This window comes from Rattus norvegicus, chromosome 6 (assembly GCF_021556685.1).
Source record: "Rattus norvegicus strain SHRSP/BbbUtx chromosome 6, alternate assembly SHRSP_T2T, whole genome shotgun sequence".
NCBI lineage: Eukaryota > Metazoa > Chordata > Mammalia > Rodentia > Muridae > Rattus > Rattus norvegicus.
In genome coordinates, this window is record NC_141539.1 from 96,309,702 (window position 1) to 96,381,790 (window position 72,089).

The window sequence follows — 72,089 nt, forward strand, 5'->3', positions numbered from 1 at the left end:
TAAGCGATTTTAAAATTCAAAGAAAATAAGGACAAAGTTTTCCACCGGAAACGCATCTCATTCTTAGGTCTTAAAATGCAAACCCACAGTTCTATCATGCCTCATTCAAAACCCATCAGAAGCCCAATCTTAAAAAGAAGAAAGAAGCCTGAGATTAAATAGTAGACACTGTAACCCATCAGTCCTGACAGAATAGACTCTATCTCCAAGCAGCCTGTGAGATGTCTCCTTTCTTATTTTCTGGTGTGCCTGCTGTTCATCTGGACTTAACTCGGGTCATAACTGGAAAGATCTTCATTCTGAGTCACCTTATTAAACTTACAAATCTTCCACCAGTTTTTCTTTTTCTCTTGGGCAAGTTCAGGAGAAGATCTGTTTTCACTTCTAGAAATGACTCCATGAGAAATTTGAGCGGTAGAATATCATTACATGGTGTTCACCGCCCTGTGCTTGGCTTCTTCTGTGCTCTCAAAATCACCCTGAAGACTGAACTCCTGCAGAATACTGACTTTAATACTCTCCTTACACTACTGGGACTTTCTTATTTGTCAGTCCTTCACTAAACTTTTGGTTCAGCCTCTTTAGTTGATATGAATGCAGGAAGTGTCTACAGATGGCTTGGCGCTTCTCACCAATGTTCCTTCTCAAGTTCTGTAAGAAGTAACCAAGAGATGCTGTTCTACGGAGTTAACTGATAGAAGTAGTCAGTCAGGGCTTTTTCCATGTAGGGTTCAAACTGATGTCTGCGGGCTCTGTGATCTGACCCTGTAGCCAGTCTTGTCCCTGCATCAGTGAGGAATTTATAGAACAAGATGCTTGGGACTGTCTTGGTCATGAGCCCAGGAGAGCTGTGCCAGCAAAAGTAAAACAGACCTCCACAGAGAATGTGTAAACAAGGGTCAGCTGAATATGGGCAGGTCCAGAAAGGTGCCTGGCATCTGTCCACCTTCTGTTGGAAACACGTGCAAAGGCTCAACATGATTTGCTTTTGTTCCTACTCTTGGCTCTTGAGCTTCCTGAAAAATTCTGTTAATCTTGCACCAAGGTGAGTTCAGTCTGCCTTTGCCAAGTAAGCTCATCCTTTCGTTCAACTTAATGTTCCTTTGTTTGCTTCCATTTGAGACCATTAAGGAACTATTCCTTGTCTTAAATAAAACAAGACATAAAAACATCACGGTCCTGTTTAGATCTCTGAGTTGATTTCGTAAACACAGCTTATCTCCCTTGAGGACACCTCTAGTCACTCTGAGGTTGAGGACAAATAGACGCAATAAATATGCAGAATTCAGCATGTAAACTTTTGTCCTCACCTCCTCTCTCCTCCCCCCTTCTCCTCCCCTCCTCTCCCCCTCCTCCTCCCTTTCCTCCTCCCCTTCTCCTCCTCTCCCCTCTCCTCCTCCTCCTCCCTTTCCTCCTCCCCTTCTCCTCCTCTCCCCTCTCCTCCTCCTCCTCCCTTTCCTCCTCCCCTTCTCCTCCTCTCCCCTCTCCTCCTCCTCCTCCCTTTCCTCCTCCCCTTCTCCTCCTCTCCCCTCTCCTCCTCCTCCTCCCTTTCCTCCTCCCCTTCTCCTCCTCTCCCCTCTCCTCCTCCTCCTCCCTTTCCTCCTCCCCTTCTCCTCCCCTCCTCTCCCCCTCCTCCTCCCTTTCCTCCTCCCCTTCTCCTCCTCTCCCCTCTCCTCCTCCTCCTCCCTTTCCTCCTCCCCTTCTCCTCCTCTCCCCTCTCCTCCTCCTCCTCCCTTTCCTCCTCCCCTTCTCCTCCTCTCCCCTCTCCTCCTCCTCCTCCCTTTCCTCCTCCCCTTCTCCTCCTCTCCCCTCTCCTCCTCCTCCTCCCTTTTCCCCTTCTTCTCCCCCTTCTCCTCCCCCTCCCCCTTCCCCTCCTCCTCTTCCTCCCTTTCCTCCTCTCCCCTCTCCTGCTCCTTTTCCTCCTTCTTCTCCTCTCCCCTCTCCTCCTTCTCCTCCTCTTTCCCCTTCTCCTCCCCCTTCCTCCTCCTTACCCTCCTTCTACCTCTCCTCCTCCCTTTCCTTCTCTTCCTTCTCCTCCCCCTTTTGAGAAAGACTTTTGTGGAGTAGCCTAAGCTGACCTAGAGTTTATCATCTTCCTGCATCAGCCTCCCAAATACTGTAAATATAGGTGTGAGCCACTAGGCCTGGCAACATATTCAGCGTGCAAATTTTTGAATGCAAAATACTGAATGTATGTCACTTTTTTACCATTGTAAAGTGGAAAATTCTTAAATCCCAAGGTGCCAGGGACAGTTCGTGTTCTCTAAATAAATGTTAGCTAGCACAGTCAGGAGTACAGAAGTCCAACTGCCTCTTTGAACAGAGGCATGGCAGTCCTCTTCTTCCTTTCTTTTTCTACGATTTTGTGATTTAAGAATGTACAAAGTGAACAGCCAGTAAACCAGAGGAATGTCAGGATTCTGATGCAGGGAAATGGTGAATGCCTCCCCCACTTTGCATTCTGCTCTGTGTCACTCAGTCAAGTGTCTCCATCAGGGTCCTCATCAAGGAGGAAAGGCCCCAATCAAGCATTGCTAAAGGGTTTTGGTAAAGGGGACATTTCCTCTTTCTAAAGCTCACACCTTTATGCGTTGAAATATTAACTGTGCTCCCAAGCTCTTTTTACCCAGTATTTTCACAGAAAAGCAACGTATTCATTTGCTTAAGTGAAACTGTGGCCAAAACAAAATGTCAGAGAATATTTTAAAAATAATTTGTCACCAACATCCCTTGTGCATCATTAAAGGAAACAACATTGGAAGATTATGCCAAAGCGTGAATGGAGAGATCCGGTTCGACATACTTTGATAAGAATCACTTGCATTCTTCAGGGGCCTAAACGCTTTATTCACAGATAATCGTTATAAAAGGTATTTAGATGTTTAGCTCTCACCGATGGGGTTAATGTGACTTATTACAATCTTGATAGAACACTTGTACTTATTTACACTACGTATTTTCTCAAACAACTTCCTTTGCCATAGATTTCAAACATATAAGCCTCAGCTCAATTCTACTCTAATTATTAAGAATGAAAAGGGGCTGGTTACTCAAAAGACCAAGCTTTTAATGGTGGCGTGTTTAGTCTAACTCATCTATTTGCATCCCGTGAACTATTGACTCGCACCAAGAAAATAGAGAATAAGACCTGAAACACTTTGAATGCTGGGGAGAAGAATTTGACCAGCAGGATGTCTTCCAGTATAAACAGCATGAGGGTCTATTTGCTTTCTGGTGGGGGTATCTTTTTCTCAGCAGACTCTGGAGGTGGAGAACAGAGGGGCTGAAGGACTCTCGTCCTGTGGCTTAAGCAGATAATGACACTTCAGCTGCTTCTCCACACGGGCAGGAGGTAGGACTTAGCGGTCTTGCAGATACTTTTTATTTCTTAATATCTGTATCACTAGCTGACAGATGGGTTGATCGCCGCCTGGAATCCTATTTCAGGAAAGCTGCCTCCTGCTAGCTAATCGCCTTAAACTGTAATTGACAAGTAGGACGCATTTCATTTCCCTAAATTTGGGATGAAAACAGTCAAAGTTATCCAGCCTTTCAGTCTGCAGAACACATTGTTTCAATAAATATTTATTGAGCATTTATTGTGTGCCAGACATTTTGCCAGGCACCAAGATTCAATGGGAAACAATAAAGATGCTGGTTTCTTCGTTGACAACCACAAGCTAGGACTCGGGAAATGTGCTCAGGTAACAGGATTTTTCACATTTGTCAAGAACTTTATGACTAAAATCTTGCTTTTTTTTTTTGTTGTTGTTCTTTATCTTTGCAGGTGAAATAAAAGGGAGCATGTGACTATATTTATCATAACTTTCCCCCATTTCCATCTGGGCACTAACAGGCCCAACACTGCTTCAACCATCAGAAGTGCTTAGGCACTCGGCTGTACTTGGCTTTCCTCTCCTCCCACCGAAAGGGTGGTCCAGCTCTCCAGTCAGCTATTTAGATCTACAACTGCTCTGCTTGGAAATAGGTAAGAGGACAAATATCTTTGGCTAATGAAGGACGTGTGTCTAATAAGCCAGCTTTTCAGCCCAGATTTTTGGACATTGCTGATGATGGTGAGAAAAATCTTTCTTGATTTTGTTCTTTCTCCTTGCCAGAGATGTTTTCAGAGAGAATAGTTCCATCATCCTAAAGATGAACATGCATGCATACATACACACACACACACACACACACACACACACACACACAGAGGCATGCACACATATGTGCATATACACATACATACACACATGCACACATATGCACATGTACACACATGCATACATGCACACACACATGCACACACATGCACACACACAGACACAGACACACACAGACCCCCCACATACACATGCACACACACAGACACACACACACACACACACACAGAGGCATGCACTCATGTGTGCACATACACATACATACACACATGCACACACACATGCACACAGACACACAAACACACAGACACAGACACACACAGAAACAGACACACACAGATACATACATGCACACACACAGAGGCATGCACACATGTGTGCACATACACATACATATACACATGCACACACACATGCACACAACACACACACAGACACACACAGATACACACATACACACACAGAGGCATGCACACATGTGTGCACATACACATACATACACACATGCACACATATGCACAGTACACACATGCATACATGCACACACACATGCACACACATGCACACATGCACATAGACACACAGGCACACAGACACACACACACACACACACACACACACACACACACACACACACACGGGGATGGGAATTGGGTATTGGGCTGCTCCTTTGTGTCATGGACAGAGAGCTTCCTGCTAGGTTTGCTGTGATTCCTGGGGTACCGCATGTAGGCGACACATCTGCTGAGATACTGTAGCAACCACTTCCTGGGATGGCAGACCTACCTGCAGCAGTCTTTTATAGCCCCCCTTCATCCTATTGTGGTTGTGACTTTTCATGCCATGACCTTCTCATGAACCATGATCACAGGCAGGGAAGACTCTTAGGCGATGACTCAGAGAAAAGAGGTCTTGCTGTTGACACGGCCTGTGCTGTGCCCTGCTCTCGTGAGATGACCCAGCCTCTGTCATTCCCAGGGGCTATCAGGAATGGAGAGACTACGAAAAAGTGATCCGACATCTCTATGCTCTGTAAGATAAGGTACTCTTACTATTGTGGGCAGAGGAAATCTTGGCAGATTGATATTCGTTTGAAGAAAATAATTTTCTTTCTTAATGTAGCTTTGGACCAACCTGCTTTTTAGAACTGGTTTATGTTCTTGGGATAAAGGATGTGTAGTGTGCCTGTCTTCTTAAAGGTTAGTTAGAGGAAGAGCTGGGAAGGCTTACTGCTGTCAGATCCTACTGTGCAAGGTAGACTTGAGGTACAAAGCCTAGCCTGGCCTACTGAGCAGTACTACCCTGGACCGCTGAACTAAGAAGGTGTTGCAGAAGGTGGCAGAAGACCACACTTTTCCCTCTGAGGGTTTAGTCCTAGAGGAATGGTGGTTCACTGTGGTGAGGGGCTGAAGGGCTTCTCCCTCTGTCAGAATTTCAATATGAAATGTCTCCCAGAGTCTCATGCTTTAAAGCTGGGTCTCCTCCTGCTGGTGCTATTTTGGGAGGTCAGGAGGTGGGACCTGGCTGGAGGAGGTGAGTCACACCTTTAAGTGAGATGTATGATTTCCAGTCTCTTCTTTGCTCTCTGTCCACTATGAAGCGGACAGTCTCCCCTACCCTGCTCCCACAGCCATGCTTGGCCAAGCACAGGGAACCAAGAGACTGTCGCCTGAATCCTGTGGGACTTAATCAGGCCTTCCACCTTTCAACCATTCTCTCGGAAACTCTGGTCATAGCAGAAAATACAAAAGCAGTTAATATCCTGTGTGAGGGGTATGAAAAGGATAGATTTGAAGGCAGGGGATCAAGATGACTGTCACTGAGCTGTATCCTGGGGACAGTCCTTTAGAAGAGTTAGCCTGGTAAGTTGTGGCAGCCACTGACCACACATGCTCAGCAGTGCTCTCATATCTGTGCTGTGGCATCCTGGAGTTATCTCCAGACCTTCATGTTATACCCATGCCCTGCAGTGCTGACAGAGGAGTGGAGTGAGGAGGTACAGAGAGCTCTGTTCCTACAGTCCTCTTTGCCACTTCTACATATCCACGGGGGAAACCAGGCTTCTAATTACAGAGGGTGGGGGTCTCTGGGAAACATACGGGTAGAAAAGTAGCTCGGCGAACAAGATCAAGTAACAGGTGATCTAGAATGTCAGGCAAAGCTTTCTTGCTTCTAAGTATGCGGGAGATAAAGGGGGCAGGCAGCAGAGACTTATGGAAATGCTGTGCACCCACCCCCTTCCACTCTGAAGGACCTCTGATGACTCCATGCCTTGGAGGATGCCATGGCTTGTGAACAAATGAGCCAGGAGAGCTCAGTTCTCCTCAGTTGGGTTGTGAAATGATGCTGACTTTCATAATACACACATCCAACTTCCAGCAGACACATTAACAGAAATGTTAGAGCAATGGTCAATTTTATTTGCCAACTTGATTAGGCTGTGCTATATATACTTCATGAACCAAACGGCAGTGTAGATTTTCCTGTGCTGCTATTCTTAGACATGACTGATGCTTGCCACCAGTAGACTTTGGGTAAAGCAGACAACCTTCTACGACATGGGTGGGCTCATCCAATCAATGAAAGGCCTTAGAGCAAAGACTGAGGCTCCCTAAAGGATCCATTCTCCTCCAAGAATGCCACACAGAAGCCTGGTCTGAGTAACTCTCCTATCCCCCAGCCTGGCCTGTAGACTTCAATGTCAAGACCACATCATCGATTCTTACTGACTTCCTGGCCTCCCAGTTTGCTCTAGTGGTTTCTGACTTGCCAACCCTGTAATTATATGAGCCAATTTCTCAAAAATAAATATAATATACTCCCCCATGTGTGTGTGTATTTTTTCTATTTTCCTGATAAATCCTGACTAAGGGAGACACTCTGAAAATGAATAACTGCTTGGTGTGTTGTGCTGGAAATAGTCTCCATCCTAACAGAGTCAGCATACATTACTGAATTTTACCCAGAATTCATAATCGTGCACTGCTGAATCCTGTGTCTGGCTAGGAAAGCACCTTAGTTCAAAGCCACCTGTTAGATGTTCTGAAAGTACTTCCTCCCAAGCCCTGTTTCATGGATCAGAATAGGGCGATACTTAGACCTTTATGCCATCTAAATGGTCTTGGTGCCATCCGAGACTGCGCGTGGCTGTCTGTGGTTAAGTAATGACACCCTAGCTCAGGGAAGCTCACGTGCTAATGGCGTATGGCAGCTTTACAAACACTGTCTGTTTGAGTTAGAGAGCTGGATTGTTCTGTGATTTGAAGATTCCTCAGTGACTATCGGAGCCTTGGAGATGACGCTGTCCAGAAAGAATGTGTATGGCCGCTATTGGGCCAATTTTATAATTCATCTTTTAATAATCTGTAACTGAAGAGCCGAGTGGAACTCATCAAACCCTTCCTTGTTTCTCACTGGGGAGCTTTTCTGTGTTTTGTTTTTGAGCCAAAGCTGAACGCAGCTGTTGGAGCTGTCACCAGTATTCCTGTTCGCCCAAATATTGATAATAATGACTCCTGCTTCACATGGAAAGCATTTATTTAAATATTTGTAATGGAAAGACTGTTATTATTGATATTAGAGCTTTGCAGTGAGAATGTAATAACACGGACATGACATTCATAAACTGTGTTTGGAAGAAGCTGTAACCACCTCCTGCGTGGCACACGGGGCCTTGAGCTGGTATTGTTGATCATCTGTTCTTCATAGAAATGGGGAGAAGTTATTATCAGGGAATAATTAAACCCACAGAAAGGACCAAATGCTGGCAGGCTGCAACCATCCGCATCACCACGCAACAGCCTGTTGTGATCAGCGAAATCAAACTGCTGGGGCTTTGCGTCTGAGGGGGTGGGGCGGTGTAATGAATATACCTCACCCTCCTCCCTCTCCGGACTTGCTTGGATTACAGTAAAAAGTAAGCCCTATCAGGTTTTTTTACAAAGGGCTCTGGAGTGGAGTCGGGGTCCTGGTCTCACTGGGAATGACTGATGTGGCCTTGTGAGGCATGAAAGTTGTTGCTTTGACTCTTGCCAATACTTCCCTGGAAGCCCTGTGCTTGTCAGAACCTATGGCTCTGTATTTCCTTCCTGCGTTTCCCCCTCTTCTGTTCTCTCTTAGCCTTTCTTTGTTTGCCTGCCCTGGGTGGTCTTCTGTCTCCTGAATCAAATTCTCTTTGTTCTTTACGAGGTGTTCTGATCAACATGGCTTTATTTTCAAGCCAATGTCTGATCACTTCCCAGGGAAGGGAGGAGCCTTTGTTGGGTTTGAGTTGCCACCAAGGAGAGCATGTGTCTCAGCGGGGACTTCCGCTTACCCACAGTGGGTGGACCTGAGGACTCTCATTTTCCAGAACCCTAAGGAGATCTGGTGAGACTGTCCGTCAGGAGAAAGAACTTTCCTATCAAAGCCCTACCCGTGAGAGTGGAAGAGGGGCCCTGACTGAATTGTTAGGAGACTTGAATCTTTGTTCAGCTACTAGAAACATCCTAGGCAGGCGGCCAGAGGGAAAGAAGTTGGAGTGGGAAGAAAAAAAAAAGAGAAAGGAGGGGCCAGAGTCAAGCAAGGGAAGGGAAGGCCTTAAGCAAAAACCAGGCCACCGTGCTGGGATAAATTGGTTTTCAGTGACACACAGAACAGAGACTCATGTGCCAGACACAAACAGAGGGAGTCCTCCTATAGGAGGATTTCAGTGCCTGGGGCAACAGGGGATGTCAGGCTGCTGAGTGGCCCCTAGCACATGCCTGCTGCTTGCACCTCCTGAGCAGCAGTCCCCAGCTGTCCAGGATAGTGATCCAGGGTATCCAGGATCCCTTGGAATATTCCCGAATGAATGCACAAGACACATTAGTCGTCCTCTTACACATGAATTGGATGATCCGTCTTGGGTGCTCAGTTCCTTGCTCTGTGTGTATTCTGGAATCAAACCCTTTGCCAAGAGGTTAAAGTTCCTTAGGAATGGCTTCCAGATTTCCTATGTGACCCCTGCCTCCTGGGCCAGGCTTGGAATAGGAATGCAAGTAGCGTTGTGTTGAAATGGAGCTGAAGCATGCAACTGGACCAGCTCTTCAACAGAGGACAGCCCGCTGGCCAGTGAGGACGTTTCTTTTCAGCGAATCAACTTCCTGCTTCAGTGGAGTCACTGGAGAGGAAGACCAGAAGAATTTGGAGATACAGTATCTCTGAGACAGACAAACACCAGAGAAGAGAGCGCTGAAAGAAACATTGCCCTTAGTCAAGTCAGCCATTTAATGACGCGACACCTCTTGTTCCATTTGCGAACTGTCTATTTCAGCCAATTAATGTCGTCTTAAGGGATACTTTTAATTTGGGGAGCCTTTGTTAAAAGCAACCCGAAAGCCCAAATAATCAGGGCTTACTGATAAGTTTCAGAGGACTATCTTCAGTTTGGAGGGACTGCCTGGGGTTCGGAGAGATGAATCATATAATTTCATAAGAACCCTTGATAATATGGTATGAAATTGTGCTCACATGCTCTGAAGTGTTTCTAAATAGCTGTGGCCACATCTTAGACACTCACTGTCTGAGAATGTATAATTTCAGGACTCAGAGCAGGATGAGAGAATTGTGCTCTGAAAGGTTTTCAAGGGATCCGATCTCTGCCCACTTCAAAGCTGTGTAAGTTCTAAGGAGGCTCTCAGCTTTTGGACCCTCCCCTCCAGAGCCACAGCTCCAGAGCTTCATGGTTCCTTTTACTCGGGGCAGCGGTGCCACACTGTGCACAACACTCGATCTTCTGGTCCTTTCTTCTCCTGTACTGCCATGAACCGTGGACCTGCTCTCTGCTTTATGCTTGCCCCTTGTTTGCTCTCTGTTCCCAGCAAAATTGCTAAGTGATAATTAAGACATTTGATTAGAACTCTGCAGTGGTGGTGTAGGCCTTTAGTCCCACCACCCGGGATGCAGAGGCAGGCAGATCTCTGAGTGTTGAGGCCAGCCTGGATTACAGGACAGGACAGCCAAGGCTACATAAAGAAACCCTGTCTCAAACAAAACAAAACAAAACAAAACAAAACAAAACAAAACACAATCCCAAAGACTTTAGTTTAAGACAAGTGAATTGCCAACTCGTCAAAAAAATTATGCAAAACTTGTTGTGTCTTTGGAGCTTAATGTATTTGAAAGAATATCTTGATTGGAATATTGAAGAAGTTTTGTAAGCTTAAGGGACCAAGAACTTAATGTGCATACTGGGACAACAGAGATGGCTCAGTGGGTGAGATGCTCGCCAGGTGAGCGTGAGACAGAGTTCCGTCCTGGACATCCATATTAGAAGCTGAATATATTAGTACGTGTCAGTAACCCCAGCACTGGGAGGAGGAGGAGACAGGAGGATCGTTGGAATCTGCCAGCCAGTGTACCCTAATTAGAAAGCTGCATATATGTATGTGTCCTGTGTGGGTGCCTGGTCCCAGAAGGGCATTGGATTTCCGGGAATTGGAGTTAGAGACAACTGTAAGTCTCTGTTTGGGTGCTGGGAACCAAACCCAGGTCCTCTGCCAGAGCAGCCACTGCTCTTAACTACAGAGCCATCTCTCAGGCCATTCTGCATTGCTTCTTTGAATATAATAATTCTCTTCTACTTGAATCTCATCGCAACGGAGCCCTGTGGCAGCTGATGTGATTTATAAGGAATGCAGCCTGTTCAAAAGGAAAAAAAATTGGAGAATTAGCATTTTTGGACTTTTAAAAGTTGAAAATGCTATATGAAAATGGCCACAATTCTCAGAGGGGAAGACAGCGACACTGTAATTTTTATGATTTTGAATTTCTTTATAGAAGGCACCGAACTTTGGAAACAAACGGCTTCTAACATTTATGAAATTACTCTCACATGGTATTTCTTAATTTTAAAGTTGGCTTTAAACACACACACACACATTTGTCTTTCAGGATTATATTTGGCAGAACGAATATTTATGCAGTCGTGTACCTTCTGCCTGGAGCAAAGCGGCCATCAACCTTCGCAGGGGCAGGCTGAGGAAGGGACGGTGAGCCAGGGAGCAAATGAACTCCAAGCATCCACTTTGCGGGAAAGCCATGTGGCTGTGCAGAAGCTAGCACAGTAGGGCAGGGGTGGGGAGACTGTGTCACTGGGACAACAGACTTGTTAAAAAAAAAATAGAGGCGAATCGAAGCAAATAAAGGAGCAAGATGGCCGGGGGAGAGGAATTTCGGAGTTATAAAGCAGCAAAGGGCATCAGAGGGCAGGATGCTGAATTAGCTACTTTTTCTGTTGCCATGATAAAACACCCTGGTAAAAGGATCTTGAGGCAGGATGGGTTTCCTTTGGTACCTCGTGCTGGGCCAGGGATGGCTGCAGGAGCGTTCAGCAGCCAGTCACGTGGACCCACAGTCAGGAAGCAGAGCGTACTGAACACCATTGCCTATCAGCGCTTCCTGGCCCCTTCCAGATTCTGTTCTGTCTGGCCACTCCGTAGTCTTCTCTCCTCTGTTAAATCTTGGGAGCACCCTCACAGACATGCCCAGAGATGTGCCTTCATGCCATCCTAAAATCCAGGCAAGCTGACAATAAAGTTAACTACCACAACCGGTTTCTGTAAACTTCCCCTGCACTCACACTCACACTAATAATAGTCATATTAGCCTGTGACCGTATCTCTGGGATATCCATGATTTGGTGAAAGGATGGGCATGTAAACTTAAGTCAGGATAGCAAATCCTCTCCTAATTAAAACTAAAGTCATCAGGAGGGTGGAGGTATGTTGATAGAACAAGAGAACCACACAGGAGCAGCTGGAGTAGAGGTGAGAGGGCAGTGGGGGGAGACAGGTGGAGATTGTAATTTTAGTCACATCTAGTATTTGGCTTCATTTCTCCCCCTCAACTTTCTTGAGGCAACCTTAAATAAAAATAAATCGCTTTGCTGAAGATTCCTCTAGTAAGCATTTGGTCTTCCTTTTTCTTAGACCAAGATGACGAACTTCTCCTGTGCCAGAGTCCACTGGTTTGAATGCTCAAATCTCTTCCAAAGTTGATGGCGGACCTTTACTGTCCATGGATAGAATTAAGAGGTGGGATCTTTAGGAGTGATTAGGTCATAGGCTCCACGTTCATGAATGGGAGTAGTGCTTTAGGAAGGGTTAGAGGGAACTAGTGAGACCCTTTGACCTTTTGTTTATTTCCCATATAAGAACCCACCGTTGGCTCATTCTGGAGGGAGTGTTCAAGGTATTATCTCGCAAGCAGACCAACCCCTGACTAGACACAGAACCACTGGAAGGTAACCTGATCATGGATTTCCCAGCCTCCAGAACTGGAAGAATAAGATTTCCAGTCTCTGATATTTTATTATAGCAGCACAAAGAGCCTAAGACAGAAATCTCATATAATGATTTGTTAGGACATAATTCAGAACCTCAGCTTTTCTACTTGTAAAGTAGACCATGCAAACTGGATTATCTGTAAGGCTTGTTTAACCCATGAGATCGTGTGTGTGTGTGTGTGTGTGACATGCCTATAACATAGGTACTGTCAGAAGCATGGAAGATCATGTGAATCTGTGGAGTGGTTCATAAGGAAGTGGAACAAGAGGCTTCATTTTGTGGGTGGGTGGCAAATGCTTTGAGGGGGTTGCAAATGGCTTCTTTGATCAGGTTACTTCTTTTCTTCCTTTGTTGCTTCCTTCCTTCCCTCCCTCCACCTTCCTCCTTCCTTCCTTCCTTTCTTTTCATTTTCTTTCTATTTTTTTCTGGACAGAGTTCTGGTTGGCCTGCAATATAGGACAGGGTGACACCGAACTTCCTTGGCTCCTCCTGCCTCTGCCTCCTGAGTGCTGGGTTTATATGTATTAGCTACCAGGTCTGGCCTTGGGCTGACTTCTCAACTCTGGATGTTAAGGAGCACAGGTATAATTAAGACAAGAGGAGATTTTCAAGCCCAGCTCCAACAAAGCAAGTAGGTGGAGTAGAAATGAGCAGTCCCAGTGCTCTGAAGTGACATGACATCAGCAGCATGTAACAGCTGGACCTGGGATAGCTCCTCTCTAATAACGTCCTGTCTGGGGAATAGAAATGATGGTGCTGTGGTTTGGGTGAGAAGCCCTCCATGTTCTCTGAGTTGGTAACACTGTTTGGGGAGGTTTAGAAGGTGTGACCTGGAGGGTGTGTGTCACTGGGGACAGGCTCTGTGGTTTCAAAGCCCCCCACTCTCCTCAGTTATCACTTGTGGTTTGAGATGTGAGCTCTGAGCGGCTCCAGTTGCCATGGCTGTTGTCCGGCCTCCACCTGGATGGGGATGCATTCTACCCCTCTGGAAGGGCAAGCCCTGATTAATCCCTCCCTCCCTCTAAGTTGCCTTGGTCATGGTGTTGGATCACAGTGATGCTAAGGTAACTAATTCAGATGAGTACCCTGCAGCTGTCCCTTCAGAAAGCAATGTAGCAGTTGTACAATGCACTCTGCCTTTCTGATGACGCTGTGCAATGCTTGGCCTCACTCACTTCACTTGATGCCGGTATCAATTGTTTTGATTTTAGGGCGTATCTTACCAAATATTCAAGAAATCAACCCTTCCTTGTCAACTATTTCTTTGTAAGACTTCTTGATGTCTCTCCCTCTAGATAAAGGGTTTCTTGTCACATTGTATAAAAGGTTTGACAAAGCAGTTGATGGTGCATTTTGGAGTCAACCTTTCATCCTTTCTAACATAATTCAGTTTTCTTCTCCCTGTCACATACATCAAAAAGCGATTATATTGTAGTAAGTGCTACTTAACTTCAATATACAGGGTGTGGCCAGTTGCCTGTGAGGCATCCCTACTCTTTCAGTCTGGTGCTTCAGAGCCCAGACGGTCATTGGGTTTCCTAGGACCAAATTCTAGGTCTGTCTCAGGTCTTTTGTATGACTTTGGACAAGAGCAATTTGGACAAGTCACTTAGCATTTCATTATTTTTAATGTGAAGGGAATCAGCTCATTTGGGGTAGTGCTGGAACCTGAGATACTGTGCAGCAGTTTCTATGATCATGTTTAAATGGGAGATGGCACCATTTTCTTATGAGAAGAAAGGACTTAAAATTAAGTCTTCTTATATAGACATGGTGGTGCACATCCAGGATCCTAGCTATTTGAGGCAAGGGGAAGACAATTCAAGGCTAGTTTGGGCAATTTAGCAAGACTGGGGAAAAAAGTAAGTAGGGCTATGATAGTTTAAAACTCTCTCTCTCTCTCCCTCTCTCTCTCTCTCTCTCTCTCTCTCTGAAAGCTCCCTACAGAAAGACTGTGGGAAAAATTTAAAATATTTGATTCTGTTTTAAGAATAGCCTTGGCAAGATGGGTTGAAATGTCTAATGTTGAAAGGAAATATCCAGAGAAAGGTCAAGAGTTAGGAGTCTCAAGTCACAGAATTACCATACACTGTCACTTCCTGCCACCCTTGGATTTCCAAGCTACCTGTGGCAAGCAGGTCTAGAGAGGTCCCCTCTCACCACCCCATTTCCTATTGCCACAACCTTAAGATCCCATAAGGCACTTCTGTCTGCAGGGGCGGGGCTGTCTGCAAGGGGCGGGACTCTCTGCACAGTAATGATGGGCAGGAGACAAAAGCTGCTCCATTCAACTAAGTAGCTGGCGCTGGTTCAAATTTCTGGAGCCTGAGGGTGCCGGATGGTTTTCTGTCAACTTGACACAAGCCAAAGTCATCTGGAAGGAGGGAACCTGAGAGAACTGCAAGTAAGAAAATACTTCCATAAGATGGGGCTATAGGTAAGCCTATAGGGTGGTTTCTTGATCAGTGATTGACATGGGAGAGCCAGCCTCTTACATGTGGGTGTAGGAGGAAGCGTGGAAGTCTTTGTGCTCACAGATAAGTGCTAGGGAACCAGGTATGTTAAACACACAGGGCTGTTCCTGGATGCATAACCTGTTATCCTCCCATAAGGCTTGGAGCAGATGTGGTTGATATGATGACCCTGTGGGTTTGTCCCGACTATGGCACTGTTCTCTAGAACAGACCAATACAGCTAGGATGGGATTGTCATGAACAGGCTTCTGATTGTCACTGCGTGTTGGTAGAGAATAGAATTGACGCAAGGCAAACTGCTAGTCATTTCTCCTGGTCCATGTTAGCATCACTCACCCACTTTGAAAACCTCGGCTGAGGCAGCTGAGCCATGCAAGTCTTCAAGTCCCATGCCATCTGGAAAATCAGGAGGGGTACTCTCTGTCTCAAGAAGGCTGACTTTCAGTAGATTGTTGGCTCTGCCTCCTGAGGTGATCATTTACTTAGACCACCGGGAACTTTGTTCTAGATGATGTTTCTAAGGATGTTTGCACAGTGATCAGTCTAGCAGATATCATCTCCCCCATGAGCAAACACAGGCATGCGCACTGTTTATAGTAACAAAGACAGGGCCTAATTCTGGGGAACAGACTGGGCTGGAGGCACCACCTGCAGAAACAGCTTTGCCCAGGACAGTTAGTCCTGGGATGCAACTTGCTCTAAGAACAGGCCTTTATCTTACCCTCTTGAAATGCGCTCAGAATTGGAGCATGAGGAACTGACCACTGAACATCACGCCAGTACTCTACCCACTGCTCTCGCTGTGATCAATAAAGTGTCCCCAATCTAAGTCAGTTGCCAGGTTTCCTTCCCCAGCATCTAGTTAAGGCTTACTGATTAACTTGCAAGTAAGGTTAAAAAAAAAAAAAAAACACCTTGAAATCTCAGGCCATTTGTAATTTTGACCGTACGTATTTGTTTTCCCTGACCCCCAAGGGCAGAGCACAACAGAGGACCTTGTATTTGCTAAGGATGTGCTCTAACCACCGAGATATATTACCAACACCCTTTGCAATTCTGGAATGCATTTCTGCCACGTTTATTGAGATTTTGAACCATGTCATGGCGTGTCAGCAACACATATAATTACATGTGACTCTCACGGCACACACTGTGTTACCTGAATGAAAACATCTTTATTTCTGCTTGCCTTCTGGTCTGTGTTTGTCACTTTGGGAAACTTTTTTTTTTCTGTTTAGAGTTTAAATGCTTTCGCTATGTGGTTAGACTCCTGACAACATAGATTCCTGGAAGGAAAGAACAGTCTACTTTCCTCTCACAAGAGCCACCCTGGTTTTAGTCTTCCAACTCTCTCTCTCTATCCTGTGGAAAAACGATGTTTACAGGCTCCTTCCTGGAGGACAGTTTTGCATTCTCTTGGTCCATAAACAGTAACTAATGAGATGGGGCCTTGCCCATGCTATCCTAGCTTTGTCTACATCCAAGTCTTTCTGCTACATTGCTCTGCCTTTGCATCCTACAAACAACATCCATGACCGCTTATTGAAGGCTTATTCCGGCCAGGCAGGCACTGAAACTAGAGCTTTGAGCATGTGTTTTCTTCCCAAGTCTTTGCAACTCCACAGGGGACATTCTATTTGTGTCATTTCCGTACAGATGAAAAGCCATGGCTTAGAGAGTTAGCTAATATCTGCAATCTAGCCCAGTTAGCAAGTGGTGGGGTGGGATTGGAAACTCATGCCTGTCTTCTTAGCTGCCAGGCCAACCCCTCTCCCAGGGAGGTATCCATATCCCATAGTGCAGGACTGAGGCCTGACTGAGCTAAATCATGCCACCCACACGATATCCATATAGGTTGTAAAGGTGACCCAAGGCTGAATGACATAGGATGAAGATTTCACTGCCTTTATCTATCGTAAAGACTCCTCAAGAAGGAACAGTTATGCTCCCTTTACAATTTTTTCAGACTTGTTGTTTTGCTAGTTGATAATGTTTTTATTCCTGTTTTGAACTTTTCCTTCCACAAGTCACTTATTCAGTTTGCCCTGTTGGCACTGAAATCATTATGTTGCTTTTAATGGGATGATAATAGCAGCATACAAATATTTTAACCATAACACAGTGAGGATGCATTTTCTCTTCTATTTATACCAGTGCCAGGGATGAGTGCACGTCAGATAGCCCCTCAGCTAAGGACAATTTTTACCTCTGTCTGCTTTCACAAGGTTCATCGTGCACAGCACCCTTTCATTCCATTCCTTTGTTAGACCTCTTAAATTTCATCCAGTAAATGCCATACCATTCGAGCTTGTGTGTGTATGTCACAATATTTATGAGTCACTATTCCAGACAAAAGGAAGGATCTTACAAGGTCTGGGAGATGCTACATGCTATGGAGGCTATGGAGCAAACAAAATACAATAGTGTGGTTTAATACTGGCCCCTGCTGCTCGCTTCTCTCCTCTCTCTCTCTCTCTTTCTCTCTCTCTCTCTCTCTCTCTCTCTCTCTCTCTCTCTCTCTCTCTCTCTCTCCCTTGTCTCTGTCTCTCTCTAGTGATTGTTAGAGCGATTTTGTGAAGCTTCTTAGTCTCCATAAGCCTTATTTTTTTCTGTTTCTCTCTTACTCACCGATTGGCTGATTCATTGATTCAGTAAATGTTTGCTGAGTTTCTGCCGTTGCTGAGGCATTGGGACTATGTACACTGGGAGTCCACACTTGAAAAGACTGATAGTTTGTCTTAGAGTTTTATTATTGTGAAGAGACACCATGGCCAAGGCAACTCTGGGGCTGGCTTACAGTTTCAGAGGTTCAGTCCATTATCTACCTGGCAGCATGTAGGCAGGCATGGTGCTGGAGGTGCTGGAGGAGTTCTACATCTTGGTCCAAAGGCAGCCAGGAAGAGACTTCCTTCTACAGTCAGCCAGGAGGAGGGTCTCTTCCTTCTTGGGTGGGGCTCAAACACTAGGAGCCCCTAAACTCACCTACACAGGACACACTTCCTCCAACAAGGCCACACCTCCTAATAGTGCCACTTCCCATTGTACAAGCATATTCAAACCAACACAGAGTCCCCTGCTCAAAAAGGCTCTGCTTTTTGGTTGGGAGCCCTAAACAGACAGGGCTACAAACTAATGAGCCTAGAAATTAGACGGCCTCAGATGAGGCTATGTTCCCAAAGCAAATGAAGCAAGGACTGTCCTGGAGGGAGCAGCTACCATTAGAGTGGTCAGCAAAGGCCGGAGAGATGAGGACAGCAAGTGTAGATGCTCAAGGTGAGACTGAGCTGGAATAGGAGAAGAGCAGAAGGGCCAGTGGACCAGCACTGGGTGGCGGAGAGCTGATGCAACTGCACAGAAACATTAAGAACAAAATAAACATTTTCCTCATCAGTAAAGATCAGGCTGTTCAAGACTGGAGTCATGCTGGCGAGGGACTGCCATACTGAGTAATGCCGAGGACATTAATGTTCATATAGTCACATTGTAAGGGAATTTCATCATTAAGACTTTAAAATTATTTCAATATTATCAAAAGCAAAGGGATCTTAATGTTACCCACAACTGTCAATATTTTGCCATAATTCTGCCTCCTTCACTGTTGCTTCATTACCACCAATATAAAGTGGTGATTTTAATATTAAATATATATTAATAGTCTCATGGCATTTATAGTGCTTTTCTGGCATCAGGCTCTTTGTACACACTAATTAAAGGGGTAAAAACAAATAAATAAACCTTCAATCCCTATGGAATACATATACATTTATATAATATATATATGTATATGCATATATACTATACACATCCCCACATATAGAGCACATGCACACACATACCCTAGATACACACCTAGCATACATACCACACACTATACACACAAGCACACACACATGTCTGTACACCACACACTGCCTCTTCCATATTCCCACACATCATGCATGTCAAATACACGCCTAAAACCCGTCTACATACCATATACATCTTATACCACGTGCCCTCACCACAATACACCTTTATACACACATACCACATACAACATATACACATATACCACACCCACATCACGCCCATACATCTCTTCACATACACATACTACCCACACATGACACACAACACCACATATACCACATACACCATCACCACACCATTACACACACACATACACGCATAGCACATGCACACAGCACATCTACAAGCATGCATGCACACATGCTCACACACAGGCACACACGCACACAGGCACACATGCACACATATCCATCCACATCATACCATACCTCCACTACATTCTCCTGCACTACACCTCCACCCTTTACCATGAGCTCCCCCACTCACCATACACACACACCACATACACCCCACATAATGCACACACAAGTCTGATTTATAACTGGTGAGTGGGAGGAAAGAGAGGTTGTTAGGCACTCTGAGAATTCATTTTTGTGATGGAGTCTCACTATGGAGTTGGTCTTGAACTGAGGGCCTGCCTCAGCCTCCCCTGTGGTGAGCTCATAGAAATGCATGACTGTGTTCAGTGCATTGAGAATTCACAGTAGGAACTAGTCAAGTCAAACCTCTCGGGAAGGGCTGGTCTATTCAAGGTTAGGAGCTGGTAGTCCTGCTCTGGTGATTGAATTAGAATGGGGTGTAATAACCCACTCTCCTCATTGTAGCTTTATCCTTGCTAGGAGATAAATTGCATGTGAATAAATGCATATTAAAGTACTCCAAATTACTTTGGTCTAAGTATATAATTTACGGTGTTAATCTGCTTCTATTTCTAATTTGTTCAGTAAGCCACTTCCCTCTCCCCAGCTTTTCATCATCACAAGGGAAACCGGCCCTGCTGTCGTGCATATGGCTGCTGCTGAGTGATCGCTGGTGTGTGGTGGACAGATTTATTCTTCCTGTGTTGAGTCCTCCTCTCCCTTCCTCCCTCCTGGCCCCCATGCCATCCCTCTGGTCACAGCAGCATTCCAACCTCAGGCCCCGCAGCCTCCTCCCTGCACTGAAAGCCCCTCCGTTAGCCAGCATGGCTCCCTCCAGGCAGCCACTCTGCCAAGATCGGACTTCAGGCTCATAAATGTGGGATCTGTCAGGCTGAGAACATAAGTGCTCCAGCCCGTTATTAGCCGATAGAAAGCTTATAAAAAGGACTTTATAAACCGAGGCACGAATAAATAATTTCATGAGCAGAGCCCCAGTGCGGCAGTTTGGGGTTTAAAGCTGAAAGCCTTTCTAGTGTGTTGCCAGGGGACTGAATGCTATCACCGTGTTTCAGGCAGCGATTTTCATTGCATGTTTCATTCAGGATTTGGCATCTGAAGAGAAGGAATTCTACACACATCGCACTGAAATTAGAAGGCAGAGTGCTGCTATTTAAAGCCTGAGTGCTATTGTCTTGAGGAGATTATCTTTCTGCTCTCTGTATTGTGTGTGTGTGTGTGTGTGTGTGTGCGCGCGCGCGTGCGCATGTGTGTGTGTGCGCGCGCGCTTGTGTGGGTGCACCTATATTTTTGGAAATTTACCGCCTTTCTATTTCCTAATAAATCATTCCCATAATGGCTTCAAAATTATGCTTCAGAACAAGCGTAATGGTGTGTTTACAATACCAGGAGAGCAACAGCAGTACACAGAAAGCCAGAGAATTCAATATATAGAACACAAAACTCATATTGCAAAGATATGAGAACTTTATTTTTGTATTGACAACAAAACAACAGTCCTTGTTCAGGTCACTAGACACAGGCAAGAGTGTGTCTATGGACGGTCACCATGGGTTTAAGTTAGAGCTGTCCCAGCTAAAAGTACTTTTCAGGCCTTGGTTGATAGGAAATTATTTTACTAAATTGTATGTATGTATGTATGTATGTATGTATGTATGTATGTATGTATGTATGTGTCCCTGCTTGTTTGTATGCAGTGCCCCTAGAGGCCAGAAGAAGGTGTTGGATCCTCTGGAACTGGAGTTGCTGGTAGCTGTGAGCCCCCTGGTGTGGGCTGGTAAACAAACCCAGGTCCCCTGCAAGAGCAGCAAGTGTTCCCAACCACTGAGCCATCTCCCTGCCCTATAGGACACTATTTTAAATGAAGGAAGCCTGCTGCAGAATGACAAACATTTCTCTCTCTCTCTCTCTCCCTCCCTCCCTCTCTCTCTCTCTCTCTCTCTCTCCCTCTCTCTCTCTCACATGGGCAATCTTATGGAGCTGACATCAGAGAAATGGAGAATGGGGTGGTAATTATGAGGGACGGGAAGACAGTGGGGAGGGGAGAAGGAGAAAGTTTAATTAATGGGTACAAGGTTACAGTTATGTTAAAATGGTATTCTGTGGGACAGCAGAGTACATACAGTGAATAATATGTTAACTATATCATAATACTGAGAATAGAGGATTTTTATGTTCCTACTATCTAGAAATTATAAAAGTTTAACTATTCTGAGTTGGCCATTGCTTACCGTGTGGGTCAAAATATCTCAGTATACCTCATAAACACATATAAATACTGTACCAATAATGATAAATAAAATGCACACATAAACAAATGACTTAGGATTGAGGATGTAGCCCAGTTGATAGAGTGCTTCTCAAGGATGCACGGAGCCTTGGGCTCTGTTCCCAGCACTGAGATATCTGGGCTTGATGCTACATACCTGTAATTTAGCACTGGGAGAGGAGGGGGCAGGTGAAAGGAATGATTGAGGCCAACTAGAGCAAGTTCAACTCAGCTTGAGATACATATACAAGACCCTGTCTCAAGAAAATAAATTAAAAATAATAATTTGCCGGTCTCAGGAATTGAGCCCTTTGAGAGCACAGAGCCACACCCAGGAATGGTAAAAGTCCCTTAACTCGCACCACGGCTTCCCTTCCTTTTCCAATGCAGTTTATGCTTTTATCGGTGTCTGCTTCCTGGGAGTATACTTATTCTTGGTCAATTATGGTCTGAAATTAGTAAATGGAAAGTTCCAGAAATAACCAAGTGCCTTACCTTTAAAGGGACACCATGACCAAGGCAAGTTTTATAAAAAGCATTTAGTTGAGGGCTTGCTTACAGTTTCAGAGGATCTGTCCATGCTATGTAGTCAGGCATAGGGCTGGAGCAGAGGCTAACAGCTTTACCTGGGGGTGTGTGTGGAGGTGTTTGGAGGGGGAGAGAGAAAGAGACAGAAATGGAGAGGGAAGGAGAGAGGGAGGAGGGGGAAGGAGAGGGAGGGGAGAGAGAGGGAGAGGGAGGGGAAGAGGGAGAGAGTCAGAGACAGTGAGATAGAAAGACAGGTAGAGAGGGAAGGAGGAAGAGAGAGGAAGAGAGAGGGAGGGAGAGAGGAAAAGAGAGGAAGAGAGAGAGAGAGAGAGAGAGAGAGAGAGAGAGAGAGAGAGAGAGAGAGCGCCTGGCATAGGATTTTGAAACTTCAAAGCCTATTCCCACTGACAGACCTCCCCCACCCTCTCCAACAAGGACATAGGTATGGCCTCACCTCTCAGTCCTCCTCAGTCAACTGGGGACCGAGCATGCAAATATATGAATCTATGGGGCCATTCTCATTCAGAGTGCCATACCAATTTATAAATTTTAAATTACATATTGCTCTGAGTAGTGTGATAAAACCTTGTGGCATCTGACCCCACTGAGTTGTCCTATTTGGGATGTAGATCGTTCCTTTGTCCAATGTGTCCACACTGTGTGCACACCCAGCTATTAGTCCCTCACTGGCCATCATGGTTATCAAACTGAGTCTAAGTCACTCTGTTTTAAAGAGTGCTCCCAAAGTACAAGGCTAGCAGCAATTTTACCATAGTGTATTGTCACAATTCACAGTACACTGTCACAGTTGTTCAGTTTTATGACTGCTGTGTGTTTCCTCTATGCCTAACTCACAAATTAAACTTCATCACAGTTATGCACCTGTAAAGAAAAAAAAAAACACATTCTAAATCGGATGTGGTACTGTGTGTCTTTCAGACATTTAACAGGGGTCCTGGGATGTATATGCCATGTGTGTTGGGAGCACATGGGGACTGATACTGTTTTTTTTTATTCTTATTTCTTCTAATAAAGGAAAGAAAATTTTATTTACATAAGCCTTGTCCCAAGAATTCCTCATTGCAGAATTGCCTGCTTGGGAGAGCATTCATAGCACGGGTAATGGCACCTCTGGGCTGAACATGAGGCACGAGGGTTGAGAGCTGGCTGGTATCGATGCTCTGAATCAAGGAAAGCAAGGTGGCTCTGCTTAAAACCAAGAGAACATGGCTCCATAGGACAGGCAGCCTACGAGGACATACAGGGTGGGACTGTGATGTGGAGGGCCCCTGGGAGACATGGAGCTGGAAAGGTTGAAGCACACTTAGCAAAGCTAATTCTGGATTTCCTGGTCGCAACTCTGAGCAGTTCTGATGAGTCCCTGCAGCACATGGACCCACACGGTGTCTAGCACTGTGCACACAGAAGGACATAGCCTACCTGTCACCAGGAGTACAGCCTGAAGGTGTGGAAATCTTAGGGGAGAGATCTAGATTATCACAGTCACAGAGTCTACCGTTCTGAGCGCTTTTCTCACGGACCTCCAACACTGAGGAAAGCTTTCTACTGACTGGGTTGTGTTAGCCACCCAATGGGCCACAGTGCAAATACAATACTTTACCATCGTTGTTGCAATAAAATAAAATAAATGGTAGTGAGGGAGACACAAGGCAAAGCAAGGAGAAATTTTTCTTTTGTAATTAGGTGATATTATTATTATTTTAACCCTAAGGGATTGGTTCCGGTGGAATCAGATGTTGTTCCAGTGGAATAAGATGTTATTCCACTGTTTGTATAAGTATCTTTCTATTGGCATGTTTTAGAATCTATATAATATCAGAGAACACTCTTGTGTTCCAGTGACATTTTTAGGACTAAGATGTCAAGACAGAAACGGAGTCATATTTCCTGTTCTCTACACTTCCGGGAAACATGAGACAGTCTCATGCAGATGACGAGGACGTCATCCCCATTTCTGATTCAAACACACAGGTGCTCCACCTAGCTTACCATGGACAGTCACATCATCGATGGGGACACGCTGAGAAGGCCTGGGGTTTCCCTCCCTGACCCGCCAGTCGCAGTCGAATGAGGCATCCATTAGACTTTGCCCTGTTCTCTTTGCTCAGAGTTCCTGTTTCATTGCTTTCCAGGGCATCACAATCAAGGGCTTGACCAGCATCTTCTGTGTTCTCATAGGTAGATCTGTGGAAAGAAAAGTTCAGAATAGCCTGGGGCTGTTTCCATCCCGATGTTGATAACATTTCTGGGTGTGAAAGTACTTTAAGTGATCCCCCTTTTTATTCCTTTTAGGGAAGCATTGACTTCTGGCAAACAAAGGCTCATGGTTGTCTTTTGGTGTGAGTGGAAAACAGGTGCAGAGAAGACAGTGTGTGCCCGGCTATGTGCGTCTCCATGTCTACATCTAGAAGGGCAGGGAAGTAAGGCAAGCCAGGCCAACGCAGCTGTTCATGAAGGCGTTCCATCAGGTAGCTATGGGTATTGTGGAAAACACCTTTTGCACCAGTATGTGCAGAATCTGAGAGATATTTATTACTTTGTCACTCAAAAGACTTCCTTTTGGAAGGTCGAATGTCTACAAGACAAACAGAAAAGACTCTGAACATCCATGTTTAAAGCTAGCAGAGTCAAAAGGAGGGTCTGGAGAAATTTGGGGATCAAGGTGTGAATCGGTACCGACACTGAGCCGTGGTGCTTGAGTTCCTGAGAGGCTGGAAGACAGGCCTGTCACGTGAAGGAACCTTCTGACAAGGATGGTTTTTAAATGCTCTGTTAAGGTCTCTGTCCTTTTCTGCCCGCCCTCAGGCCATGCAGGCTTGTGAGTTGTGAGCAACGGAAGCAGTCTGTCTATTTTAAATGAATGAAATATTCATTCATTATAAGAATAGTTGGGGCTAAAATTCTAATGGAAAGGAGATGCTTAGAAAATGCAAAGTGACAGCAATCCCTAGATGAGGAGACAGAGCTGCAGGATGCTAGACCTTAGCACAGGCGGCCACACACACCTCGGCCCAGATGTGGGGAGTGTGGCTGCAACCATCCTCTCCTTCCACATGTTCTCAGAATTCAGAGTTCCAAGAGAAAACAGTGTCTTGGCTGAGTCTAGCACATCAGCCCACCCACCTCCCCTATACACCTCCAGAAGATGCGCAGAACAAGGAAGCCTTTTTGGCATCTGTGGTGTAGGAGGTAGTGGTTCCCCCAATGACCATGCCCTCCAGGTTACAGCATAAAGCAGGGTAAAGGTAGGGTGTTGAGGGCTGTTAAACCAAAAATATCAACCTAAGAGAACCACTGACCTGTAACTTAGCTACAATACACAAGGATATGAGCGTGTGCACACTTCTCTGTTTTTCTGGTTGTTTTTCTTCCTCCCTGTGTGTCAGGCATTAGATTCAACTGTCATGTTTCTGGTGTTAGCAGTGCAGCTGTGGTTAGAGCACTGAGAAGGTGGTGTGCTTGTTCATCTGCAAAATGAGAATAACGACATCTGTCTCGGGGCGTCACCGAAGGCTGAGCGGGCTGTTGGTGAAGTGCCTGGCTGTACCCGGTGTGCAGTAATGATAACAGCTAAGAACACATCCCCCGACGTGTTCTTTCCCAAAGGACAGTGTGCTATTGTCCTCGGGTCAGGACTGTCGCAGACTGTCTTGGTTAGGCTTTCTTCTGCTGTGATAGAACACCACAACCGAAAGCAATTTGACGAAGAAAGGGTTTATTTTAGCTTATATATGCCAATCACAGTCCATCAGGAAGGGAAGTCAGGGCAGGGACTTGAGGTAGGGATCTGGAGACAGGAGCTGATGCAAAGGCTGCCGGAGGGTCCAGCTTATTTGGTTTGCATCACACGGCCTGCTAGCCTGTTTTCTTATGCCATCCAGGATTACCCGCTGAGGGGTGGCAACACACTAAGGCCCAGTCACATTAATCATCAATAAAGAAAATGCAGGGCTGCCTACTGGTCAAGCTGGTGGGGGCATTTTCTCAATTGCGGATTCTTCTTCTAAAATCACTGTAGCTTGTGCCAAGTTGGTGTAAAACTAGCCAGCACAAAACTTTGCCTTGGAATTTTCCCACTTAATAGCTGTGTGTCCCTCTTGTCTCTGTATGACCACGAGCAGATTCACCTATGTGTGATGGTGTGTGTGTGCACATGTATACATGTTCATGTGTGGTCCACAGGCTATTCTTGGCTCTTGTTCCTCAAGTGACATTTTTTTTTCTCCTTCCCTCAAATTTTGAGTTGCTCAGGCTGGTCTCAAATTTGCTATATAACCAATGATAATTTTGAACTTCTGATCTTCCTGCCTCTACTCCTTAGATGCTGAGATCATAGGCATGTGATGCCTTGGTTTTTGGCCTAGAGCTTGCCAAGTAGCTTAGGCTGGCTAGTGAGTTGCAAGTCACCTGTCTCTGCCCTACTCAGCATGGGGATTACAAATGCGTGCCACTGTGTCTGGCTTTTAGTTCAAATTCAGTGTGGCTCTGGCACATTGAAATCAAGTCTTCTTGTTTCTAAGGCAAGCACCTTACCACCTGAGCTCTCTCCCTAGCCCCAAATCCCTCTCTTAGAACCCTGACCGGCTATGAAGAGGTGGTGATAGATTTTGCCTCTTGTGAGGAATTCTTTCAGGAATTAAACGAGACAGTCTATGCAAAGTACCGAGCACAGTGTCTAACGATTGAAAACACCAAGGACACGTTAATTAGCAATAGGAACCCAGCTAGTTTAAGGTTTTCTCCTTCAAGTACGTGTATATTCAGCCTCTGCCACCAAGAGTGACACACACGCGTCATACATTTACAGCAAGCTCTTTGGTTCAAAGAAAGCTTATTTTCTAAGGACCAAGAAATCACTTGAAGGCTGAGAGTTGGGTGCCTGTTAGGGATCTCAGAATTTTCTCTTGGTTGCACGAAGGAGGAGAAGGAAACTGCTCCATGGAGGGCTTACCCGCTCTGGTTTGCCCCTCCATCAGTCCTACCTCGTGTTACCATCATCAGAGCCACGGACTCAGCCTCTAATTCTGTCCACTAAGGCAAAGAGAGTGTGGATGCTTCACGGAAACAGCTCAGCAGCCTTAGCGTTCTGCCGTGTGTGTGCGTGTATGTGTGTGTGTGTGTGTGTGTGTGTGTGGTGTCTGTGTGCACGTGTGTGCATGTGTGTGTGCACATGCATGGGTGCGGTGTGTGTGAGTGCAGTGTGTGTGTGTGTATGTGTGTGCATGTTTCTCTTCCTGCTGCTTGAGCTGGAAATGGCTGGGCTGGGAGTGAGGAAAGGCCTGTCAATCTCACCCTATCTAATCGTTTGCATCTCCTTATGGCTGGCTGCCCTAAGTAGCAAATGGAAATGGTACTGGGAGGCTTTGGCTCGCTCTTCCTTCCTCTCCTACTTGAAGTAGTTACTTAATATTCCGCCTATTATTTCGTATAGCGTCTCCTTGGCATTTCCAATGGCCATACTTTCTCGTGGAATTAAATTAGTTTCAAATTATTTTCTCATGCTATGGTAGCTTGCATTTTTCTAAGCTGACTCTAGCTTATAATTTTCTGGCTTTAGATCCAATCCCCGCAGCTCTTTGTGTATCCAAGCACAATCTTTGTCTATTTAAAGCAGAACTTCTGATATCAATAACTGACTACTTGCTCTCTAGTCCAAGTTATTAATAAGATTTTTTTTATTGAGACCAGAGCGAATAGAACTTCTGCCAAATATCTCCACTCAATTGGATACTGGGTAATTTATCAATTTCCTTTGTTTAAATAGTTTAGCCCATTTAAAATTTGTGTAACAATGTTTATTTCCAAGAAAATTAAAATTAGCTTCAAATAATGTTCGATCATGCTCTCCCCTATATAATTTCATATTGTTTCCTAAATGGGACTATTTTTATAATTTTTTTCAGGAGCAGCTCTGTTATTTTATCTGGGACAACTTGTTAAAATAAATAGTTAATGCTGCTTTGTCATTACTCATGTTTTAAAGTTGCTTTTCCTCAAAACCATTGCTTTAAATTAATAATTGCATTTAGGGTGAAATAGATTTTAAGGTTATATTTTTGCTTTTTTTAAAAATAGTACATGGGACTGGATGTGGCTTCATTATTAGAGTTTACCTAGAATCCACAAAGCCTGGGTTTGGTCCCCAGCATCCCATAAAACTGGGCAGGCTGGTATACACCTGTAATTCCACTATGGGAAGGGGAAAGGTCAGACCTTCAAAGTCATACTCAGTATGCTGAGTTCAAGATCAGCCTGGGTTAATGCACACACACACACACACACACACACACACACACACACACACACACACACGAATTCTATACCTTCACAGTTCTCAATGTCAAATTTATAAATTAGATTATTCTTTTAGAAAGGGTGCTTGCCAAGAAACCAATTTCTTTCCAGCCATGTCCAGCGACTATAGAACAGAGTTTTTGTTCTTCCTGTACTTTCTCTAGTTGCAATGTACATCAAACTCGTGTCCTTTAAGGTTATTTTTATAGCAGATTCCAAAATGTGGAAGCGTCTTCTAAACACGTGTCAGTCACTGCATACCTGTTCTTGCTTATTTTGTGTATTGCTATTTTCTGCTGTGTTTATTGAAGCTAGGACCTCCTAGGTGGATTTTGTCAATTCCGGGCTTAATGTAATCACCAGGCACAGACTTTTTCAGGCTATTTTCATGCTCACTGGTTCAGTATTGCTTTTTACATAATTCAGGATTTTTGGTGCCGAGTGATAGTTTGTGAACAGTAGAAACTGTCTGTTCTTATCACATCCCGAGACCTGCACCGTCTCTACAGTCAGCTCCATTTTCCTCTGTCCCCGGGGGTTTAAAATCAGCATTGTACTGCAATTTGCCTTCCCTGTTTTCAGCTGCACTTCTGCTATTCTGTTCGATTAAGAGATTGTTTTTCTTCGAATTTATCCCAAACAACCTGTAACCACTTGGGAAATCACAGTCCTTATATACTCAGGTGCGAACGTATAGTGCTGATGATACGTCCTGTTGCTCTGCCATTATCCCACATGGGATGCTGTCTTTCCATTTCTTTTCCGTCTGCAGTTTTACAGTTCTAATGCAGACTGAGGACATATTTATGAGGCACTCTCTCAGCATCCCTGTGAGGCACTCAGCCGCTGTGTCAGTTTCAGCTGCAGACGGCTTCGCATCTTTCCTCTATGATGAGAACACAGGACTTAGCACTTTGACCTTCCACGTAATTTATGGTTCTTGAGTAGTCCTGTGTTCTTACACTATAACCAGTATTTTGGCAACTTTGTGGGTTCTTCTTTCTTCTGCCCTCCTCCACCCCTTTTCTTCCACCCTTTCAACCCTCTAACACTAGAGAGGAGAAAGAAAAGGATAGACGGGAAAGGGGGGCACATTATTGTTAGACTACTTCCTGCTGATTAGGGTTGTTGAGTTCCTTGGAGTAAATTTGATCTTCACTGTCAAGATATCTGATTCCTCTTCCTCCTCCTCCTCTTCCTCCTCCTCCTCCTCTTCCTCTTCCTCCTCCTCCTCTTCCTCTTCCTCTTCCTCCTCCTCCTCTTCCTCTTCCTCTTCCTCTTCCTCCTCCTCCTCTTCCTCTTCCTCTTCCTCCTCCTCCTCCTCCTCTTCCTCTTCCTCTTCCTCCTCCTCCTCTTCCTCCTCCTCTTCCTCCTCCTCTTCCTCCTTCTCCTCTTCCTCTTCTGCTTCCTCTTCCTCCTCCTCTTCCTCTTCCTCTTCCTCCTCATTCTTCCTCTTCCTCTTCCTCTTCATTTCTTCTTTGCACACGATTACTTAAACCATGACCACCACCAATCAACCAACAGCAATCCCTCCTCTCTGGGCTCTAGCATTTATGCACCATTTGAATAGTCCCCAGAACTCCAAATACTGTACAGCTGCAGAAACTATCCACAGCTGGCAAAATCACGCCCCTGCCAGAGCACGAGACAAATCACAGTCAGCTGCTACGGACAGTCTGAAGCAGCCCCATATCCCACAGCTGGGATTTAAATGAAAACAGAGTCTTATAATATTTCTGTGTTTTTAAAGAAACCAAAATTCTCACTACATGACACAGTTTTAAGTAGATGTGGGTTCAACTTTGATATTAAAGATACTTTATACAACAATACCTTCTTTTCTTTTTTCTGGTGTTAGCCTAGGATTGTGTGTCCACTCAAACTCTCTCCCTGGGTATAGACTGTCCTCTCCTGGTGGAGAGGATGCTCTTAGCTATCTTCCTTGTCTTTTGTGTTAAGGCTGAATAGTATGACAGTGTGTGTGTGTGTGTGTGTGTGTGTGTGTGTGTGTGTGTATTAGATTTCCTTTATTCAACTGTTGATAGACTTTTGGGTTGTTCTTACCTGTTGGCTAGTTTGAATGACACCATTTTGAGCACTGGCAGGTAAATCCCTGCTCAGTTCCTGATTTCATCTCCTCAGGCAATGAGCAAGCTGAGTTGCTGATCACGTGAAAATTCCAGCCAACGTTTAAAAGAAAACTCATGTCTTCCCTCTGCCTGTGAAGTGACTGTTTGATCTGGTCACAATCCCATCAGCGGGATGTTTACTCATTGTAATTTCTGAATTTGTTTTCAGTATGTAAAGGTGCAAACGTGTTGGTTAATCACAGTGCAAGGAAAAAACTCACCATCAGGTTAATCTTGAGGAATGGCAAGCTATAGTTTATTTTCCTATAATCACACTTGGTCTATAACAACACAACTTTATTTTTCCCATCATTATTTAAAAGCCAAAATTCACTCTAATACTAATATTACTTTTAATCGAGTACATTGTTTTTGATATTTGTAAAGCCTGCTTTAAAGCAAAGTAGGGTGTCTGAGATCTTGATGAACCAAAATTATAGGTGTTCCCTTTAAAAGCAATCCATCCTAAAGACGTGAATTTCAAAAAGAAGTCCATTAGAAGATGATTATCTGTGTTGTCAAAAATTCTTAGATTGATCAAAGGTTTCTTTTAACAACCTTTCTAATGCATTCCCCCTCAAAGGGTCTGATTTATTAATGTTTTTCTAAGAAGGCATCATAAAGACATTACAGCAAAATTCCTTAGTTTGTAGTTGCATAATTAGAATTTGTGATATTTGTACAGGGGTCATGAAGATGGCCTCTCCTTTTTACTCCTCTTCTTCTTCTTTTTTTCAAAAGATATCTGAGGGAAAATGAAAGCCTGTTAACAGACTATAAACAAGACTCCAAAGGACAGTGATTGTCCAGTGAAGAAAGTCAAAGTCTTTTCTCAAGCATTTAAGAACGAGTTGTTTAGAAGGGAGTCCTGCTGAGGCTAAGGTTGCTCACACTGAAGCTATCCTGTGCTAGCGTCCTTACTGGTGAATGCCTCCTAGGCTTTTTGCTAGGCAACATTAGGCTGGCCCAGTCAGTATGGAGGATCAGCCGCATGAGGCTGTGATGTTGACCATTCAGTTTGGGAAGATAAAACAGACACTTGCACTTCTCTTGGGCTGCCTCAGGCACTGGGTTTAGGCTGCCACTTACATCTCAGTGTTTGAAATGTGAGCATTCATTCCAAACTCGTAGGGGATTTCTACTTTACCTTTTGAGAGTGGCCTATATTTACCACTGCTGGCAAACAATAACAATGACAACAACAAAAACAAAAACCCAAACAACCCCCCCCCAAATTCTTGAGAGAATAAAGAATAAGCTGGTTAAATTTTGTGTAGATCAGAATTCTGCATAGGGGAAGTAAACTACAAGTCCAGCCCAGAAGTCTAAGGGTCATCAGGAAATAGACAAGCATCAGGATGTTCTATGGAAACACATCTGTCTCCAATTTGGTATGGAAAGCCTGTATTTAGATATTATTTTAAGAGCTATATTAAAAATGCTGATAAAGTGGATTCCACGCTCATTTTCTGGTCAACTGTATTATGTTTCTTTCTCACAGATGTGCACACTTAGTATTCGTCTGAATATATGCTCTAGCAGGCCCGATGTTTCAAAGAAAAAGTATGGAATTTTCTGTAGCCTCGCTTACCAAACCTCACAGCGGACCTTGACTAGTTCATATATTTTTCGTGGCAGGGCCACTGAGCACTGGCTTTCCTAGGCAATGTCTTCCTAAGTCTCAGTGAGAAAGCAAAGCTCACCCTGGGGACATGGGGACTGCTGAGCTTACTGGCTTTATTACAGAGGATTGGAAAGGGGGCTGATGGGAGTGTGGGTGACCCAGAACCAGTAATACTGAAGAGCCTTTACTCAGTACGTACGATGACATTTTAAAGTCTCTCTCTCTCTCTCTCTCTCTCTCTCTCTCTCTCTCTCTCTCTCTCTCTCTCTCTCTCCATATTAAGTTTACTATGCCCTGCTGTGATCACTGTAGTCTAGTATAGCTGAAGCTATGCTCGTGCAGTTGTTCGGCTTATGAAAGGAGAGAGGCCCTGTGTCCTAAGGGACAGATACTAGGCGGTTATTAGTTTTTCTTTCTGCATAGGCCTAAATAACGTAAGGATCTTGGAAAAAATATTTCCTCATTTACTTTTAAAGCAGCCATTGTGGTCAAAAGTACACCTCAAAGCCCTTAAACATTTGTGTTCCTCTATACATTCATTTCTACATGAGACACAGTTAAAAGCACAGAATAGGTTATTGTTATCTGAAGGGAAGGCAGTTGTCCATTAGGAGAAGTGTACCCTAGGGTAGAAGCCATCACCCAATGAGGTTGATTTATACCCTCAAGCTGTAAGGACTATCCTGCAGAACCAGAATTGGGATAAGGATCAAGGAGAGAACATTTTGACTAGAATTGTATAGTTGCATATGTCTTGACCTTAAAAGCAGATTTAAAAAGTTTAAATGTAAAAACTCTTGATAATTTCCTATAAAAATTCAACACAGTTAGCCACTATTATTTTTTATTATTTTAATTTTACTTTGAACAAAATGAAGTTGGGTTAAGCTAGCAACTTAAGTTTACATAAGCATTTATTTGTACATAAATTTTGTACACTAAGTACATAATATGTAAAAAACCTTAACAAACCACAGTCAGATGTGGACTTTCTGCATATAGAGAATTATCCCTAATCTCGGGGTTGTTTTGCTTTGCATTTCCTTTATCACTAAAGATGTTGAACATTTCTTTAGGTGCTTCTCAGCCATTTGACATTCCTCAGCTGTGAATTCTTTGTTTAGCTCTGAACCCCATTTTTTAACAGGGTTATTTGTCTCTCTGCAGTCTAACTTTGTGAGTTCTTTGTTTATTTTGGATATAAGCCCTCTATCTGTTGTAGGATTGGTAAAGATCTTTTCCCAATCTGTTGGTTGCCGTTTTGTCCTAACAACAGTGTCCTTTGCCTTACAGAAGCTTTGCAGTTTTATGAGATCCCGTTTGTTAATTCTTGATCTTAGAGCATAAGCCATTGGTGTTTTGTTCAGGAATTTTTCTCTAGTGCCCATGTGTTTGAGATGCTTCCCCACTTTTTCTTCTATTAGTTTGAGTGTATCTGTTTTGATGTGGAGGTCCTTGATCCACTTGGAGTTAAGCTTTGTACAGGGTGATAAGCATAGATTGATCTGCATTCTTCTACATGCTGACCTCCAGTTGAACCAGCACCATTTGCTGAAAATGCTATCTTTTTTCCATTGGATGGTTTTGGCCCCTTTGTCAAAAATCAAGTGACCATAGGTGTGTGGGTTCATTTCTGGGTCTTCAATTCTATTCCACTGGTCTATCTGCCTGTACAAATATCATACAGTTTTTTTAAATCACTATTGCTCTGTAATACTGCTTGAGTTTAGGGATAGTGATTCCCCTGGAAGTCCTTTTATTGTTGAGGATAGTTTTAGCTATCCTGGGGTTTTTGTTATTCCAGATGAATTTGCAAATTGTTCTGTCTAACTCTCTGAAGAAATGGATTGGAATTTTGATGGGGATTGCATTGAATCTGTAGATTGCTTTTGGTAAAATGGTCATTTTTACTATATTAATCCTGCCAATCCATGAGCATGGGAGATCTTTCCATCTTCTGAGGTCTTCTTCAATTTCTTTCTTCATAGGCTTGAAGTTCTTATCATACAGATCTTTCACTTGCTTGGTTAAAGTCACACCGAGGTATTTTATATTATTTGGGACTATTATGAAGGGTGACATTTCCCTAATTTCTTTCTCTGCTTGTTTCTCTTTTGTGTAGAGGAAGGCTACACAAAATTTATTTGAGTTAATTTTATACCCAGGCACTTTGTTGAAGGTGTTTATCAGCTTTAGTAGTTCTCTGGTGGAACTTTTGGGATCACTTATATATAGTATCATATCATCTGCAAATAGTGATATTTTGACTTCTTCCTTTCCAATCTGTATCCCTTTGATTTCCTTTTGTTGTCTGATTGCTCTGGCTAGGACTTCAAGAACGATATTGAATAAGTAGGGAGCGAGTGGGCAGCCTTGTCTAGTCCCTGATTTTAGTGGGATTGCTTCAAGTTTCTTTCCATTTAGTTTAATATTAGCTATTGGTTTGCTGTATATGGCTTTTAGTATGTTTAGGTATGGGCCTTGAATTCCTATTCTTTTCAGGACTTTTATCATGAAGGGGTGTTGAATTTTGTCAAATGCTTTCTCAGCATCTAATGAAATGATAATGTGATTTTTATCTTTCAGTTTGTTTATATAGTGGATTACGTTGATGGTTTTCCGTATATTAAACCATCCCTACATGCCTGGGAGAAAGCCTACTTGATCATGATGGATGATTGTTTTGATGTGCTCTTGAATTCGGTTTGCAAGAATTTTATTGAGTATTTTTGTGTCGATATTCATAAGGGAAATTGGTCTGAAGTTCTCTTTCTTTGTTGGTTCTTTGTGTGGTTTAGGTATAAGAGTAATTGTGACTTCATAGAAGGAATTTGGTAGTACACCATCTGTTTCAATTTTGTGGAATGGTTTGGAAAGTATTGGTATGAGGTCTTTTATGAAGGTCTGATAGAATTCTGCACTAAACCCATCTGGAGCTGGGCTCTTTTTGGTTGGGAGACCTTTAATGACTGCTTCTATTTCCTTAGGAGTTATGGGGTTGTTTAACTGGTTTATCTGTTCCTGATTTAACTTCAGTACCTGGTATCTGTCTAGGAAATTGTCCATTTCCTCCAGATTTTCAAGTTTTGTTGAATATAGGCTTTTGTAGTAGGATCTGATGATTTTTTGAATTTCCTCTGATTCTGTTGTTATGTCTCCCTTTTAATTTCTGATTTTGTTAATTTGGATACACTCTCTGTGTCCTCTGGTTAGTCTGGCTAAAGGTTTATCTATCTTGTTGATTTTCTCAAAGAACCAACTTTTGGTTCTGTTGAGTCTTTGTATAGTCCTTTTTGTTTCTACTTGGTTGATTTCAGCTCTGAGTTTTATTATTTTCTGCCTTCTACTCCTCCTGGGTGTATTTGCTTCTTTTTGTTCTAGAGCTTTTAGGTGTGCTGTCAAGCTGCTGATATATGCTCTCTCTTCTTTCTTTCTGCAGGCACTCAGAACTATGAGTTTTCCTCTTAGCACAGCTTTCATTGTGTCCCATTAATTTGGGAATGTTTTACCTTCATTTTCATTAAATTCTAAGAAGTCTTTATTTTCTTTCTTTCTTTCTTCCTTGGCCATGGTATTGTTGAGTAGAGCATTGTTCATGCATATGTGGGTGTTCTTTCCTTATTGTTATTGAAGACCAGCTTTAGCCCGGGGTGGTCTGATAGGACACATGGGATTATTTCTATCTTTCTGTATCTGTTGAGGCCTGTTTTGTGCCTGATTATATGGTCAATTTTGGAGAAAGTACCATGAGGTGATGAGAAGAAGGTATATCCTTTTGTTTTAGGATAGAATGTTCTATAAATATCTGTTATGTCCATTTGGTTCATAACTTCTGTTAGTCTGTCTATGTCTCTGTTTAATTTCTGTTTCCATGATCTGTCCATTGATGAGAGTGGGGTGTTGAAATCTCCTCCTATTATTGTGTGAGGTGCAATGTGTGCTTTGAGCTTTAGTAAGGTTTCTTTTACGTATGTAGGTGCCCTTGTATTTGGGGCATAGATATTTAGGATTGAGAGTTCATCTTGGTGGATTTTTCCTTTGATGAATATGAAGTGTCCTTCCTTGTCTTTTTTGATGACCTTTGGTTGAAAATTGATTTTATTTGCTATTAGAATGGCTACTTCAGCTTGCTTCTTCTGACCATTTGCTTGGAAAGTTGTTTTCCAGCCTTTTACTCTGAGGTAGTGTCTGTCTTTGTCTCTGAGGTGTGTTTCCTGTCGGCAGAAAAATGCTGCATCTTCACTGTGTATCCAGTTTGTTAATCTGTGTCTTTTTATTGGGGAATTGAGTCCATTGATGTTGATATTAAGGAATAGTGATTGTTGCTTCCTGTTATCTTCATATTTGGAGGTGAGATTATGTTTGTGTGCTTGTCTTCTCTTTGTTTTGTTGCAATACGATTAGTTTCTTGCTTTTTCTAGGGTATAACTTGCCTCCTTATGTTGGGCTTTACCATTTATTATCTTTTGTAGGGCTGGATTTGTAGAAAGATATTGTGTAAATTTTGTTTTGTCATGGAATATCTTGGTTTCTCCATCTATTTAGTTGAGAGTTTTGCTGGATACAGTAACCTGGGCTGGCATTTGTGTTCTCTTAGTGTCTTCATGACATCTGTCTAGGATCTTCTGGTTTTCATAGTCTCTGGTGAGAAGTCTGGTGTGATTCTGATAGGTCTTCCTTTATATGTTACTTGACCTTTTCCCCGTTCTGCTTTTAATATTCTTTCTTTGTTTTGTGCATTTGGTGTTTTGACTATTATGTCATGGGAGGAGTTTCTTTTCTGGCCCAATCGATTTGGAGTTCTGTAGGCTTCTTGTATGCTTTTAGGCATCTCTTTCTTTAGGTTAGGGAAGTTTTCTTCTATGATTTTGTTGAAGATATTTACTGGTCCTTTGAGTTGGGAGTCTTCACTCTCTTCTATACCTATTATCCTTAGGTTTGATCTTCTCATTGTGTCCTGGATTTCCTGTATGTTTTGGGCCAGTCACTTTTTCTGTTTTACATTATCTTTGACAGTTGTGTCGATGATTTCTATGGAATCTTCTGCTCCTGAGATTCTCTCTTCTATCTCTTGTATTCTGTTGGTGATGCTTGTATCTACGGCTCCTTGTCTCTTCCTTTGGTTTTCTATAACCAGGGTTGTCTCCCTTTGTGCTTTCTTTATTGTTTCTATTTCCACTTTCAATTCCTTCACCTGTTTGATTGTATTTTCCTGTAATTCTTTCAGGGACTTTTGTAATTCCTCTCTATAGGCTTCTACTTGTTTACTTGTGTTTTCCTGCATTTCTCTAAGGGAGTTCTTTATTTCTTTCTTAAAGTCCTCCATCATTATGATCAAATGTGATTTTAAATCTAAATCTTGCTTTTCTGGTATGTTTGGATATTCAGTGTTTGCTTCGGTGGGAGAATTGGGCTCTGATGATGCCAAGTAGTCTTGGTTTCTGTTGCTTGGGTTTGTGTGCTTGCCTCTCACTATCAGGTTGTCTCTGGCGTTACCTTTTTTTGTTATTTCTGACAGTGGCTTGACCGTCCTATAGGCCTGTGTGTCAGGAGTGCTGTAGACCTTTTCTTTCAGCCAGTTATAGGAACAGAGTGTTCTGCTTTCAGGTGTGTAGTTGTTCCTGTCCACTGGCTTTCAGCTGTCCCTGTGGGCGGAAACCAGAAGGGCCTGCCCCTCCTTCTCCTGGGCCCCTGTGCACAGGTGGCCCAGATGGTGCTAGGTGTTTTCCTCTAGAGTCAGAAATGTGGGCAGAGAGTAGTCTCCTCTGGTTTCCCAGGCGTGTCTGCCCCTCTGAAGATCTAGATCTCTCTCCCACAGGATTTGGGTGCAGGGTGCTGTTTGACTGGGTCCATTCACATCTGGGCGGAGTCTGGACCGCAGGATTCCTACAGCTTGACTGCCCCTATCTTCCTGTGCCCAGAGGCCCTATACAGTTTTCTCTTGGGTCAGGGATGTGGGCAAAGGTGGGCTGAAGTGGCAGTCTCTCCTGCACTGCAGTCTCAGGATTGCCCACAGGTCTGGGCGATCAGCTCTCTCCCACAGGGTTTGGGAGCAGGGAGCTGTGGGCCGGGATCAACAAGGTTTGGGGACTATATTATATATATTCAAAAGTTGACAGGGAAACAACATAGAGATCTTTAGTAAACATATTGTTAGATTGGCCAGAAGCAAAAGCAGAGATGTGTAGAACAAATGAATATTTAGGGGCAAAAGAACATTTTAATCTTAGTTACAGAAAAATGGACCTGGAGAAATAACAGCCATTGAGACTCAGAAGAGCCCACCATAGCAGCGCTGGTTGGCAGCATCTTGTCTAACACTTGTCACTTTGTTCTTTGAGTCTTTTTTGGGACTTGTGGATCTCAAAGTGTTAATTTCCTCTGTCAGTATGCCAGTATTGTACGGGTATGGCCAGGGGAAGGCTTTTAGGTTCTCTTCAGACACCTATAAATACATACATCATCTATACGAAAATTAAAACGAAACAAAGTGTTAGGGTTATAGTGGTAAAGGGCTAAGCCACTCTGGCTCCTGCCGAGTCGCATGAGTACCCATGCAGGAGCAATCTGGATTTGTGAATGAAACACACACAGTGTCTCTCTCTCTCTCTCTCTCTCTCTCTCTCTCTCTCTCTCTCTCTCTAGTTAATTTTTGGCCTGCCGTGACTTGCTGAAAGGCTGGGCACTCATAAACCTTCCCCTGCAACCCCAGGCCCAATCTGGGCAGTGGCCAGTAGCCACTTACCTGAATTCTTACGTGTCTGGTCGGTTTTCTCTCCTGCAGTTCTTATGTCCCATCCCTCTTCCCTGAGTCATGGCAATATTCCCTTTTCTTTCCCCAGTCCCCAGCCCACACAAATTTCCAGGTCCTGCCTCAGTAAATCCAGCTAAGGGCAGGGCAGGGTGGGGCAGGGTGGGGCAGGGCCGGGGGCGGGGGCTCAGCATCAGGGAACGTAGCCTTTTGGAGCCAAATTGAATTGAGACAGCATTAGAGCCAATGCCTAACACAGGGACACAAAATAAATACTTTGGAGGTCACATATTTTCTCCTTAGTGATATGAGAATGATCTCCAGAGGACTCATTGGGACTGAGGTTTTATGGATACTGCCATCTTGGCTTATGCATATACCAACATTAACCAAGATGGTGCTAAAGTCACATGGCATTTGCCTTCTTTATGGTATCATTGTCAAAGATAGCATCCAAGTCACATGGTTGCTCTTACCTTGATGAAGTCCCCCAGCCACGATGGCAGCAAACTTCACGGTCGCTTACTGTTCAAGGGGAACTCAGCTACATGGTAAACTGAACCCATCCCTCATTAGGGTATGAATCCCTGGGGGGAATCTACCATTTTATAAATCAAATGTAGATTGTTACATCTTTTTCTTTAAAAGGACACTTTAGTTAGGTCGGGTGCTGTGGATATAGGATGAGCATTATTATTTAAGAACCATTTGACTAGTTAATCTCTAAATTCTCAGAATTCTGGGTTTTATGCAGAGATTTCACGAAACTTAATAATTACATAACCATATTTAAGAGTGTTTTGCTCGTGAACTCTCTGTTGCCTGTCTGTCATTTGAATCCTTTTCTTTAATATGATGAGTCTGAGATAAATGTTTTAGAAGCAACCCTTAGAAAATTAGGCCGGGCCATGTGGCTGTCATCCTTTTGTTTGGAAAATGCCCTTCAGCAACAAAATAGCTCAGAGAGATCTGGCTTCCTTTGATGTCACATATAATGCCGTTTATTATGCCTTGGAAACAATAGTGTCTATACACATGCACATTGCTGCAGTCTTTAATTAGTCTATATCTCTTGATTTGATCTGTTCCTCTGGGTCCTTGACCCCTGACCTTTTTTGGCTCCAGAAAGGTTATAGGTACAGATCTATTTGTCTGAAAAGAAGGTCATCAAGTCTCCTCTCTACCCACCCCTTTTCCCTTCCTAAGAAATAATTCATTCTAATATGAAGTAGATGGGGTGGTAGTTTATCATAGAAACTTCCAAGCCCCCAGGGCCTCTGATTCCTTGAAAAATTGCTAAGCTGAATTTAATGCCATAGAAATCAACTTCCTGAAACCCAGAATTAGTCTGCCCTTTTGGTATTACCCAGCATTAGCTGATATGATCAACATCAAGGACAGAGGAGAAATGGGGATGTCTCCTCCACTGTCCTAATGCAGGCAAATCTGTGGAAGAAACTTACCACATTTTAAAATTCAGAAGGCTGTGAAAATATGCATGACTAGGTAACTGAATAGAAGGGGGCAGGAGATGGGGACATGGGCCTTCAGCAGATTCTTCATTAGTTAGGAATTAGAGTAGCGCTAAGGAGAATCAAGATGTTATCTCTGTCCTTTCTCTAAAAGTTCATTATCATTTTAAAAGAATTCAATGGAGTAGTAAGATTATAGGCTTCTGAGTCAGGCTGCCTCCGTTGGAATATCAGTCGTACTGTTAATTAGGTGTGTGATCCAGAAAGAGTTACTTTATTCACTCTGATTTACATCTGGGAGATGGGAATTCCAGCTACACTTGGCAGTGTAACAATTACTTAAACACCGAATGGAATGACACAATACCCAGTGTACTAAATCACATGGTTTTGTATGTCAGGCATTTTGGGAAGACACTTGCTGGGACTCCTCATGCTTGGTGGCACTCAGTTAGCAGCTATGAGTTCTAAAGGATCCAGGAGGACTGCCCTTATTGTCTGGCACTTTGATGCAGGTTGACTAGAAGCTGGACTGAGCACCTTTCTAGCTGTTGTCATAAGCAAGGAGTCTTACAGTAGAGCAGCATGCTGCCACCCTTTAACACAGTTCCTCACTTTGGGGCAAACCCCAACCATAAAATTATTTTGTTACAACTTCATAACTGTAATTTTGTTACTGTTATGAATTGTAATGTAAATATCCGTGTTTCCCAACGGTCTTAGAGACCCCTGTGAGAGGGGGTTGAGAACCACTGTAGAGGCTCAGGGTCCAAAAGTGAGGCTACCAGAAGAGGATGCTCTTAAGGCTTGAGACTGGCAACTAGCACTACATCACTTCCTTATAAAACTAGTCACCAAAGCCATCCTAGAGCCTGTGGAGAGCCCGGGTGGGGATGACCTCTCTCTCACCCTCTCTCGGAAGGAATGCCAAACAACTTGTGGCCTGGTTTAATCCACCACAGATGGGATGTATGGGATGTATAATAGTGTTAACTTAATCAGTGATTGTGAGAATTAAATAAAACAATACATATAAAGTACTCAAAGCTTTTATGAGGCTTTTCCTGGGGAGACGTGAGTAAATGTCTATGCACCACAGGTGCTGGACAACAGATCAAAGATATGATTCCGTTCAGGTCTAGCTTGGTGAACCTGTGAGTTTATGGGGGTAGCAGGAGCATGGGTGACTCAGAAGCAACTCCATCACCGAGAGGCCCATCCGATGAGCCATGACTTCTGTACACCTCCAGTTCTTCACACAACCGGAAGGCATCGGGTCTGGTTGGAGAGCATTCTTACTGGCTTCATAACCTTGGAGAGGGGCTTTGTAAATCTTGTAACATTCAGGAACTTTCTGAGTTTCATTTATTTCCTGAATCATATTGACCCCTCTCCTCTTTCCAGAGGGACCGTTTTAATTGGGAGGCAGTAGATAGCTAAGAGACCATCGTAGATTAAACATAGGTTTATATTGATTCTTATTACATACAAGTGCACAAATGTACACACACAGCATAAGACACATACAATATATACTACCTGGCATGTAAATCTTATTGGTGCCCTATATATTGTTAGTTCAATGTCAGGATTTTCCTAACTCTAAAGATTTCAGAAGTGACATGCATGGTGCACTGTTCTCTTAGGATGATAGACAGCATTAGTCACAGCTCCCTGTCAGTCATGACCACACAGAAACGCTTGGCACTCTGCAGTGTGCTGTGTGGCCAAGGTATGACAAGGTTCAGGAGGTTGGATCTAATAAGTGCATTTTTTCTCATATTTCCAACTTATGATGAACCCATTGGGAACATCATATTGGGAAGTAACCTTATTGTAATTTGAGAAGCATCAGTGTGTACATTTTATGGATAGCCTAAATAATTATAGTAATAACTAAGTTGTGGGGACATGTATATTGACAATTTTTAAGTTATCTCTTTATCAAATTTCATAGTATTTCCCTGTGAATTACTTTCATCATGGTGGGGGGCGTAGATGGATCCTTGTAGGAAGGCATCGCAATTTATGCCAGTTTGACACAGACCTACACAGACTAGGGAAGAGGACATCTCAGTTGGGGAATTGCCTTCATCAGATTGGCCTATGGGCGTCTGTGAGCATTTTCTTAGTTGCCAATTGAAGCAGGAGGTCCCAGCCATTGTAGACTTGTGCCTTTCCTGCACAAATAGGCCTGGGATAATGAAGGTGGCTGAGCAAGTCAGGAAGACATTAGCTAGTAATCGGGTTCCTCTGTGGTCTATGCTTCCAATCCTGACATCAGGTTTCTGCATTTAGCTCCCACTTTGGTTTCTTTCAATGATAGACTGTAATTTATAAGCTAAAACAAATCCTTTCCTCCCCAGCATTTTGTCACCGTAACAGAAAAGCAAACCAGGACTGACTTGTTCATTATTTGATTATGGTGGTGGTGGTGGTGGGTGAAGAGCCTTTTAAGAGAGACATTTCAAATATAAAACAGGACCCTACATGAAAAGGCTATTAGGACGGGGTGCCTATGGCTTCATGACTGTGTTTCATGAAGGCCAACTATCTAGAAAAGAGTCAAGAAATCCCATCTATGGCAATGTCAGAGGTAAAGAATGCATATTTAACCAAAGGAGAAGTGTCAGGACAGAGAGGAAGATGTTTCAAGACCACTTGGCTGTGACCTTATGAAGCTGGCAGGGTGACCTTCCCAACATGAGATGCAGCATTTGTCAACAGAAAAGTACAGAAGCCATAAACCCAAGCAGGTTTGAGAAGCAAGCTGTTACCTTTTCTCCTTTTTAAGATTTATTAATTTATTTTAATGTGAGTATACTGTCTTTAGACACACCAGAAGAGAGCATCGGATTCCATTACAGATCGTTGTGAGCCACCATGTGGTTGCTGGGATTTGAACTCAGGACCTCTGGAAAAACAGTCAGTGCTGTTACCACTGAGCCATCTCTCTAGCCCCAGATTCTTTTTTCTTAAGGTTAAAACTTGAAAACATCAGAGAAGCAATTCCTGAGTGTGGAGTTGGGAGGCAATTCTCCATTTTTCACTTCTAACACACATAAGAGAGTTTATCATGTTATATCAGAATGATAGGAAAGCCATCCCACTAAGAAAAGAAACACACCAAGTATTATAGTTGGTGGACAGGTGTCTGACCCATCGGGCTCTGAGGATGGAGGAGGCAGCCTTTCCTGTTATCTGGGCTCATTGCAGCCACTGGAAATTGTGATCTCTTGCCTTTCTTCTCAGCATGTTCTGGTTATTCAAACTTCATCTGTACAAACTGCATTAATGAGCTGATAGTCTTCAGTTCAGTTCTCAATCGACGGTCAAAACTTTTCCCTAATGTATTAGGATAAATTCTTTGTAAATTAAAGAAAATTGACATTTTTATGTGTGCTACTAAGATGTGACCAGTTTATTATCATTTGGTTTTATGATATTTTTTCCCAAACAGATGATTTAATTACATAAGTATTTAACTTTCCTTTATAAAGTCTAAATTTTATACATATTGACTAGAAACCATTTCTTTTTACCATGATTTAAAATTAATGAATTTTAAATTTCAGTTATTCCTATAATAGCTTTATCTTTTAAGTCACTGATTAATCTGATTTAATAGTTTTATTAAAGTCTCTAATTAATCTAGATTAACTTGGTGTAAAGCCTGAGGAAAGGAATCTATATTTATCTAAACTGATAACTAGTTTTTGCATTGTAATTTACAGATTAATTCATTTCCCTTCTGCGTGTAATATACTAGGTCCCCATATGTGTTATAAAGTTATTTTTAAATTCTCTTGTCTATACTTAATCTTCTCATTTTTTTTCCTTTAACAAACTACTTCTAATCCTTTTAGCTCCATGGATAACATTTTAATATCTGGTGGGATTCATCCTCAAAGCTTCCTTGTATGCGAAGAAGATCAAGTTTAAAATGTAATGGGAAAAACACTCCATTTATAATATTAATTAAAAACATTCAGACCTAGCTTAGCAAGAAATAGGCAGGTACACATACTTTTAAAAAGATAGGCTTGGGTTGAGAATGCAAGAGGAAAGCTAAAGGTATACTCTGACCTGGGATCAGAACGTTCAACAGTGGGAAGCCCAGAGATTGAGCAGGATGAAGGCTAAGCCTCCTACTGAGCTTTGAGGAAAACTGTACAAAATAGTTCTGAGTTTGTCCCAGAGAAACCAGTGTGAAAGAATTCCACAAAAGTCCTCTTCATGTTGACAAATTATGAACTCTGCTTTTCTCCATTTGGGTTTTTTAAGTCTCTGAAATGACTCCTGCTGGTGCCGGAAAGCCTCGAGAGCGTCACAGAGGTTTGGTAGCACAGACCTGGAGAGCTTTGGATAGTGAACTCAGTTCCCAGTGTCATGCATACTGTTCATACTTGCATGTGTCCTCCTTGCAGCCATGTCAGATTATTAGACATTTAAAGATGGGTAAACTGAGGCATAGATAAGCAAGTATTTGTTCAAGGTTACTTCCTTAAGTGGTAGACCTGCAAGCTTGTTTTTTTATTGCTACTCTTTACTTTTGTTGTTGGTCTTTCTTTCTTTCCTTATTTATTTATTGCAGTGACATTTAACCCAGGGCCTTGTGTATGCCAAGCATGCTTTCTGCTTGCTTGAGTAGGGTCCCTGAATTCCCAACACAATTAAAATAAAAAAGCAAAGTTTCCCTTCCATCAGATAAGTAATCAAAGAAAGAAAGCCATTCAGCACCCAGGCTTCATCTTCTAGACTCTTGTATCTGGTTCCGCTATGTACATATAATCATATAAGACATTTTCGTAAAGTAGAGTAATCTAATATGTATGGTGCTCTGCACTTTGTCATTAAACACCATGTGAAGGACTCCCCCTTGTCAACGCATATGCAACCATTGCATTCTTTTCATTGGGAGGGTCTAGGATATAAGCATACTGTACTTGAACTGCCCTTCATAGGTGTGTGTTTAGGTTGTGACCTCAGATCGTCACTGTGTTTCCTGTCTTCAGTCGGATGTCATTAGGCTTTCAATGAGAGCCCCATCGTGGCCCTCGATGCTGCGCTGCTGAAGGTTGGCTCCTAGACAGGCTGCATTGTCTCCGATGGGACCCCAAAGAAGAGTCTGCCCCCACCCCCAGAGACCCTCCCTTTCATCGCTTAGGCAATCCACAGCATTTTTTGAGTTGAATTTATTCAATAGATTGTTTAAGAGCTATTTTTTCTTTTATTTCTTAGCATGGGCCCACCTCTTTCTTGGCATTTTTCCCCTACCCTCCACCTTTGAAACAATTCTTCAGACATATCCTGTATACTGTTGGCAGTTTCTCTCTCAGGGCTATCTGGTCTATATCTCCCAAGGTTATTATACACAATCAATTATGATAATGAACATTTAGATCCTTCCCCATGAGCTAGGGCTCAATTGAAAACACCATACTCAACTGATTTACTCTGCAAGAGCATCCGGTTGGGAGGAGGTGAAGCCACGCAGGAGTCTTTCCTTCCTTTTACTTTTATTCTCGAAAAGAAACAGACACAGAGAGGTTAAGAAAATTGTGTAAAACAAAGGAAGAAGAAGAAGATGGGAGGAAAGGGAGAAGGGAGGGAGGGAAGGAGGGAGGGAGGAAGGAAGGGAGAGAGGGAGGTGCAGACACATGGGAGGGGGGAAGGAAAGGAAAATTGAACTCTAAGAAAGCCCAAAACTTAGAGCTGGGGTGAAGACATGTCTAACATTTAAGAATTTATTACTTTATATTAATTTGTGTGTGAGTTGCGAGGCAGGAACATTTGCATGAGCATGTCTGTCTGTTCCCATAGAGGGCAGAAGAGAGAGCTAGTCCCCTGGAGCTGCGGCTACAGGTAAGTGTGAAGGCCTGATAAGGATTGTAGGATGTGACCCCAGGTCCCCCAGGAGAGCAACTTAGTGCTCAGCCGTCTCTCCAGCTCACAGTTTACACGGCCCCTTACCCCTGCAGTCCTTGTCTCCCCTAAACTCTCACTGCATTCTTTGGTTCTGAACACTGAGTAACCACAGGAAGAAAGTCCATCCTTCTTGGATCCCCTTTTCTTCTCGTCACCTGACATCTCTCAGTGTTGTATGTTGGCTCCAGTCTTCTTCCCATTTCTCTCAGCATTTTATATAACCATGGCCGGGAGCATTTTTTCTTAAAATACAGATTTGGCTTCCTTCCATCCTTTCAGTTTTCTTTGTATCAGTTTTTAAACATGTCACACCACTCTCAGAGCCTTCCAAAGCCAGGAGGGTTCATCAGCTCCGTCATTCTTCGTGTGTGTGTGTGTGTGTGTGTGTGTGTGTGTGTGTGTGTGTGTGTGTGTATTTCTTAATGAAAGAAAATTCGGCTATCCGCAGTAGACCTCAGCAAAGCATCCTTCATTTTGATAAGTCAGTATCAATTATTTCCTTTTTACTAACAAAGTAGCCTCATTCTCTTTGCAGCTCTTAAACCTCCTTGGCTCAGTGCCTTTCACAGAGACTGTTAGTAAGTAACTTTTCGGCTATCTGTTCTTAATGAGTGAGGGATGCTAAATGTTTGGACTTGGGAGTCACTTGGATTTACTTCCCTCAATGCCATCCCCTCCCCCACAGCACTCCTCTAAGTCCTTTCTCACCGATGCTGCTTGTAGCATCATAAAGGAAGCCAGTTAGGAAGGGTTTGTCCTTCTGTTTCCCAGTTCATCCAGGTACTGCATGTCTCCCAGACATGCCTTGCTTATCTACTGAGCATCCGCACAGGAAGTTTAAGATGAAGAGACAAGAAAGGAAAGGAGGAGGAGGAGGAGGAGGAGGAGGAGGAGGAGGAGGAGGAGGAGGAGGAGGAGGACAGGAGAAGGAGGAGAAGGGTGAGGAGGAGGAGGACAGAGAAGGAGGAGGAGGAAGAGGACAGGAGGAGGAGGAGGAGGAGGGGGTGGCCACTATTGTCTTCTCTGATGGAACTCTTTTTCTAGGTTTTTTTTTTCCTTGCAATTTCTTATGCATATACTTTCCTAAAAATATCGATTGACTTTGTCTCCCTCCTCTCCTGGGACATTCGTGTTAGCAGAAGGCCGAGGGATAACCTGGGAAAGATGAAAGCTTTTGAGCCAAACAGGTCTGGTTGGAGTCTAGCTGTGTTGTTCCCCTATGCTACCCCTGATAAATTATGGAATGTCTCCCAGATGATTTTCTCATCTTGGTGCGGTTGGGAGATGAGGAAAAGCACACAGCGCGTTGGAGGTACAGCGCATGCTCTTAGATGGGGGGCTCCTGCCATCGTTATCTCCTTATTTGATTTTGTGACCTCCCAGATTTACATTTGATAATTCAGATTTAATTCTTTGACCTTCTTCATTTATGCTTCTTTCATTTTGTTCTCCCTGCTATTTATTTATGTATTCATTTGTTTATTTGATCTGTTACCCTTAACTCCACCTTATGTCCTGTCTGTCATGGCTTGTTGCATAGAAGAATAGATGGTCATTCTTTCACAGTTTGGGAGGTTGAGAGTGCGAAATCAAAGTGCTGACCCCTTCCTGAGGCCCTAGGCAAGGGTCCCTCTTGCTTCTGTCTAGCTTCCGGTTCTGGCCAGCAATCTTTAGAGGTTTTCAGCATGTAGCTGTAGCACCCCCATCTTTGCCTCCACCCCATTTGGTCTTCTTTGTGTGTATTTCAGTGTCTCTTCTTGAAAGGACACCGGTGATTAGATTTAATGCTTCAGCAATCTAATATGCTACAATCTTAACTTGATTACATCGACAAAGACCCTACTTCTGAAGGAAAGTCATATTCACAGGTCCTTGGGGTTCCATACAGTCCTTGGAATTAGAATTTCATCATGTCTAGAGGAAGGACACACTTCAACTGACAACTGAAGGAGAAAGAATTGGGTGGGGTAAGTTATCTGTGTGATGTTCAGGTGCCTGAAGCATTTGATGGTCACGCGGCTGTCTACTGCATTAGCCTTCCCTGTGAATCATGTGGTTACAGAAACTGGAGCTGAGGTTGAAGTAAGTTGACAGAACGTGTCTGGGCTTGATGACAAACATTTGCTGTATTGGAAAGAGACAACTGCAGCATGCCAGTTAGTCTTCTGAACAGCTTTGGGCAGATGACAGGAGGGGCCAAGATGGGTGTCAACAGTGAGCAGTTAAATTAGCCCTCATGAATAGTGATGGTTTTATGTTTTACTCTATCATATTAGTGCTAGTTGGTCTTTCTATCCTTTGTCTTTTAGAAGACTTCTGTTATTTTGCTATTGTCTTTCCTTTTTAAAATACTGTCTTTTAAATTTTTATTTCTTTTCATACACAATCTTGCTATGTGCTAAGGTTGACCTTGTACTCATGGTCCTCCTACCTCATGCTCCCAGGGGTTAGAATGGCAAGTGTGAACACCATTCCCAGTTTACTTTCTCTCTTTAATTTAGAAAGTATAAGAAGAGCATGTTCAGTATGTCTGAATATATTTATCACATGCGTGTGCATTTGTGTTAGTATGGTGCATAGGGTTACATTTTACTATATCTTGGGAATGCCATGCATCTTGTGTTTTCTTGTTCCCTAAAGCAGTGTTGAATAGTCTCAAACAACACAACAAACACACATCAGAAACATTTAAAGAAGGGTACACTTTTATGCACTAGTTGGTTTGAACCACCAGCATAGCAGACATATTGGGAGCTTTGGGTGGCTAGAATCTGTGCCCTGTAGTTGTTTGGCTGATAGAATAGGACATGTGTGAACCTCTGGTCCAAGCATAAGAAGATGGCAGCTTTTACTCTCTGTTTCCAGGGATGCGTGCTCTTGGGATCTCGCCATGGAGATTTAAAGAGCACTTGGAAGTCTCGAGACAAGCCCATGACCAAAAGGTGAATCCAGAGTCCTTAACGCTGACTGAGTCCCCTCATAACGTCATGTAATAGGTCCCCCAGTCTGTATTTGAACACTTTAGCAAACACCATGTGTAGTACATAATAGCAGATATGTGAACAAAATAAATGGCAGTTGTCTTACACTGCTTAATTTTGGTGTGATTTCTTATGTATCAGAATTTTCCATTTAATAGACGAGACACAGAGATTAAACCACTTGCTCAAGGCCACACAGCTAGCAAATGCCAAAGGCTTATGCCCCTCCATCTAGGAGTTTAATCCTGTTTCTCCGTGACTTCTTTTTATGGCAACACCATCTTCTCTGAGAGAACTTCCAACTGTTTTTTGCTTACTTTCAAAGACCGCCTGCAGGAAGAAAGTGTGTCTGTGTATACAAAATGATGTCCTGCTTTATCTGTCTTTGTGAGCCTAAGCCCTGGATCCTGTCCCATAGTTGGCAACATTCAGCTTTTGAGCCTGCAAGACTGAAGGCCAGAACCTGGAGCTGAGAGAGTCAGTCTTTCATGCGCACATGCAAGATTGAACAGTGAGGTTGGCAGCCAGCCCCTTCCCAGGCTGTAGGCTGGCTTGGTCTTCAAATAAAGATTCCCTACCCTTCTATGTATTCATGCATCTAATTCTTGTTTCCTGGGCTGTGTATCTCATGCTAGGGTTTCTTTAGCATTTTTTAATTTCTTATTATCCCACCTGCAGACCCCTTTGTCTTCACTCTCGCTCCCTAATTCTGCTTCCTCTTTCTATCTTTCTCATGTGCTTCCCCCTGGCCTTCTCGACTTACAGCCTCTGGAGTCATCTCTGCATTCGTTTGGCAGATGTTACTGGCTCACTGGTTCATCTGTGTTAACCAGCCCAGCTGTGTTGGCCTCTTCTTATTTTGATATGGACTGGACTGCTTACACAAATATGTTTGAGTTTTGTTGTTACAGAGGTTATGTAAAATTCTACCTTAAAAAGATTATAGTGTCTTTCCTTAGACTTTTACAACATTGAGACAAGTTTTGTGTACCTGGTTCTTGTCCTTTGACCATTTCATTACTCATTCATTATTCATTCATGCATGCATGCATGCATTCATTCATTCAGTGTGTGTTTGTGCATGTGTGCACTTGAGTGCCTGTACATGCCATGGCATACATGCAGACGCCACCTGCAGCTTTATAACCTGGCTAACAGCAAAGGTGACCTCTATCTGTTCAACTTCCTGAAGTGCCATTTTCTGCCACAACAGGTAGAAATCCTCGAGATGGGTGGCTACATGACCAACCTGTGTAGGATGGGGGCTCCGGAAAATCGCAACATGGAGAAGCTCTTCGACCAGCTCACCATGGCAGACAGCATCAAGGAGAAGTGAAGAGGGACTGTCCCGGCTTGGGTGAGGTCTTCCTAAACTCTTCAGGCAAGATGCTCACACTATATTTCTGGAAGTCTCCCTAGTCTTTCTGTTTGGCATACTTCATAATAAATTCGTTTGTTTCTAAGTAGAAAAAAAAGCATGCAGCTGTCAGTTCTATCTTTCTACTACAGGGATCAAACTCAGGCGTCAGGCTTAAGCACGAGTGCCTTTACCTGCCGAGCCATCTTGCCAACCTGTCTTTATTTTTTTAGGTTTATTTATATTTCAGAAATCTCCTTGTCTAGATCAGTGGATCCATCTATCTATCTATCCATGTGTCTGTCCATCTATCCATCCATGTGTCTGTCCATCCATCCACCCATCCATCCATCCATCCATCCATCCATCCATCCATCTATCCATCCACCTTTCAACCATTCTCCAGTCATATAATTTTAGTATTCTCCTATACCTTACTATCTCTAAAGGGGAATTACTCCATGAGGAATTCAGCTCATCCCTCTTTTTCTAATCCTTTGTCTCACGTTTACTCTCTGGGTATATATTCCAAAATTGTTGGTACTTCCCTCACACTATTGAGATGTCTGAGGGTTTTTTTTTTCTTTTTTCTTTTTTTCGGAGCTGGGGACAGAACCCAGGGCCTTGTGCTTGCTAGGTAAGCGCTCTACCACTGAGCTAAATCTCCAACCCCTGAGGGTTTTTTTAAAATGTTCACATTGGAAGAATGTCATATCCAACCTTGACCTGCAAAACAGAATTGACACAAAATTATTTTTGCGTGTTTACATACCTCCCCTGGAAGAGAAGTGGTTCTGTCTCCTAGCATCTAAATGATGATGAAGATAGCTATGAAGCTACCCCAATCACACCGCAGGCTCTCTGCCTCACTATCTCTCTGGCAAGTGTGGGGAGAATCCCAGCAGAAATCTCCCCCTGCGGTGTCTGCATGATACCCTCCCTCACCGACAGAGCTTGACCTCTCTTATCTTCCGAGAGGCCCAAGAGGAAGATAAAATTGACAAACTGCTAGCATGTTCTGCTTCGCTTCTCTGGCTGGACCACCCCACCCTTCTTTGCTCCTTTCCTTCTTCATTACTCTGCTTCAGTTGTCAGCCCTGCCCAGCCTCCCTCTTCAGTGTTCCCATCTGCTGTTGACTGTGGATGCTCTCCAGATCTCTTGGGGAATCTGGGGGGAAGCAGGACCCAGCTCATCTGACTTTCACACCCTATTCATTTCTCCTGCTGACTTTGAAGTTCCTGCTTTCCCTCTGGCTATTTGGGAACTTTGTCCCCAATGGACTTATTTCACTCTCCCCCACTCCCCAAGTTTGTTTCACTGTTGAATTGGGTCTTACATTAGTTCATTAACTCTAAATTACTTCCTTACTGTCTGCCCTTACCAAACAGGAGACCTATTTCCTGTTCTTGCTTTTCCTTAAAAACAAACAAAAAACTTAATCTTTAAATTACTTTTAATTCTGTGTGTGTGTGTATGTGTGTGTGTGTGTGTGTGTGTGTGTGTGTGTGTGTGTTTGTGAACATATGTGCACTTGAGTGCAGGTGCCCATGAGCCCAGACTTCTTAGACCCCCTGGAGTTAGAGTTCCAGAAGGTTGAGAACCACTAACGTGGTGGTGCTGGGAACTGAACTTGGGTCTTCTGGAAGAGTAGTACGTTTTCTTAACCAATGAACAACCTCTCTAGCCCCTCTCTTCTCTTCCTCTGCAGTGTACATTCTAGAAGAGGCAATACACTTACACAGCATACAGATCCCCAGTTCTAAGTCATTATTGTCTGGTGGCCTGTTTTCTGTTCTTCAGTATTAGAGAGCTGGGCTAGGAAGGCTAGGGATGTTGCTCAGTGGTAGGGCCCTTGCCTAGCATGGGTATAAAAAGTATAAAAGACTTGTAGTGCTAATCATTCTGACTTGAGATGATTGTAGTCAACTTACTTTTTTTTTTTTTTAGTTTTCTTCATTTTATTGCTTTTCATACTCCTCAAAAGAATTTTTAAAGCTAAACATAGAATATTTTGAAATTATAATGCGTGACTCAGCAAAAAATGTTATAATAAAAGTTCACAAATGTATGGCAACTGTGTGAAAACAGTGCTATGGGGAGATTGAGGTTCCCTTTTGGGTTCTAAATCTTGTTAATAAAACAAAACAGACTGAGAAGGAAGCTGGAGGACTACTTTATTAGAGCTTGAGAGGACACTAAGAACAAAATCCCCCAAACAGCTGCCTGGAGAGGGTGATACAGAGAGAACCAGGCCTTTTAAAATAGGCGTGAAGGGAAGACAGGGTGACATCCCAGGGTGTCCAGGAGGTTGCTTTAGCCTAAGAGAATATCTGAAAAAGAGATACAGAGATGAAGGAAAGACCAAACAAGCAAACAAATATCTCCCCCTCCAAAAAACCCAAACAACCCACCCTCAAAAAACCAAAAACAAACCACGCTCAGGGCCAGGTGCTGGATCTGAGGCCACCCAAATCCAGGCTCCCGTGTCCCAGGACGAGACATAGAGTTAGAAACAAGACAGTTCTTAAGGCAGGGAGAGCACTCAGAAGCTGACTATTGCGCTCAGGGCAAAAGCTCCCAAAGCCCTGCCTCTCTTCAGGGCGTGGCCTTCACAGGTCTTTCAGGTAATGCTACCCTTCCCATTTGGAGGTTCAAAGTCTTTTCTCATGTAATATTTCGCTCTGTATGTGAAGCCCAGGTGAGGAACGGCTGTCCAGTCTTTCTCTGCCAATTGGTTTCTCTTGTGCTAATCTTGAGGCTTCCATCTCCAGCCTCCAATCTCCTGCCACAGTGTACGGTGGCTGGGTCAAGAAAGTAACTTCTGCGGATATTAATATACGGAGAAGAACATTTCATGTTTTCATACGTAGGACAACATCGAAGGAGAAGATATGGAGGCGCTCTTGTTTCGTCTCAGGAAGATGGTACTGCCTTTTTGTTATGATTCTAATATTATACCAGCTAACCCATTCTTGGGTGGGATACATAAAATTCTCTCATGAAGCAAGGTGACTTATGTTCCCAATTAAACACACCACTGATAGTGAGATCCCAATAATTCATAGTGTCTGGTCCCAGGAATCTGGCTGGGCACATGCCTAAGTGTAAAATCCGGAGGCTTGCATCTGCTGATTTTCTGCAAGTGGAGCTGTGTTCAGTCTGCTGTGTTGACAACAGACCCAGGACCAATAGGCAGTTGTATTAATTTATTATAAGTCGAGTTGCTTTTGCCTCTGGGCGTTCCTGTGTTCAACTGGTGTTTAAAAAAAAAAAGCCAGTGTTGCCTTCATGTCCTCTCCACTAGCAGCTTCGGTTAGTCACAGATCCTGTGATCTTGGTGGGTCTGCTCCCACTCCTTGCTTTTCTCTCAGAACCACATGGCTTTTGAAGGAGTCAGATCACAGCTCCAACCTAAATGGCCCAGCATCATCAAAGCCTGGCTCTCTGAGGAAATGACCCTTGTTTGTTGCTGGAGGTCATATTGCTGCAAAAGGGAATAGGACCTAGAAGGCAGCTTGGCAGAGACAGAGCATGAGAAGGAGAGAAGGGTTTGTGCCTGCGTTCGTGTGTACATGCATGTGGTGTGCATATGTGTGGTGTGTGTGTGCCATATGCACCTGGTCATGTAGTCAAAATGCAGCAGATTGTGAGTGACATTTCCCAAATCCAAGAAACATACATTTCATTCTAAGGATAAGGGACTCTCGCTGACTTTAGAGAAAGGACTAGCCCTATCTGGTTTCAATCAGAGCCATTGAGAAGACAGCAAGTTTCCAGTTTCCCGTGTTTTCTTGGCTTGCAGTGAGTGTTCAGAGCACAACTGTATCTTGTATGCTTCTGAGAAGGGAAACTTGAATGCCAGAATCCTCCTGGCTGGGTTGGGCATTGCTGTCCACCCTGGGTTTTGTATTCCAGACCTCACCCAACTGGATTATATTTTTAGCTTCTAGTCTCCTTCCACACAAGCCTGATGATTTTAAATTTAAAGAAACGTGATCAGGAACCAGTTCTCCAGCTCCTCAGAAACTCTCACTTGCAGAGATCTGGGGAGCCAGAATCAAGCTTCAGATCTTTGCCTTGAGGTAGGCAACAAGTTATAACCCCTGTGTGGGGAGGAATTAATGACAGCTAGATTCCAAGAAGGCCAAACACTGTGAAGCCATAAATTTTTCCAAGTAGTGAAAATGTGAGCTCCATAACCCAGTGGAGAAAAACAGTTTATTTAAAAGTCTACCCACAGATTTGAAGTGAAGAAAACAAAATTCGACCATAAAAGATGTGCTTTTGTCCTGGGTCAAGATTTATTTTTCAGTCAACTCATGATCATTAACTTGATGAGTTTCTTGGTGAGATGGGGAATAGATCTGAGTGTTCGTTTAAGGTCATAGAAGGGTCTAGAAACTCAAGAGCAAGAAGTTGGCTTTTCCAAGGGTGCCTTTGAAAACTCAAGTCTTGTGCAGTATTTTTCTATTGGCTTTTCTGGGTAGTTTTTAAAACAGCAGCAGCAGGAGGAGGATCTTATTATGTATCCCAGGCTGGCCTCTGACTTGAAATTCCTCTGCCCCAGCAGCTCCCAAATTCAGGGATTACAAATGTGTGCCATGAGGCCTGGATGGTATTTTTCCTTTCTCTCCATGTTGTGTATATCTAAGTTAAATTCATTTACTTACTTTCATCCAGTATGGGAAGGGATTTTTGACACTAGATTCTGCTCATACTGGATGTTGAAGTGTCCTGCCTTTTTCTCAAATGTTTGGATGCTTATCTTCAGTTTAGGAACTGAGCTGGTATCCTGAGGCCCACAGAGCTTTCTAGTTGCCCTGTCCCATCTAAGAACTGACAGAAAGTCATGCTCAGTTTGGCTAGGTCCAGCTCAAGTCTTCTTTCCTGACTGTGTGATGCTGGTAAGACACTTAATCTCGCCGAGCATCTCAGTGCCTCATCTGTAAAGAGGGTGGTCATTTAAAAAACATTGAGCAGAACTAATAAAATAAAAATAGATACAAGGAGGGTAGCTTCATAACATAAACTCCAGGGATTAAACAACTTCAGATCATTAATGTAGACGTTTCTATCTTCCTGTCTTGACCTACCTGATTTGTTTCTCAGTATCCATGGGAAGATTGGACCCAGGACCTTCAGGGATATCCAAGTCAATAGATGCTCAAGTCCCTTATGTGAAAAGGCATGGGGCAGTGATTGCCTATAACCTGCACTCCTCTTTCTGTATCCTTAAATCTTCTATAGATTCCTGTTGGACACCTCAGACAATACCAACACTATGTAAATAGTTGCTGTGCTTTATTGTTTAGGGAATAAGGATAAGAAAAGGAACATGATACATTTGTGTAGACGACAGTTTCCAAATGTCTTTGATGCGAGCTTGGTTGAATCCACAGCTGCGGAACCTATGCATATGAAGGCTGTCACTGTCTGCGCATGTTTTAGCCTCTTCCAGAAGAAAAGGATGCCATTCATACTTAAATAATCCTGTGTGGATTCCACCCGTTTCCACTTGTTTATGGAAGGTATTAATGGCGGGATGTATCCGTGAAAACCAGTCCTGGTTTGTTTTTTTTCATGGGCTCATTGTTTGGTGAGGGAGCCAGGCGGTGAACAAAATATGAAATAACAGATGAGAAGAGCGGTTTGGAACTTACCGAGGGAGGGGCTTAATGCTCTTGGCCTCAGGCTATGCAAGTAGCCTCTCCTGGTCTTTCTGCATCTGTTTTCTCCCTTCTGTTATTATTGTTAGAGATGCCAGAGTGGTCTTTCTCATAATAAAGAAGCTCACAATACTTCCTTCCTTCAAGGCCTTCCATGATTCCTTAACACTCACCAAAGCTGTCATCAAATGCGATACACACAGGAGTGTCTCCTGCCTTTCTCAGCCAATCCATCTTTTCTTCTCTCTTTCCCTCTGCTGGACCCCACTTGCGGGAGACACTTTTTTCTCCCCTGGTGACTGGAGGAGTAGGCCTGAACATGCCACTGTGAGTTCTACATTTCCTTGAAATCCCTTAAAAATTTTATGCAAACATTGAGATCCCTAACAGTCAAGTTTACTTGACCAGAAAAGAAATAGTGTAAGTGGTCAGAAGTGTAGATAAGTCTGTGAGACTGGCAACACCCCTGAGGGGTAGTTCCCCAGAGGCTCTCAGCTGGGGGGAGGGGAGACTTTATCAGAAGAAGTTGACTAAGTATTAGATATGAGGGATGGCATGAACAGACATGGCATGAACAGTTTCTGCTGGTCCATGTTAGCTATGAAAATGACATATCTCTAACCCTAACTCATGATAACCCACAATGCCCCACTGTGACATTTAATGTTGTCAACTTGATAGGACCTAGAATCACCTAGGAAATAAACTTCCATGCATGTCTGTGCAGGAGACTCTATACTGGGTTAACTGAGACGAGAAGACCTGTACTGACTGGACTTGGCACCATTCCGTGGGCTGAATCCCGCACTCAGTGAAGAGGATGAGGTGAGATGAGTCTTCATCAGTCTCTGGTTCTATGGACACGACATGGCCAGCCATCTCTCCATCCTACCTCCTTGCTTTCCCTGGATCATAGCCTGTGTCCTGGAACTGGTCTTTCATGATATTGCTTTATTACACATATCTGATCACATCGATGAGGAAAGTTACCAATATGCCCACCGTTCTGGAATGAATGATGGTAGTTGGGTTCGCCCTCCTGAGCCTGTTATATGACTATATTAGGAGATGGCAGTGCCTGGAGGGTTGTCTCCATGGTCCAACATCTATTTCTTTAGTAAATGGGAGAACATATCACCATCCTTTTTCTTTTCTTTTGTTCTTTTTTTTTTTCTTCTGAGTCTATACTTGTGGTTTCTGAAGTTAACAGAGAAAAGCAATGTATGACTCAGGCTATTGAAGACCATTAGATTGACTCTGGGATAAACAGGATTTTGATTTTGCCAAAGAATCCAAATGTGGGATGCTCAGTCATAAATAGAACATCTGTATCACACCCTGTGGGGAATCATGAAGTTGGCTTGCCCTCGAGGTCATGCTCTGAGGAAAGGCATGCCTCATAGGGTTTTCAGATTAGTCCATGGCTCCTGGGCCACTGTGCCTTTCAGTTCCTGAGAAACCAAGCCACTCCCTCAGGCCACTTTGTGTTCCTCTGTATGTTCTCTTTGAAGACAAGGAAGCATGGAAGGCTCACACGACACTTGGTCTTAGACATTGATCTTGTGCACCCTGCATAGCTTGCAATTGTCATTGTATCCCGGCAACTACAATTGTATTGATCCTGACAATCAGCACCATATTCTGTTTCTGATAAGGGTATAACAAATCAATAACATTGTCACACCCTCAGTCTTGCTGTGACCTCTCCAACCTGAGCTTGGCTTAATTCCTTGACCAACCACATCAGGTGACCTTCGCCTGGTAAGTAAGTACAGGCTCTTACAACACCTCTTCCTTCCAAGGTTCGGGATCATTGAGGAAGTGGGAAGTGTCTAAGAGCTGAGTGGAGGATGGTTACAAAGAAATTATCCTAGGGACACAACAGGGCAGTTGCACATGGGAACTCACAGCAGTCGTGACAGCAAGTACACGACCTGTGACGTTCAATCCAAACCAAATCTCATTGTGGAGAGGGGAGGTGGGCATGAATTCCTAACCTTAGCTGAGGAACTGCTGTCAATTGTTAGCTGCCTGGAGAGGGGGAGTTAGATTTCTTTAAGAGTGTAGCCTCTGGGAGGTTGACCATGCTCCAATGGATGGCCACACATTCAAGAATGCATGGGCAGCATAACTTAGACTCAATAGGCATATTTAAGAAACTGTTGTTTCTTAATACATCAAAAAGACACAAAGTTAGGTGGATAGGGAAGGGATCAATAATTTTGGGGGAGGTGGTGGAGAGATGAGTATGATTAAAACACATCATAAAGAATCCTCTAAGAACTAAGTTTAAAAACTAAACAAAACAATAGAAACCCTCATTCTGAATGTCTTAGTTAGGGTTTTACTCCTGTGAACAGACACCATGACTAAGGCAATGCTTATAAAGGATGATATTTAATTGGGCTGGTTTACAGGCTCAGAGAGTCAGTCCATTATCATCAAGGCAGGAGCATGGCAGCATCCAGGCAGGCATGGTGCAGGAGGAGCTGAGAGTTCTACATCTTCATCTGAAGTCTGCTAGCAGAATACTAGCTTCCAGGCAGCTAGGATGAGGGTCTTAAAGCTCACATCCAGTGACACACCTACTTCAGAGGGGCCACACCTTCTAATAGTGACACCCCCTGGGCAGAGCATATATACGGACCATCACACTGAACTATAGGTAGGTAAATTGATTAAAATCCCGGGGGCTGGGGGCATTTTGACAATATGTATTAAACACTTTGAAACTATATATCTCTTGTCAGTGCTGGGAACTGAACTTCGGGCCCCACAGACAGTATACAATTGCTCTGCTACTCGTCTACACCCCAACCATTAGAACATTAATGTCTTAATACAGAATAATTGCTGTAAGTAAAACATGAGCAAGTGGAGATTTATATAGAGGATCACCTACGAAATCCTGTTTGTGTGAGCTTCTAAGGACTCAACAATTGAGAATCTGGTAAAATCAACTGGATTATGGATTATAAAATGTCTGTGGGAAGTATTGGTACTAATAAAATAATACCATGGACTAAACATTATTGATGTGGAAAGAATGCTCATAATGTATTAGATTTATAAAAACAGGAGGTATACCATACAATGTGGCCTTTAAAAAACAAAAAGGAAAATTTCTGAAGAAATCTATACTAACGTGTTATTTCTGTGGGAAGGGATTATGAATGGTCTGTTTTCTTTCAGTTTACCTGCATTTTCCAGTTGTTTTAAATAGCTAGTTATAGCTCTTGGCTGTGTGATTTTTTTTTATGTTTGAGCGCTAAAAAGGAATCCTTATGTGGACTTCCATGCATTTTGCCCTAGGCGGTCAGCTCCCCAGATGTCGCTGCTCCATGCGTGTATGTGATGGATGACCTGCTGGGGTTAGTGGTTATGTGACAGGCACCCTGGATGGGCCAGACCATCTCCTGTGCTGCTTTGCAGGTACCGCCTGGGTGTAGAAAGCACTCAAGCAAAGGCTTGGAACCTCGTGTACATATCCTCAGCAGCAATTACCTTTCTCTTTTAAAAAAAAAATCATAGTTTTATTTAAATCTTTAGAAAAGTCGTTATTCTTCTTTGGGTTTAAAGACTTGGGCGTTATGTATATGGATTCCTCAGTGTCAATATTTAGAAACAGGAACTCTGCAGTCTGCCTTGGGAAGCACTACAGGAAAACGAGCAGTCAGGAAGAGAGACAAGATCCTCAAGAAGGTCCCTCACCGGGTTGGGAGCAGTGATGGTACCCCAGACCCCTGGAACGGCCAAGCACCACAGTGCAGCACAGCTTTGAAAAGCATGGGCTTTCTCAGTCTGCAATCAAAAGCCCCCTGTTCTCACCAGTGACGATCTCCTGTGCGGTGGCACGCATGAAACGCACACTGGATCCTGCCGAGTAGCTAGGCTAGGCTCTGATCTTCACCTCCTTCCAGTGAAACAGAAAGGGGAAGGGGCCTTTGTGCTTAAGAGCTACTGGAAAGTAACCAGCATTAGGACTGAAGTTAGCATTAATGTGATGGGGGTTTTTCTGTCTCTGTTGGGGAGTCACTGGGCTTCTCAGGCAGGAGGACAATAATGGCATTTGCTTAATTCATAAAACATCTGGGGGGAACAAATGAGGCTCTACATGCAAATCGTGTCGTAAATGGCCTCTCATTGTGTCCCGAACAACCACTAGCTATAATTCTAATGGGTTTATTGTAATTTTCTTTTTCGTGGGTCATGATTGGGCCCAAGAGAGCCCTGCATTAACAAAGCGGCAAATCACGAGTCAGAGGCTCTCGCTCTGTTGTGCTTAGACAAAGGCCCGGGTGCAGGCTGCTGCTGGCGATCTTCCGCGTGCCGCATTGCCAGTGTAGCCAAGCACTGCGCTCACACAAGGCAAAGAAAACTGTTTTTATTTGAGGGTACAGAGCCGAAAAGGTTCTTGGTTGTGAACTATCGGAACTATTGGACTTATTTAAGCTTCTCATGTAATGTTTGAACAGGGCAGAAATTGCCTTGAACTTTAGTATAGAAGACAAAGAGCTATCAGAATCAGTGGGCACCGAGGATTGTACTGTTGTGTTTATAAAAAGAAAAGGAAAGGGGGCATATGGAGGTCTGGGGGAAGGGGTGCCTCGGTGGAACCATGCTGACACATCCCTTCCCCCTGAGGGACCAGCCACACGACAGTATAGTATAGAATAGAGTTTATTCAGGGCATGGGGAAGGAGTTAAGAGAGAGAGAGAGAGAGAGAGAGAGAGAGAGAGAGAGAGAGAGAGAGAGGGAGGAGTGGCCAGCCATGAGCACCTGGAGACTGGAGAAAAAGGGGGAAGAAAATTAGGAGAGAGGGGGCAAAGAGGGAAGAGGGCAAGAGCCAGAGAGCAAGAGGGAAGAGAGTGAGGAGGGGGCAAGCAGCCCCTTTTTATAGCGTCAGGCATGCCTGGCTGTTGCTAGGTAACTGTGGGGGTGGAGCTTAGCATGCTAACATGTACCATTTTGAACACATACTTCCTTTTCCTTCTTCATGAGTCTACCACAGCATGAAGCAGGAAAGTAATGTGTTTACAGGTGAAGGACAGTGCTTCCCTGGAGAACATTTAGGTCCCAGCTCACATGGGACTTTAAAAAACTACCCATTTTTGTTTGTTTGCTTGCTTGCTTGTTTGTTTACAGGGTGGTGAATGGAGAGACTGCCCTTGCTGCAGTGAAAATGAGGGAGAGAATGTTGTTGAAGCTCTCTAAGATAATCTGAGATGGTCACCCGAGATGGCCCATCTTCAGATGCACTTTCTTCAGAAAATAGAATTTAAGTGGTGTCTCCTTCTGAGAGACATTCTAGTGTTCTGACCAGGGAGAAATTTAACCTGTGGGTGGCAAGCTAGTCACCATGAGGCACAGGGGTACCTTGGTTTGGTGGTCACGGTATGTTTGGAATCCAGGTGAATTGCTGGCTGAAGGTAAAAATAAAGGAAATGGCTTCATGGTTAGCATTTTTATCCACAGACCGAGAACAGTGTGGCAAGTGTCAGAAAACAGGTGTGGCCCTCTTCCCAGACACCACGCTGGAGGACATCACTGCCCAGAGGAATACACCATGGTCATATACATGCCTTATGCAGCAATGTCAAGAAGAAAGAACATCTGAAATGCTGTCCCCAAAGCACAGGATGGTTCTGTGACTTAAATATTGGCTGGCGCACTGAAATGAATGGATTCTGGAGGCCCGAGTTAGAGAAGTCGCCAGAGAGGCGTTTCACCACAATAATGTGTGTGCAGCTTGCAGGGGTAGCGCTATAGAATCCACCTTACAGATGTGATTGGCAGCTGCTGAGATGGCGAGAATGATCTTCTCTTACCCCGGCCAGCTTCGCTGTCATTTTAGCAACTGAATGCAGGATGAATGCAGGGACTGGTTGCCACAGCAACAGCATCTTCAGGAAAGGTGATGAGAGAAATCACTTCTCTCTGAATGCTAATAGGCTGTCACGTTCATCTAGAGCCAGCTGTTTCCCACTGCTTGCTTGATTGCCATGAAGCCAAAGCGATTATTTACAGATTAAGGGCTGCTGTTTGGTTTGATCGTCTCGGCCCTACTTCACGCTGGATCTTCCAGGAGAAGGGGGAAAAAATAATTTAAAGCAAAACACTAAGGGTTAAGTTTTATTTGAGGTTTGTGGCTTCTGCTACAAGGAAGCAAGGGCCTTCTATAGACTTAGAAGCCATTCTGTAAGCAGGAACCATCTACTGTGAAGGCCAGTTAGGCTGGGCCTATAACTGCATGCCCTCGGAGGCTGAGTCCCGTCGCCTGTGCACACGTGTGTACTGGGATTTTCCCACGCAAGGACGATGTGAGCTTGTGAGGGGGATTATCCTGAGACAAAACCTGCACACGAGATTGTGTTTGAATCTTGAAGTCACTTGCAACAGAAAATTATAGTCTGTCCCATCATTAGCTCCAAGTAGAAGATTAAAACCCCATTCACTAATGGGGATAAAGATGCACGCAAGTTTCCCCCACACCCGGCCCATCAATTGTTGAGCAGCTGTGATGCGCGTGGGTTGGTCAATTGCTACGTGGGCCGCCCTTCCATTCCTAAGGAGTATCTTTGGGAAAACTGAATCATACAAAGTGTTTAATTTCCTGGTTTACTTGAGAGAGCGCGCTTAGCCTGTTACCTGCTAGCATGGCTTCGACTTAGTGTGTACGAGCCTCACTTCCACAGCTTCCTTATGGGAATATGGAGAAGCAACAACAACAAACACAAAACAGTTCAATATGAAGCAGTGGTTTTCAACCTGTAGGTCACGACCCTGGTGGAGGTGGAGTGACCCTTTCACAGGGGTCACCTAAGACCATCAGAAAACCATAGATATTTACATTATGATTCATAACAGTAGCAGAATGACAGTTATAAATTAGCATAAATAAATAGTTTTATGGTTTTATGGGGTCACTACAACATGAGGAGCTGTATTAAAGGGTCGTGGCATTGGGAAGGTTGAGAACCACTAATATAAAAGGAGTTAGTGAGGTTAAATTAGGCCTCTCATGAAGAGCACATAGCACACTACCACCCAAGGAATGGTGCTGTCCAAGCCATTGCCATTACTGTTTCTTATTATGAAAAGTCTTTGGTGGCCTCAAGCTTGGACTAAAATGCAAAGGACTAGAGGAAATGCTTATTACAATGTCTAATGGAATTCCAAGGTCCTTCAACTAAAACAATGTCTGACCACCAGTGCCCTGAGCTGTGAGTGGTTTGGGAACCATAGCATGACACAGATTCATGTAAGTATGTTTTTAAAAGGAAAATTTGCCTTTGGATACTTAACATTCACTAAAAATAATATTGAGAAAAGTTTAATGATACAGGAACATATCCCTAAGCTAGCAAAAGTAAAGTGTGAGCTAATATGATGTGCCCATTTTATTGTGCTACAGAAGAAAGAGAGACAGGGTGAAGTGTACATGTGTATGCCCCTGAGGACATACATTCTCTCTAGAAGACTATTCCAGTAGACATCCCTGGATTACAAGAGATTATATTTTTAAGATTTTCATCTTTAGTTAATGTATTTTCTACAATTAATATGGACTGAGTTTGTAGTTTTAGAAATGGCGACTTTAAAAAGAAAACAGGAATTGTCCTTGAGTGTGGCTTTTCTGGAAGCTGCTTGTCTTGGCTGTTTTTAAATCATGCCAGGCTGAAGAGCAGAAACAGTCCCTGGGGAATATCGTACAATAGCTCAGCACCTCATTAGAGTTGCTTTGTCTTTTCTGGGGTCACTAAAACTGGATGCATCTGTTTTTAGTCTCAGGGTCCAAGAAGACCAAATCACAGGTGTCACCTTGTCATCCTGAAGTCTTTCAAAGCATTCTCTGTGCACAAGGTCCCCGATGACTACCTTTGTGCTGATGTCTATATGTGGCAGTCAGTGGGGTCCTTCTGGCTGCTCACTGTGGCCTTTGACTGACTAGCCCTCAGCCCAGGGATGCTCTGGCTCCAGATTGGCAGCCAGGAGGAGTGGAGCTGTGAAGGTAGCTGCAAGAGGGTCTTCTCTCCTCCTACGCCTGGGGTCCAGATGACCTCTCTTAAAGGGAAATAATGCCATTAAAGTCAGAGGCACACTTGGACATAACAAGAGGCTCCCAGTCCAAAGTGGCACTTTGTGCTCCCTGTGTTGAAATCCAATTACTTCCCGCTGCTGACCTATATCTCACTCACCGTGGAGCACTGAGAAGCTGCAGCCTGGGGCAGGGAGGAAATGCGTGCATTGCCTTTGAGAAGGTGAACAAACCTGGAGTTAGAGCCTCAGAAGTCTGCTAATGAGACTGAGCTACTGGTGTTGTTGTGCTCGAGAAAATAACCGGCTGTGCCTCCAGCTTACAAGTGTTTCCCCATGATTGCCAATTACTGCTGATTAAAAAATAATAATTTCTCATCCCGAGAAAACACATCTCAGAAATGGAATTTAATGAGTGGACCCAACGGAATAGAGTCAGTGAGCCATTTTTAAAGTTATACTTAAAAAAGTTCAAGTAGAAAAATACCTCAAGAGTAGACATTTGCGTGGGCCAAACGTGCAATAGTTCATGTTGTTCAGGTCGGAAGGGCATTTCCCACTGTCTTCATACCCTCATATGCAGTGACAAAGGAAGGGAAAAGGAGTTCTTGCTCAAGAGAGCTGGGACTTTGCCAAACTGCCCCTTGCTTGCTGCCGAGGGACACCTTCATGTAATGGAATGTGAACTGTGAACTGTGAACTGTGAACTGTGAACTGTGAACTGTGAACTGTGAACTGTGAACTGTGAACTGTGAACTGTGAACTGTGAACTGTGAACTGTGAACTGTCTGTGGCTGGGCCAGCAGTATTTTCAGGATCCCACTATTGGGGCTCTAATAGGTTAAGGCACAGGTCCTCAAACTCTGGGTTGCAACCGCTTTGCAGATGTAAGCCCAGTGTTCACCAGGCCTAAACCCAGCAATTCCCAACCTTTCTAATGCTGTGAACCTTCAATACAGTTCCTAATGGTGTGGTGACCCCTAAACATAAAATTATTGTTGTTGCTACTTTGTAACTGTAACTTTGCTACTATTATGAATCATACTGCAGACATCTGTGTTTTCTGATGGTCTTAGGCAACCCCTGCGTAAAGCTTATTGAACCCACACAGTGGTCACGCCCCACAGGCTGAGAGAACCACTGTTCTAGAGCCCCAGAGCTGGTAGAATGACTACATACTACAAAGGAGACTTATTAGATTGGCTGGCAAGATATGTGCTATGTAGTTTAACAGTGGCTGCCAGCACACCTGGGAGAGCCAAGTAGCTAGTCCACCCACAGTCATGGATTCCTTGCAGTCCCTGAGCGGTGTGGAAACCTGGAGGATTTCTGAAGAGCCACTGAAGGTTAGAGAAGTTGAGTACGATGTCCAGGAAGGATGGCGGCAGCGGACCAGCAAAGAAGCAAAGCAGCCAGGCAGAAAGCAATAGCTTAGTTTGCAGACCTACTTACGTCTAGACCACTGTCTGAGGGTGTTGCCCACTCTGCACAGGGCTTCCCACTCTTAGTCCTCCTAGGAAGCGCCCTTACAGATGTCCATTCCCTCAGGTGACTTTCTCGGTCCATTCTACGGCCAAGCAATTGACAGTCAAGATTAACGTTCATGAGTGCTATCCACCTGGCAGAGGTCCAACAGGCTGAAGACAAAGAAGCCATTGTGTAAGAGGAAAACAAAAAGAAGCACTGAAGAGAAATTGTGTGAGTGAGTCATATTTGGTTTCTACATAGTTATCTCTTAAGCCCCTGTGTTTAAAACTCAAGTTAGTTCTTCTTCCTTTCCCCCAAATGTCCATATTTAGTTGGTTATTGGGAACCCATGCAGTAACTCTTTTCCCTTCTGTTCTCAAGGAAGTCATCTGAGTTCCTTGCCAAAGGTTCCTGTATCTTGCAGCCATGAAGGAACACTGGGGATATGTCTCCCCTCATGGTTTCTCAGTTCCATTGCAGGACTGTTTACCAGAATTATCTGTTGAGAGTGGCTCGCCTGTCTCAGTATCTCCCAGGACTTAGTTGTTCCCAGCCTGCAAAGTCAAGCTATTGGCATCTCCTTTGACACCCCACCTACACACTTTGGCCATAGTCACACTCTGTCACGTCAGGCCCCTGCATCTGTGCAGTGGCCTGTGTTACGTTGCCTGCACGTAATGGCATGTAATCCCATTGCTCTAACCATTTCCCCAGTGCTGATGTGTTCCCGATTCTTCAAGACCAGAGTGATGGCACTCAGCTTCAACCAACCCCTCTGTGTCTTTGGATAGAGGAAGTTTTCTATGTTCCACATCTGTGTGCTTCTGTTTCCTTCCCTGTACTGGGATACAATGGGTTAAATGTGTAACAGCTTCTTGTCCAAGACTGAAAAGTTTGGGGAACACAGCTGTGTTGTTGGTGTCTTCAGTGCATGGTCTCCAGATACAGGGCAATTCTTTAAATTCAATATATTTTTACCTATGATTATATTTTCTATTTTAACTCATATTTTAAAAGTTATATACAACAGAAAGTCATCATGTTAGCCTCATTTTTTATGGTTTACCACGTGATTCTGAACATTTGTTTACTTCCTACCATGTATCAGCAGTGTGAGCTCGAGGCAATTCTCAGACCATTCTATGACTTTGTTCATCTATAAATTGAGTGTAACATTGGGTGTTGTCCTGCCCACAGAGCGTTTATGGAGATTAGATAAGTTAATATTATATATAGTATTTAAGACAATGCTTGGTCTGTACTGAACCAGCATTTTAGGACAAATGAGAAAGCAATTGGAGCGTGGGATGAAACTGAGGAACATGAATCACGTGCAAGTGGTAAGGAATGGGTTGAGCTGGGGCTGGAGAGATGGCTCAGTGGTTAAGAGCACTGACTGCTCTTCCAGAGGTCCTGAGTTCAATTCCCAGCCACCACATGGTGCCCCACAACCATCTGTAATGAGATCTGATGCCCTCTTCTGGGGTATAAGAAGACAGTGCCAGTGTACTCACATACATAAAATAAATAAAAAGTCTTTAAAAAATATGTTGAGTGGCAGAATTTTGCTACTGGAGGGCATTGTAGTGTTAACCGTCTCTTAGGTTTTCAAGAAAGTGAGAAAATTGCTTCCTTTCAGGATTGACTCAGTGGTTCTCCTGGAGCATTAACTAATTAAACGAAAGGCTGGGGCTTTGCCTTTCTCTCCCAGTAGAAGTACCTCCCCATCATCCGTAGGCCTGTTTTAGTCTGTTTCTTATTACTATAGCAGACGACTGGAGAGTGGGTAACTTATAAAGGAAAGATTGTTCTTTTGACCTCGATCTGAAACGGCTCAGAGAGCAAGGAGGTCCTGACACACATTCAGCTTCTGGCGAGGGCCTCAGCTGGAGAGCAGAGGCGCTAGTGGGAGGAGCACGTGCAGAGAGAGGAAGGAGACAAAGGAGTTGACCTTTTTCTGAGGAGGAGAAGAAACAACCCAGTTTCACAAGAAAGGCATTGAGCTCTCTTAAGGGCCCGATCACTTCTTAAAGGCCCCACCTCTCAACCCGCTACATTAGTGGTCCAGTTTTAACCTGGATGTTTGTGGGGACGCGCTGTGTTCAAGCCTAAGCGAGATCTTCGCTGTCTCTTCTGAGACACACATGAATCCTGCCTTCAATTATCACCTCTGTGAGAACGTGACCTCCCGCATGCGCAAGGTTTATGAGTCCCACAGCGTCTCATGCCCGGCCTCACTCGCTGGTCACTACTTATTAATAAACACATGAAATACCATCTGCACATACATTCTCATCCCTTCCAGAGTTTCTCCTATACTGCATGTTAGTGCATCTCATAAGAGACTTCAAAAGTAGTCACCAATTTTAAAAATAAGCGAAGAAAATAAAAATATTTCCAACTTTCCATTTATATGTTTTATCTAGGATTGATGGGAAATGAGAGATTTTTCAGACAAAGCTTACTAATTGTACATTTCTAAGCCATTTTTATGTATGTACATATATATGTATGTGGATATATATTTATTTATTGATATATAAATATAATTTGCCTAAAATAGAATTTACTTTGCTATATCAATAACTTGAGACCCTTACTATCAGACCCATTGGCCCCTAAAGGACAGTACCCCCATGAATGAATTCTGCCCGATTTTCTCTGAAGGGAAGAAGAACGATGCTTAGTTCAGAGTTGTCATTAGACTAACTATGATCAGTGTTTCCTTAGCTCAGTGCTTCTCAACCTTCCTAATACCGGGGCCCTTTAATACAGTTCCTCACGTTGTGGTGACCCCCAACCATGAAATTGTTTTGTTGCTTCTTCATAATTGTCAGTTTGCTACTGTTGTGAATCAGAATGCAAATATCTGATATGTGACTCCTAAAGGCTTCTCGACCCACAGGTTGAGAACCACTAACTCGGCACATGGTCCTCTTCTAGCAGCCATCAGCCTTTCTGAAATGCTGTATCCTAAAGCGAAGGAGGCAGAGACATGTAGACTGCCTTCTGGGTATCCACGTATTCCTCTAGATATTGGGGACATTTCCAATCACGCACTCACCAGACAAACTTTTACTTGGGATCAATTTTGTGCCAGGTACTCTCATACATCCTCAAGGTGAATCAGTAAACAAACCAGACAAATAGTCTTTCTGCCATGGAGTTTATAATCCTAGTAGAAGGAAACAAATTAGTACCCCCAATAAATGAATTATATAGAATTCTAACAAGAAATCGGTGCTAAGGAAGACAGTAGGATGTGAGGGGCCATTACTTATGAGCACAAGGGTAAGGACAGAGTCAAACAACTCCTTGATAAGTGACATTTGAAAAAGAGCATAGAAGGAACTGAGGAAGTTAGTGATGAAGAAAATTCAGAGACGATCTCTGGGCACAGCAGTGCAAAGGCCCTGCTGCTCGGTCATGAACAACCTTCTATTAAAAAGTCCTGTTGTCCAGGGTTGTTGTGGTGGTACGTGGATTTCATCACGAATTATGAAGAAGTCCTGACTAGAACATCACCACAAACTTTAGACACAACAGCTCCGGGAAATCGCAATCTGCAAGTTGCTAAAACTTCTGCCTTCTGTTTCAGCCTTCTTTTCTTGGCTATCCTGATGTTGAGGATTGTAAGGTCATCCTGGCATTTGAGCTGTTGTGGAACTCCCAAACGGAAGCATTCCCTCCTAGGGCAGGGCAGAGGGGCACAGCAAAGCAGGCATGTCTTAGGACTCAAGAAGCTAAGAAGGTGGGTGTGGGTGTGGAGGGAGGGAGCAAGGGGAGGGGTGAGGGCTGGAGGATGGCATAGGAGTCTGGGGTATCTGGGGCAGGGAGCTCACTGAGTTACAAGGTTCCTAAAGCCCTTCCCTGAGTCTGAGCAGTAAGCGGTTGCTGGAGAGAAGAGGCTCTCCCTGGAGCTGCCTGCAAGCTGCAGAGAACCCCAGACACACAGCTTGCAGTCATCTGTGTGGGCTGGGCTTTCAGTGCTGTGGCTGCGGTTATCACTCATTCCGCTGTAAGAAACCCCCAATAAGAAAATTGGTTCACCAACCTCAACTCAGTCATAATCCGTTCCTTGTTGTTGCTGACCTGCCCAGAGTGAATAGAGGCTTGTTCTCATCTCCCCCAGAGAAGTCGCACAGCTACTTCTTAGAAGTTTGACTAGAGAGCAAACATTTTGAACAACTGAAGAGCTTTTTGGAAAACATGGGGATGAGGAATTCATTTATGCCAGAACGATCGACTAGACGTTGCCTTTCAGGTTGTTATGTGGAAATGCACTTTGCATGTATCCTAATGTATGTAACAGTCTGATTAAAGGCCTTAAGAAAAATGCGGCATGTGCTGTATTAACAAAAGCAGACGCCACTGGCATCCTCCAACAGCCGAAAAGCAGATTCCTGTGGTAACATCGCTGAATTATAAACAACACCATAATAGCGCTCGTAATTTACAATACCATCAGCTAACATAAGAGACAATTACTGTAAATTGCATCACTAATATTTGAGAAACGGAGATCTACTGTTACCAAATCTAATTCCTGTGAATTCCGTGGGGCCCTGAGCACATTATAAGATTATGCTGGGCTCTGGGCATGTCCTCATTGAGGAAGCATCAACCACATTTTTTAAAAATCACTCTCCTGGGAGGTTTGTTGACTTAACGGTGCCAGGAAGAAGGCAAGTTTTCTTAGCCTCCGTAGAGCACAGGCTTCCAAAGAGGGCTGTGGCCCAGTGACACACTGTGTCAGGATGCGGCTGTTCATCTTTGCCACTTCGATGCAAAGTGAAGGCAGTTAGAAGCCAATGTGAAACACGGCACCGATATTAAAAAGTGTCAGTCCCTAACCAGACTGACATAAACCGCCGTACGCGTTGCTGTGGTGGACTCTGGATGACGATGCTACGGGTAGGAGCGCGAGGAGCATCAACATTTAGACTAATGCTTCCTTCGCTATGACCGTGGTCATTTACCTTAATTACTGTTACCAATGACTGCTGAGCACTTCCTGGGGACTCTGCACAGGGCAAAATACTGTGTGTGTGTTATATATCATCCTTACCAAATCCTGTTAGACTGGAAGCTATCCTTGGCCCCCATTTTACAGAGCACAGGCTGAGCTTTCCAGTGCGGGAGTTCTGTGGTTGAGAGGAGGGCCAAACTGGGGTCTCAGCCCAAGATCTACATCGAATCATTGTGCTATTCTGTGAGCATTGTAAAAAGGTGAAAATCCATGAGAGAGAAATCTCAATTCAGAATAACGACAGAGTCTCTGTATACCAGCTTCTACACGGCAGGTTGTTACCGTCAACCACCAACCAATCATCAATCAATCAGTCCGTCATCAGTCGGAATGAGAAGCCAGGCACGTCGGCTCACATTTGTGATCCCAGCACTAGGAAGGAAAAAGGCAGGAATATTGGCGCAAATCTAAGACCAGTCTGCCTATGTCGTTAATTCCAGGCCAGCGAGACTCTGTTACATTTGAAAAGAAAAAATTTAAAAGTATGAGAATATGACAGTTTTGTAGAACAATCATTGTATGTATCTGATATGGGGTTTATTTTCAAAACAAATGATGAGATTGGAGATATAGTCAACCATAAACACACAGGGTTTTGCAGTAGGCTTGAGGGGACACACACACACACACACACACACACACACACACACACACACACACACATGCACACCCTAACTATATAACTGCAAACCCTGGACTTTTTAATTACTTCCTTCAACCTGCCTGTTTTGTGTGTGTTTGCATGCGTGCATGCATGCGTGTATGTGTGCCTGTGTATTTTTGTGTATGCAAGTGTGTGTGCGTGTGCTTGCACATGCTCGTGTGGGCTCACGGGCAGTCATGGTGTCAGTTTGGATGTCCAGAGGACAACCTTTGGGAATCAGTTCTTTTCTCTCACCGTGTGTGTGCTGGGGATTTCAGACTTGGCAGCAAGCCCCTTCATCGCTGAGCCATCTTGCCAGCCCTATGTTATATCTTTATAGAGTACATTCTGGTAACCCAGAAAATGCATACAATGTGTACTGATGAAATCAGGGTGTCCAGAACTTCCTATTCCTCAAACATTAATTGCCTCCGTGGGTTGGAGATCCCAGATTCTATTTTCCCATTAGCTTTCAATCTACCACTGACCGCTGTAAATAGCTCCTGCACTGAGAATTCAGAACCCCAGAGCCAGCCATCCCTCTGCACTTCAGTGTGCAGTGGCTACCTTCTTTCCCTCCCACCTCCCACCTTCCAAGTCTCACATGACCATTATTTGTCTATTCTTCAATGAGGCGGGCTTTTCCGTTTACATAAACGAGAGAGAGCTTCTAGTGTTGGTCTTTCTGTGTCTGGCTTATATCACTTAGCCAAATGACCTCT

The 72,089-nt window shown here is 43.7% G+C and overlaps 1 long non-coding RNA gene across 1 annotated transcript; it reads left to right on the forward strand.

Annotated features, from left to right (window-relative positions):
* The first annotated feature begins 2,746 nt into the window (after positions 1-2,746).
* LOC102553798 (uncharacterized) lies at positions 2,747-57,329 on the forward strand. Its single transcript, XR_015623110.1, has 7 exons — positions 2,747-2,870; positions 3,788-3,988; positions 50,380-50,523; positions 53,296-53,448; positions 55,634-55,750; positions 56,369-56,517; positions 56,918-57,329. It is a non-coding gene; the product is annotated as an uncharacterized LOC102553798 (long non-coding RNA).
* The last annotated feature ends 14,760 nt before the right edge of the window (positions 57,330-72,089 follow it).